The sequence below is a fragment of the Camellia sinensis genome, chromosome 12, assembly GCF_055761805.1.
Source record: "Camellia sinensis isolate YWXY chromosome 12, ASM5576180v1, whole genome shotgun sequence".
Lineage (NCBI taxonomy): Eukaryota > Viridiplantae > Streptophyta > Magnoliopsida > Ericales > Theaceae > Camellia > Camellia sinensis.
In genome coordinates, this window is record NC_138972.1 from 118105700 (window position 1) to 118158262 (window position 52563).

General features: G+C 36.9%; 2 protein-coding genes and 1 long non-coding RNA gene across 3 annotated transcripts; 1 reads left to right on the forward strand and 2 right to left on the reverse strand.

Moving 5' to 3' along the window:
• Positions 1–21184: 21184 nt before the first annotated feature.
• On the reverse strand, positions 21185–25107 carry LOC114289824 (COBRA-like protein 7). The gene is made up of 3 exons (XM_028233636.2): positions 24430–25107; positions 22740–23047; positions 21185–22639 (listed from the first exon to the last, which is right to left on the reverse strand). The coding sequence occupies exons 1-3, from the start codon at positions 24959–24961 to the stop codon at positions 21530–21532; spliced, it is 1950 nt and encodes a 649-aa protein (XP_028089437.2). The 5' UTR covers positions 24962–25107; the 3' UTR covers positions 21185–21529.
• A 658-nt stretch (positions 25108–25765) lies between these two features.
• LOC114289823 (uncharacterized) lies at positions 25766–29186 on the forward strand. Its single transcript, XR_003638742.2, has 2 exons — positions 25766–26075; positions 28911–29186. It is a non-coding gene; the product is annotated as an uncharacterized LOC114289823 (long non-coding RNA).
• A 16100-nt stretch (positions 29187–45286) lies between these two features.
• LOC114289831 (putative galacturonosyltransferase-like 7) lies at positions 45287–47248 on the reverse strand. Its single transcript, XM_028233642.2, has one exon. It carries the CDS (start codon positions 46618–46620, stop codon positions 45517–45519), a length of 1104 nt encoding a protein of 367 aa, XP_028089443.2. The 5' UTR covers positions 46621–47248; the 3' UTR covers positions 45287–45516.
• Positions 47249–52563: the final 5315 nt, after the last annotated feature.

Genomic DNA, 52563 nt, shown 5'->3' on the forward strand with positions numbered 1-52563 from the left:
GTAATCATTCACATACTATTCATCAGTTTCAGTCCTTACAGATTCGATCATACTACGTATCAATACGGAAGCAGTCATACTGATTACATATACTTCCAGATAGTGAGGGTTCATAATTAAAACCAGTCTGTTGTCAATAAATCCCATCAGTTCTGAAGCACGGTAATCACCAAAACAATCATTCCCTAGTCAAACAAGTTCATAATCATAACGGTAATACCGGGTAAGTAATCACATGTCATGTACCCAGTTTCCCCATATTGTAAGTAAATCAGGTAATAGCTCTCAATAAGAGTTTTCTCAAGTCAAATCGATGAAAGTTCGACTAGGTCATTTCAGATGCCAGTTCTGCCCAATCATAATAAGTAAGAGTTCGAAGCACAAGCATCAAACAGAAGTTCTATTAGTTACACAAAGGGTTTCATCAACCCACGGTTCTATCAGATCAGATCAGGTAGCAGTTTCATACTCCAGTCATTTCAGTACATAGTCAGTAGTTTCGCAATTAGTCTGAGTCCATTTATTGTCAAACTTACATCAGGGTCTGGTATCATTATAATTCATATCGAAGCAGTACAGATCATATACAACGTGTTCCTCCCATTAAGTTTACAGGCAATGCAATTATTCACATCTAGAGGTAAACATCACAGTCAATATAGCAACTTCCAAATAAATATTTCATATAGGCATATGGCATACAGTAATACATTACGCGAGATTCTCGGACACATAATAGGGAGTTGCCCTACGAGGGTTCCAAATCAGTCATACAGTCACTAGAGCATAGGCTCCCAGGTCTATTCAAACAATCATGTCAATTTTCCACGATCACGATTCACAGTCAAGAGTTTATTCGTCGGGGTCTTTATTCAGTCACACAATTCTGGAGTCATAGTCCCAACGGTTAAGTTATCAACAAATTATACACCAATCAGTCCGAGCAAAGGTACAGTCATATATGTGCACTCTCAGAGTCCACTAATATTCCCAATACGGATGCATAAGTTCAATGTACAATACAAAATAGTTTTCCCCAGATACGATAGTTAAGGTAGCAAGTCATAAGTCTACCCAGTCTAGTAACATCCTTAAGCAAAGGTATACGAACATGTACATGAGTCCAAACAGTTTTCATAGCATAGGTAATTGTTAACATAAGGCGTTACGGTGTTGTACATAGTCCGCATCAAATAGTAAATCTCGAAAGATTCATTAACCACAGTCCATACGTGACAGTCTTAATAGTATTACAAGCATGGGAACATATGTACAGGTGTGAAAAATCAATTAGCATGTGAGCATTCGTTCGCAAATTCATACGCAGTAGTTCATCTTTACAAGCTAATATGGGTTCTTAATTTCAGAAGTCCCACACACAAACAGTTCACGTATATAATTCGAGTTCAAGGGTCCGATCATTTAATGATGTCCGTCAATATATAATAGTTCAGTCCGAATCATAGCTGTACAGATTTCTCGAATTACAGTCAGTCATAAGGTGTTCCCACGTTCAACAGTTCTAGCACAGTTCAAAAGGTCATGCTTAATAGTTCACATTCAGTTGTTGCAATACGATACAAGGACCTAACTCAGCAAGTTCTCGCTGTTCACAAGTCCTAACAATTCTCATAGCATAGGGTTCATAATTTCAGTAATTCAGTTGGTTCCGTCAGTATGTTCACAGTCGTTATCGGATTAAGGAATGTACGATTCCCACACAAATGTTCGTATAGGCAATTACACATAGTTAAGGTAATACCCGCGTCAGTCATTTCAGTGTTCCGAGCATTCTCTGGAGCTAGGGTCTAGATTTAGACTCAATGTCGTTCGGTTGAGTTCGTGGGCCAGATTTAGGCCAGTGTCCTTCCTGTCCACGTCTAAAGCGAGTTTCAGACAAGCGGTGGCAACGCCCCAATGTTATTTCCCACAATCGGTACAGATAGGTGTATCATTGGTCAAGGCTATTGCCCGAGGTTTTCCATTCGCAGTGGTCATTTTCACTTTCTGTTACTTCCGTTTCATTCTTTCTGATTCGGTTGACGATGTTGATTTGGATATTTCAATGCTGCTACGTTGTCTCAGGCATTAATACTCTATCCAGGACATCTACATGCTTTGTTGGGTTTTAGCACGTCAATTCAGTCAAACACATCTAGGTCACGCCCACCTTCAATTCTTTTCTATTCTTTTGTAGACAGTATCTAACATGTGGGGTGCCTATCGAATTAGCTGGGTAAATTTTACCTCGTATTCGACTACAGTCTTATCACCTTACTCAAGTTGTTCAAACTCGGATACTTCCCTATCTTGGATGCATTGGGGGAAAGTATTTTTCGAAGAACACTTCACCTATTTTCTCAGTTTCTGAACCCAAGCCTCAGTTTCAGTGGTTCGGTACTTCCCAGAAATTTCGGTGGTTTCAGTTTGTTGGGTTTCTCTATCAGTGTCATCAGTTCATATTCAGTTGGTTCAGGCACATATGTCTGCATTTATTATCTCAGATTTTCGATTAAGGCTTCAATCATTCATTCTAGCCTATTAATCCTAAGATCAGAAGATTCAGTTTCGTTCACAATCCTCGCCCTTTCCCTTGTTTACACACAACAGGGTGATTATCAATCCAGGAGAGGTTCTTACTGACTTTACGTTTTATTTCATATCAGACGTGTGTATGCTTTCAATTCAACTCAGGTACGGTCACATGACCCTTTACTACCACACGTCCATAATCCCATAGATTCCATATTCGGTATTAACATTCACATTGCATGTTATACCACTTAACTTCTTTAAGTATGCATGTAGGTTGCGTTCATTTCACCATAGACAGTACGGTAATCATAAGCATAGACAGTTGCATACTTAAACACATTAACACATTTATTCAAATCATGGCCACACACTTCTCATGTTCATGCAATGCCCTAATTACTTTTCTAGGACATCCCATAGCTCACTTGGACACGTGTGTGCAGTATAACTCATGGTTAAGTATCGCTCTGATACCACTCTGTCACGACCCAAACCCGGCCCTATGGGTTTAGCACCGTAACCGGCCAGTAATCCGAGATTACCGAAGGCCTGCCTAACAGTAAACCAGTAAAACAGAGTACAGGGCCTGGCGGAAGCCAATACAGTAAATGAACAATGTCCAATGAGCTGTGACAGTCTACACAGTCTATACAGTAAACAAAACAGTTACAGGGACAGACAGGGAATATTAAAACACCCCAAAGCCGAAGCTTGAACGGCTTAGAACCTCACAGTGAGGCACAGTGGTTGGCTGACAAAACAAAAGCTTGCCTGACGCTCCTAGCAGCGGTCTAGTGCCTGAACACCTACATATATATATGAGCAGTGAGCTAAAGCCCAGTGAATAACATAATACGTAAAGAGGTTTAGGATGAATGTCTTTTCAATATTTAAACAGTTCATTGATTCAGTATATCGGTCAGTCCGTTTGTGGCTCATATTGATGCCGTAACAGTCATTTAGAAATCATAGTAATCGTACGTGGCACATCCGTTAGCAGTACTAGTAGCAGTGTCAGTACAGTAGCAGTAACGGTAACAATATAGTAACAGTAACAGTAACAGTACAGTAACAGTACAGTAGCAGTAACAGTAACAGTAACATTTCAGAAAACAGTACAGTTCTTATGGACTCAAGAGGTGTCTCGCACAGATTCTAGAGGTGGCTCACTCTGTAGCACTTAGTTCAGTGCAACACTTTGCTCCAAGTTTCACAGATTATAACAGTCATATGTGGTACATCCAGTAGCTGAACAGTACAGTAGGTCTTAATAGACCGGGTCTTAATGGACCAAACAGTGAATGATGGCCATCATATCAGTAAACAGTAGTGGTTCCAACATGGGAACCGACAGAGATCTCTGTAACAGTAACTGTCAGTAACAGTAGTTGCTAAGGATGCCACAATACAGTTCAGAATATAGGTCATACATTCATTCATCCAGTTAGCAATACCGTTCAGAAATAGTTCAGTTTAATTGTTCAGAAGATAATCAGTTTGAACATATCTTTACACAAATGTTACTCACAGAGTTCTGGGCTATAGTAAGCTAGAGCGTCTCCTCGGAAGTCAACCCTACACAGTCAACAGATCGAACACACACTAAGCTACACAGTTGGGAAAGATAATAACTTAACCCCTAATTTGCCTTGGTGTGTTCTACATCTATGTCCTCATTAGGATGTCTTAAACTAGGCCTAAGAATGTCTAGAATGGGAAGAGGATGCAAAGATGCACTCAGAAAACATTTTCAGAAAATCAGAGTTCCCGCTCGAGGGTGGGTTTACCCGCTCGAGCGGACATACTGGCAAAGGTCTCCGCTCGAGCATACATTAATCCGCTCGAGCGGACTGTAAAACAGTGCAAGATGCTGGGAGCTCGAATTCTCCGCTCGAGCTTCACTTTCCCCGCTCGAGCGGGAGACCAAAATCTGGAAAATCCAGATTTGAACTCCAATGCTCAAATCAAGTTTCAATGCATCAAATTCGATCCTTTTGGGCTAATTTTTTGGAAAACACTTCAAAACTCATAATATACCATGTTTCAAAGATCAATTTGAGAAATTAAAGCCCAAAGGTAGTTCAATTAAACATGATTCCAAACCAAGTTTCAAGAACAACAATTCAAATGTGACATGCATGGCTTTAATCAACTTCAAAGCTCCAAGGTAAGTTCAAATGAGTCTAAACTTCCAAAAACATGATGAATTCATGATCTACTCTCAAGACATGAACATGCATGTGAGGAATTATGAACTACAACCTCAAAACTTCGCGATATAAACATGCATGCAACAATTAAGCTTCATTTTAACAACTTAAGCTAGTTCTATACTCAAATCACTACTTTTGACATGAATCATGCAAGAACAAGCTCAATTCATAACAAGAGGGTAATTACACTACCTTAGGTCTTGTAGTTCAAGAAATGAAGCTCAAATGGGCAATCTACACTTCAAATCTTCAAGTTCTCTAAGCCAATTCACAATGAAATCAAGTTATCTCTCTCTCTCTCTCTCTCTCTCTCTCTCTCTCTCTCTCTCTCTCTCTCTCTCTCTCTAGTTCGGTTATGCTCTCAAAATGAGCTGAGGAAATGTTTTGAATGAAGTGTAATATGATTCAAAGAGGGTCCATATAGTGGGCCACTAAGTGGTAGAATAGTAAATAAGTCCAACTCTTGTAATTGACCACTATTTAATCTAATTTAGTCATACTAAATCACATTTTAGATAAATATGCCAAAAAATCATATAAATTCCAATGGTCACAAACATCAATTAATTTCAGATTCGGCCGCTGATAAGGCCTTCAATCTGTAGTTTAATGCATATGACATAAACAGATAATTTGGCAGTCAAACAGATAGACAATGCTTTTAAACAGATACAGTCAGTCAGTCAGTTCTGGATTTCAGTCAGTTCGATTACCAATCGTAATCAATCTCAGTTTAGCAGTAATCAGCGACTAATCAGTAATCAGTGACGAGGGTTGTTACAGTATCTTGCTGCATGGCTTTCATACTATCCTGGAGTTGGCGCACCATCTCTTCCAGATCTGACATATTGTCCTGATCTAACTGAGCAACTGGTATACCTGTGTCTGCAGTAGGCTCCGAAATCTCAACCTGGCTGTTCAAAGACCACTGAGCTGGTATTTTCACCCTGCCTCTGGTAAAGGAACACTGATTGCCTTTGAACTGAATCTCTGACCCGACAAAGTCTATCAACACAAGTTCGGTGTACCTGGGGGATATTGGAGCCCTCTGAAGCTATGGTTCCCAGACTACCCTAGTAAAAGAGAAAACATGCAGCATCTCAGCCCGATTTCACGATAACCCATATGAACAGAGTTGAATGATTGTGCCTCCTACAGAATTCTGCCCAAAATTCTGCCCGTAAACTGATACCCTCAGGTGAACTGAATCCTAAAGTACTGAACTGGTGCCCGCAGGCCTGATGCCCAAACTTGTAGACTGATACATGCATTCCTATAAAGACGCACTCTAAAAGCACATAGCAGACAAGTGAGAGCCAAAACATCCCTATGTTGGGGTAGGGTTTCCCTGTCCTATTTTGTCAGGAGCTAGGGTTTCACTACGCACGTAGCGGTTTCAAACAACCTACGATCAGGTAAGCAACCTGTCCTAGCTCTGAATGGTCACTACAGATTCCGAATATGCACTAGGTCGAATGGTCAAAAGGGTGCCCCGGTAAGACCGGGGTTTGTGTTCCCATACTGGCAGAGCCCACAACCGGTCAGCCTTATGGTCATGCCTGGACAAGACAAGCCTCCGGCAAACCGTTCAGGAATAGCAGATAGCAAACACGGTATCCTAGGCGCACCAATGCAAATGCAATGCAAAGAAACACTTAAGTGTAGTCAAAACTAGATATCATGAGTTCGAGTCAAGTTCTTTAAGTCCCCAGCAGAGTCGCCAGAAACTGTAGACGTCCCCGAACGCCCCCGGGAGGAACGAGTCCCCCGTGCCGTTCGATATTGGGCTCACTACAGTTCGGACTCTCAATTTGTCACGGTTTTAAATCTGAACCAAAGAGTCCAAATCCAGCAAATCGTTTTGAGAAAACAGATTTTGAAAGAAGTGCCAAACATGGACTGCTTTGCCAGATACAGAGTCGCCACCTAAATATTTTATTTTGGGGAAATTTAGGAAACCCTGACTCGTTTGCCTAAGGCCACGTGTCCATCATCACCAAAGTTGTCTCGGCTCGGGAACTTGGGTACGATTGGGGAAGGTCACTTCGTGAGCACCCCCGCTCGCCCGATCAAAGATCGGCCTCTACTAACCATGATATCTATTTTTAAAAATATTATACGTTCTTATTCCGGTTGTTAGCCTAGATTTACTATGTGATGCGCACAGCATACAAGTATAGACTGGATCGCCTGAATTGGAACAAAATATTTCATGTTTGTTTGTTTGAAAATGGTTTGATGGTGCTACTCACAAGTAGGCTAAGACGTGGATTTGCCACCCTCAGGTGGGCTTAAAAAACATGATTTTGCCACTATCTAGTGGTCTTTAAACACACATTTGATGAATTGTTCCAATTCAAATAACCCAACCTTCACCCACAGGCATTCAGGCAGTTATATCACATAAGCATATAGCCTCATGGTAAGCATGCTTTTCATGGCAGTCACTCACACGCATGCAAGGATGCTAAAGCATAAAAACTTACCGAGTACTACAAACCAAAACAGAAGCTATGTTAGAAATCCATGCATGATCCTAACTATACAGAAATGCCTAATGCAACACATGCAAAAATGCAACTAAGATAGGCTTGGCTATTCTAAACATGGCACATGTAATACTACAGCTAACAAGTATTCAACTCGAAATTGAAATACAATGCAGTTAGTATGATGCGCCGAGCCCGGTGCATGCAAGACAGATGAATGAATGCAAACATGTTATCATACTGTATGCTAATTGAAATATGCCCTAATCTAACCATCATAAGCTGGTAAATAAAAGGGAAAAAGACGTGGGGTTGGAAGACATACATCACACTCACGTACACTTATTACAACATTGCCCTCGCGCAGAGGGTCTGAATAAATGATATACAGTCCCAAATGAATGATACAGTCCGAATAAGTACAAAACTCTAATTAATTAACAAATTTAACTAGGAAAGCAATAAATTGGCATGCAAGCCAGGGACTGCCTCAACTCTGATCCAGATGATGAATGATGCATGTTCGGGTTGTCTTGCGCGGAAATCCATTGCGATGCCCTAATTAGCCTCTGTTTGTAATTGTTCTTGGGATGCGTGCCAAGCTCCGAAAGGTTGCTGACTCTTGATTTGCTGTAACAGAGAGCAAGAAAGGGGCATGGCAAAGTATTTTCACATATGTATGCATGACTACCCATCAGGGAGTGTAGTCCTCGATCCTCGTGCCACCAATCACGCATCTCGATGCATGATGGCCGAGGAGTCGAATTGCACGACTCAATATGAAATGAATGTACATGAAAACACGACAAGACCTAAACTCCATCATGGATAATCCGGAGTGTCGGCGACCGGGAGTTGAGACACGTTCCGTCACTCGGAGTACGAAACGTCCCTCGTTTCCTGTGCTTGGGCTAACTCCTATCCCAAACACAATGCAATATGCATGACATGCATGAGTGCAACTAAGATACAACCTAACATGCACAATGCTATGAAATGGCATACACGATGCACGAGGTAACATGGCATACACAATGCGCTAACATACAACCTAGCATACACAATGCTATGAAATGAAATGGCATACACAATGCACAATGGACTTACACAAACACGAGTGGACCTCAGCCACACTTACATCAATGGCCATTAGATGAAAATGAGACACTCGAGATGCGTGCACACGTGCACGCAAACCGAGGACCGAACCTAAGGCACAAATGCCACTCTAACAAAGCATGACAAGGTATGAAACATGATATGCAAACATGCAAATTTCAGTACCAAAATATGATGCAAAACAGCCCCGAAACATGGCAATATGGTACCCGATGCATGAAATGAGACCCGAAACATGAAATTAGGTACATGGAATGACCTATGGCTATGCAAAGAATGCATTATTTGAACACGAAGTGTGAAGACCGAATCAAGAAAGTCCCAAAACAAGAATATTTACAGTTTTAAGAAATGCCAAAAAGTGAACACAAATAGGGCTAAGTTAACATGCAAAAATGGCCTCAAAAGAGAGATAATGAAGCAAGTAGCATCTTCTGGCCATAAATGGCTAAGATCCCTTCAACAAAGTTGAAGAGGGACTCAAAATGAAACACTTTACAGTTTACAACAAGCCACGAAAACAAACACAAGTATGGCTAAACTATTGTGCAAGAAATGGGCTAAAAGGGAGACAAAGAAGCAAGTGATGGTTTCTGGACTCAAACAGAGGAGGGCCCTTGAAAAAATTTGAAGAGGGGCCCAAAACATGGTATTTTACAGTTAGTGATCAAACCCAAAACAGTGCACATGCAAGCTTAAAATACTATGCAAAATAAGGCCTAAAAAGAGGTTTAAACACAGAGCAAAAAGGGAGCTTCAAAAAGAAAAAGTCCCTTGATAAAACATAAAGAGGGGGTCAAAATAAGGCTATTTACAGTTCGGACCAGAGCCCAAAAATACAAGCACAAGGGGCTAACAAAACATGCAAAAATAAGGCCAAAAGAGGGATAAAGAGGCAAGTGACAAAAGGAAGCCTCAAACAGTGAAGACCCCTTCAGAAATGTTGAAGAAGGGCTCAAAATAAGCCACTTTACAGTTTATAATCAAGCTCAAAACAGTTTACAAATAGGCCTAAAATACTATGCAAGAAAGAGGCATACAAGAGAGGTAAAGAAGCAAGTGGTAGCTAGAGACCTTAAACATGGAAGGACCCTAAAACAAACATGAAAAATACCTCAAAATAATGCTATTTTCAGTTAGGGTCGGAGCCCAAATATGCAAGAAAGTATGGCTAATATATTGAGCAAAATAAGGCAAGAAAGAGGGAGGAGAAGACTTACCCTTGAAGACCAAATCTTTGACAACTCTTGGACTAAGTTTGGTGGCTCCTTAGCTCTGGAAAACAACTCCAAGTGGCTGGAATGGACGGTGGTGGTGAGGTGCTAGGTGGTGGTGTAGAGATGGTGTAGGGTTTGAGAGGTTTTGAGGGTTGGAGTGTAGAGAGAGAGAGATACAATGTAGGAGCTCCAAACCAAAATTTCTAACCTTTAAACACAGCTGGGGGGCCTGGATATATAGGCAAAAGAGGGGGGAAAAAGGGGGGGGAATGGAATTCAAGTTTCCCCCCAAAAGTTGGCCCCCCCGGATACAAAATCTGGGGGGAAAGAGAGGGCATTTCTGTAAAGTACCTGGAGAGAGGATCATGGCCGGCTGGTTTCCTAGGGTTTAGGTGGCCGGTCGGCCTTCCCCATGGCCGGTCGGTCGAGGGTCAAAAGGGTCAAGAAGTATTAGTGGCCGGCCACCCCAGATTGGTGGCCTCCCATGTGTGCACAACACAACCATGTGGTCAAAAACTAGAGAAAGTAAACCAGGAGAGAGAAAAGCCCACTTTTGGAGGGGTTCAAAAGGGTCAAACGCAATTACTGGCTGGCCATGTGATATTGGTGGCCTCCCAGGTGTGTACAACACAAATATATGGCTTAGGGCTGGAAAAAGTGGCCTTAGGGTGGTCAACATTGGCTTTCAAGTAAGAAAAACGGGCGACGGAGGGTGATAGAGGAATAAAACTGGTTGTCAGAACAATTACTGGCCTCCCACCCTTCTACGACCTTCCTAACAATGAAACAGAGGTCCCTGCCAAAAATGAACTCAAACCGATGCAAAATGGAGGTTCGGGGGCCGAAACGCGCAGCCCGAGGCCCCGAAAACTAACTGTTAGGCACCGGAAGTGGTGTTCGACCACGAAGTTGGTTTTTCGGACCACAGTGTCTCTCAAAAGGGAGCAAATAAGATGCATGCCAAAAACCAGAGCAAACGGAGGTGGTTAAGCGGTCCCGAACCGAGGCACACGGCCAACGGCTCTGAAAAATCGGAAACCAGACTCCAAACGGGTAAAATGGCCTACGACCACGAAACGTAGCCTACGGCCACTGAGAGATGATCTACGAGACCTCTCCCTCCCTTCCGGAAGAGAAAACAGAGAAAACAGAGCCTGGTTCGCAAACCGAGGCAAAACATGAAAGAGTCCGGAAGTCCGGAGGCAAGGCTCGCAGCCGAGACTCTGAAACCTCTGAACGAGCACGATATGCAACATCACCAAGCACTCAATCGGTGACGTCTGAGTCTTAAGGTCGGTCAAAAATGGGGTGTCTACAATGGCCAAGTGCTGCTTCTGGATGGCCTGCAAAAACAGAATTCGATCAGAGAAGAAACCATGCAAACACTTGTGAAAATTGGAGTAGAAGATTGAGATTCTTACCCTGGTCATAGACTTCATGGCTGATTTCACCAGCCGGGTGTCAGGAACGTGGTCGCTGCCAACCACGTCGCTCGGCAGGAGAAGGGCTTTGGAGAGGTCAAAGGCAAGAAGATGTTCTTTGTCTCCCTTTACGGAGGCCATTGCCGGGATCTCCTTTCCCTGATGCTTGAGCTGCGGTCTCCATGCCGGCGTTGGGTCTACGGTGACGGTTTGTTGCTCGGTAGTCAGCTTTTCAACCAGCTCGGCAGAAGGATCTGCGCGAGGCCTTTTCCCAGCTTAGCGGGCTTCTTGCCGAGCTTGACCGGCGGCTGGAGAAGCCAACGCCACGACGGCGCCACTTGATTGACCGGCGGCTGGAGAGCGGGTGATGACGCTCGGTATCTCGGCGGAAGTTGCAGTTAGGAGGTTTTTGATGTGGCTTCATTTTGCCATCTCCTCGACTTCTGTCAACCAAATTAGTGGGACGTCAGGCAAAGTTGGGTCTGGAAGAGGTGATGGAGCGCGGAGAAAGTCTGTTACTTTACTCCGGCGTGGTGTTGAGTATCTGTAGGTTGGCGTGTAGCCGAGCAACGTGTTGCAATCCCGGTGGCTGTAGCGGAGCACGGTCCGAATTGCTTCTATGTTGGGGTATTGGTAGTTTGCTTGCAAGGCTTGAATTGCTGCAAGAGGAACAGGAAGAATGGTTAAGTGCAGAATAATAAAGTGAATTGACCGAACAAGACAGCACGGCTTACATGTGGAACCGAAGTTCTTGCTTATGAACCAGCCCAGTACCTCGGCTGTTTCATAATTGCCGGTTACCCAGAAGAAATCGTCATCGTGCAAGTCCTTGTCTGGTGTTCCGGTCACGATTTTTTCTTTGCCAGGCCTAATCTTAAGGTAATAGGCGAGGCCGTCGCCGGTGTGCCCCAGGGTGTACTGCCGCAGTATCTCGGCTAAACCTAAGTTAGTGCCTAGCCGGTTGTTAAGCTCGTGCACGCCGTTTATTATTCGGTATGTGTTGGTGGACACTTGAGTGGGTGCTAGCCCGGTACGGCGCAGGAACTCTGTAATCAATGGGTTAAAGGGGAAACGAAGGCCTCCTTCGATGATTGACAGCACGGTAAAGGGGCACTGCTCTCTGCCCCAAGGCGTTGTCTCAATGTCTACAAGCTCAAGGTAGACGTCGGCCGGGATGCCGTACTCCTGCCTGAACGTGGCCAGAGCAGCCGGAGTATCTACCAGGAACCAGAATTTCCCCATGTACGGCTAGCCTAAGTTAGCTCGGCTTAGGAGGTTTGGCACAGTGGTGATTGGAGGTTGACTGGTCTTTGTTAACCTCAGTAATGGTCAGTGGTCCATTTGGACTCTGCAGGAAAATGATGGCAAGTGTAAGAGGAAGCGTGGTCACGCAAAGCGAGCTTGACTTTAGCTCGGTCATGAAGAGTGCCAAACCACCTCAGTCGTAAAGGCTAACCAAGGAGCTCGATCGCCCAAGCGGACCAAATGTTAGCCCGGTCGAGCGACCAAGTCCTTTGGCTATCCCGGTTTTTACTAAGGTTGGGGCGAACAGGTTCTTTGCTCGGTATAAGCGGTTTTTTGGATCTAAGGAGGACCTGGAGCCTGGTCGTCCCCAGATCTTCAAAGTTCATCAAGGAAAATGAAGAACACCATAAACAGTAAGGGGTTTGGGACGATTCTGTATGCCTAAATCCTAAAACCTAAGGAATAGGTGCCCTAAAGTGTAGAATAACAAATGTAATAGCAAAAGCTCGAAGAGACTTACCAAGATTTGGTGCAAATGCAGTTCCTTCCAACGCAAACACAGAGCAAGAACGAGAATGGAAGCTTGGCGAGGGCACAGCAGCTTCGAAGTGCTTGGAATGCCAGAGAGTCAGTAAGAATCAAAGGAAGAAGGAAGATGCATGTTTATAGGGGTAGTGAGGCCGCCCAAATTCAAAATTGAGGAAACGGATGGGTTGGCTGCTCGAAGACCAATAGAGGGTTCACACATGTCCCCATTTATGGCAGCATCATAATTGAAGAGACAGGATGAAGAGTCGAGGGGTCAACCGGGCAATTTTTGAAGACAGGAATGTCAACTAGCTCGGTCGCCATTCTGCATACTGAGGACCGAGGAAATATTACCCCAGTCAGGATAGGTAATCCCAGTCACGCTTCAGCGGACGGAATTAAGGGGCAATTGAGAGGGAGATTAATGATATGGAATTGGGCCGGACAGATTTGGGCCGGACAGAGCTGTGCCAGACAGATTTGGGCCGAACAGGTGTTGGGCCAAGTTGTGTGGCCCGGCCTTGAAGGAAGCTGCTCGGTTAAGGCAGCGCGTGGATTGACCGAGCTGCAAGGATCCGTGGTTATGAAGCCGGTCAAGTGAAAAGTCCAGCGCCAGGAAAGACAAGGCTGGACCGAGGTACCTGTTTGCTCGGCAGGTAGGTCGACCGCAGACAAGCGTGAGTTGTCCCGAGCTCGGCCTTGCCGAGATGCCGCCGAGTCCGGTCCTCATCTGAGCTTAGCTGTTGGAGTACTTGGGCATGAAGCGCAGCATGGCAGACAATGGCCGAGATGGTACTGCCCGGCTGCCGAGCTCCCCAGGAGAATGGGTAGGCAGTTGGGTTAGGTGGTGCTCAGCAAGGTTTATGCTGACAAATTGGATAGCAGTGCCACGTGTTGAGAGGTCACTGGGAGTAGATTTGGGGCGCAGAAGGTATATAAGCACGTCTGCGCCCCCCATACGTGGGCGGATGAACATTTGGTGAGACATACACTAAACACAATTTTCTTCCTTCTCTCTATCTATCCCCTGGTGTGTGTTCTAACTTGACCGTCGGAGGAGTTTTCCGGCCACACACCGCTGGGTAGCTCACCGCCTTTGTGTACGCAGGTGATCGGATAGAAGCGGAGCTCGGAAGAAGGGAGTACGGGCTTGCTTGAATATTCTCTCCCCGTACAGAGAGTAGTTAAGAAATTTTTTTAATGATATCATAAATTTATTTCAATTAATAGTTCAGTTAATTTTATCATTATATATGAGAGTAGTTAATAATTTTATTTTTACAGTTAATTCTATTAAATAAAAATATATCATAAGGGATATTTGTAATTTTTCAAACTATAAAAATAATCTGTATTTTAAGTAAATTTTAAATTTTTTTTTTAATTTGTCTCTTTTTTTATTATTTTCTTTTACAAATTTAATTTGACATTTTCTTGTTTGATTTGAAGGCCAATTTTATTGACAAATTTTGTGTGTACTCTTGAACTCTTCTTGACTTTGCCACCATCCCTATGTCTCACCACCATTCCTTCCTCTCCGTTATAACTAATCACCTCTGCCCCCTCCCACTCAAACTGTGATCACTTTATATTTTAGGAGAGGCTTCTCTACAGTTTATTATGTGAACTAGATTGTATTGTTGAGTCTATAGAGTCCATCATATGTCCCGTTTCAATGATCTAAACCATTTAATGTATAAAACTCGTTGAGTACTTTACACTTACAAAAAATCACGTTGATTGGATATCGATAACTCCTTAATCAAAACATATATTTTTTAACAATTTATTTTTAAAATCATATTTACATTAACGAAAATGTGTTCTGATCAAGGGGCTACTGATATTCGATCAATGTAATTTTTTTCAGTATTAGAAGAACTTTTCAAAACATATTTGTAAAAACGAGTATGTGACCAAAACTTAGATCTTTTCCTCAAGCATGGGCGGTAGGTGAGATCAAAAGAAAGTACATGTAAGCTGTAGCATCACAAGGGGTATTGTTTAGATAGATAGAGGGCAATCTTATCTATGAATCTTTCACAATGCTCAAGTCAGTCTCTTCAAGTGGAAGCAATTATAGGAGCTTCGGCTTTGAGGTAAGCCTACTTATTTTGAATCGAGTTTTACACATTGAACGATTTGAATTATCGAAATAGAATCTGTAACGGGCTTCACAGCCCCAACAATACACTCTAGTCCACATAGGGTGTGTTTGATTGGGGGGATAAGGAGGAGGGCTATTTACTGTGCGGATTGTAATCTAGAGGAAGTATCCAATCCGCCGTTTGTTTTTTTTTTAGTCTGCCAGACATGGAGTCCGGCCAGACTTCTTATCCTCTATATGGGGGACTATTGTGTCCTAGGGAGGGTGTGGGACAATTTTGGAGGGACAATCCACTGTTGGGATTAGGTGATAAAATGACCATTTTGACCCTCTACTATTTAATTATTTTATTATACTTAGTAAAATTTAAATGTCTCAATTTAAAAATAAAATAATTTTATTTAACTTTTTATTGATGTTTTATTTATTTAATTTTTTAAAAATAATTTTTTATAGATATTTTGTTGATGTTTTATTTTAAAATTTTGTTTATATTTTATTTAATTTCATTATTTAAATTTTAATAGATTTTTATTTCATTTCATTGTTTAATTATTATTATTTTTAAAAACAAATTTGTTTAAAATTTAATTAAAAAATAACATATATTTTTATTGAAATTTTATTTATTTAATTTTTAAAAAATAAATTTATTTAATTGTGTAAAAAATAAAATAAAATAAATTTTTATTTAATCTAGATAAAAATAATTAAAATATTAAAGATGTGTTTAATATTGCTATTATTTAATAATTTATTAAAAAATGGTAAAATAGTCTTTTGGTCATTTATCCTATCCAATCCGTCCAACCAAACGTTGGAGTCACTAAAAATAATCATTTCAATACATCTAATCCCATGAAAAAACAAACATAGGATACATATCCAATCCAACCAAATAGTTCGGGGAATTCACAGTCCCAGGACTCAAATCCGATGGATTCTAATCCTCCCTTATCCAGTTCGTCCAATCAAACACACCCATAGTGGATTGGAGTGCCTCTCCCTATATGTTATATTATCAAAGCGATATAAAGCATCTTCTATAGTTAACATTAATAGAATTAGGATAATATGTTACTTTGATTTACAGTAATATTTTACTGTTATAAAAAATAGAGTACATACTAGATAAACTAACAAAAAATATAGACACACAACAATTTTAAATTTGTATAAAATAAAATAAAAGTATTTTTTGTCAAAAGAGTTCCGTGATATATATATATGCCTGGAGAATATTATCCAAGAAAAAAAATTGTTCTATCCTTACTCAATTATGCATCTCCTTCTTAGAAGGTCTATGACATAAAATAAATTGAATCTTTTTTTTCACTAAATATGGATCCAATTGAAAATTTTTGACTAAACTTCCCACATTTCTAGACACAAGTGCTTCTATATACCCAGGTAAAAATTTTCAAATCAAATAAAATATCTGATCTTTCTAGTTTTGGGGTTGCATATAATCTCTTGGACTTTTTTTGGGGTTTCAAATTCATATAATTTTCGTATTGACCCAATTACCAAAATCAAGTTCACAATGAAGCAAAGGTTGTAACTGAGCTTGTCACAATCTAACCAAGCCAACTACTTGATCCCAGTCTAAGGCATCTCTTAATGCTCACCAGTTGTTGAAGACAACTTCCCCATAATATATTCTTCCTCAACTCCTACAACTTTCTGTGAGATCATTTTAGAATCTTATACCAAATGTCTTGTTTTGAAAACTAGGTTAGAAGCTGATTTTTTAATTTTTTTTTATAAATATGTATAAAAAATAGATAGATGATGTCACTCCAAAAAGTTAAAAAGCCAAGAAAAAAAAAAAGACTTTTGGCCGAATTGCCAAAAACAAACCAAATTCTACGGCCTTATTTGGTTTGGCTTTGGAAAAAAAATTTGGAAATTTTGTTTGGTTTGTAAATTTTTTTCAAAAAAATTCACTTTCTCTATCCTACACATCAACCTATCACTTTTTCTCTCTTCTCTCTCATTTTCAATTACTTTTTCTCTCACATACATCTATTCAATTATAACAAAATATCAAATCATCCCAAACTCTCAAACTATTTTCAAAATATACAACCAAATAGAATACAAAAATTTCTAAACTCTCTTCTCAAAATATTTTTTGAAAACTTATCTCCCAAAGTCAAATCAAACAAGGCTGAATCTCTAGAAACTCAATAAAAATTAACCCAAGCTTGACAAAATATTATTCTTTCAAAATGTTTTTACAGAATCATATACCAAAATGACATGGCAATAATTTTTTCCAAACCAAAAGCATTTAGATGATTTTTGAGTTTTAAAATGATAGAATCAAAGCTCAACATATTATTTTGTATTTGTTTTTTTGATTGTAAACCAAATCATTTTGGACCGTCACATCAGTTCTATAATCTCTATGGACAAATATTTTGCAACCATTCCCTGCTACAAAAGAAAACTGCACATAATAGTAATCATGTAACTGAATCATTAGAAGTCGAAAAATTACATCAATAAAATGATCCGAATTTGCCAACAATGAAATACAAAACAACGTAGAATTTTTGTTAATATAATTGTTAAATTAGTATATAATTGTTAATTGAATCTTTAGCTTTAGTATAATTATTAATTGTATAGGTTTATGCTTTCCTTTTTGCTTTCGGTGATAGTGGAGCACTTTGGTATCCAATGTAACCATTCTTCTCTCTATAAAAAAGAGAGTTCATTCCTCTTTGAATGTATCACATCAATCAATACAACAATCAGTCAATAATATACATCAATTTATCTTACATGGTATCAGAGCTAGGTTAAGAACCTATTCATTCTGCTTCACCGGCGGGCGGCAGCCTCGCCTTGGCCGCCCGCCGGACCTCCACACATACCCAGACTGTAACTTCATCTTCCTCTCTCTTACCTCTCGGCTCTCTCAGACCATGACAGCCATCTCTCTCTCTCTCTCTCGACCATACCATGACTCACACATCTCTCTCTCTAGAGACCAAAGAACACACACCACTCACACATCTCTTTCTCTCTTGATCTCTTTTCATAAGGACATTTTTCTCGAGGCACAAATTAACAACGGCAGCTTCGAACCAACCACTGTCGCCACCATCATCCATCGTCCTTCTCCACATTTGCCACGTCGATGGTGCCGCCGCTGCCTGTCCTCAACCGCAAGACCCAGATGCAAATCCACCACCACCGCCGGACCTCAACCCAAAGTCTCTCTCCATCTTCATCCTTATCTTCTTCCTGAACCATCCACTACAGTCGACCCTCTATCTTCATTTTGATCATCATCACCACCAGTGCTCCAACAGGGTTGAGATCGTCCAGCTCGACGACTCCAACGGGGAGATCCGCCAGAAGCCAGACCTCCTAGCCACCTCCAGCGACTTCCTCCGCGTCTGGCGCATCTCCTCATCCGACGAAGACGATGAGGACCACAACCACAACCACAGTACCAAACGACCATCGACGAGCTCTGAGCTATGGCTTCCTCCTGGGCGTCGAAGGCGGCTCGTCAAGCCGCAATCGTTTCTCGGCTCTCCTCTCCGACTTCATCAGCTCACGCCGCGACTCTTGTCCAGCGCCGCGGCCTTGCTGGCGCTTGCCACATCTCTGCCGACACTCCATCGCTACCGTCTTCTTTGATCTGCCGCCGTCGCCAGCCTTCCCTACCGTCGCATCTCTCCTATCACCGCTATTTTCTACTCTCTCTCATCTCCTCTTCTCTTTCGAACCAGAGCACCGACTTCAATGGTGGTTTAGCTAATGGTGGAGGATCGAGCTCTGCTAGGGTTTCTATGATATCCATCTCCTCCTAGATTGACGGTAGTGGTCGTAGTAGGATCTCTGCCATTAATATACCAACTCCTCCGTTGAGATTTGTTATAATCTACTCTAGCTTTGTTGGTTTTCAAGAATAACCACACACACACCCACCCCACTTCTTCTCTCTCTCTCTGCGCACCTACAACGGTCCAGACCTTTTCTTCTTTTTTTGATTCTCTCTCACTTTCCACCCTCTCTCTCCCAGCTCTTTCTCTCTCTCTAATAATCAACCCACATGCCCCACGATATTTCCCTTTACAAAAAAAAAAAAAAACTCCCTACGCACTAACATCTTATTGTTATTTCTTTCCTTTCTTTTATTTTTTTTTTATTATCCACCCACTCTTCCCAATCCAGAATCAGCGCGGTGTGGGTGTGGGTGGAAGGGTTGCTCAAAAAAAAAAAAAAAAAAAAAAAAACAACTACTCTCTTTCTGCCCGAATGCTCTCTCTCTAGGCTTTTTCACTCTGCAGATTTGAACTTTGAACAACCTTGTGTCACTCTTAAAACAAAAAAAAAAAAAAAAAAACAACAACAACAACAACAAACAACACTGCACACCAAACTCCTTTATTCATGTCGGAATCATCCCGATCACAATTTTACACCACAAAAAAAAAAAAAAACAAAAACAAAAACAAAACAGAAAAAAAAAAAAAAAAAAACCACAACAAACCAACCCACACCACCAAAAGATTTGTTTTCTTTTCTGCAGCCGGCCACCCACCGCCCTCACTTCTTCGCCTATGCCGCCGGTCTTTTCTTTTTGCCTCCGTCCTGGGCGGCCCTTGACGGTGCTGCATCCGTGTTTTCCACGCCGCCGAGCACGTTCACTCCCCCATACTCCTCCACTGCAGCATATGGCGGACCTCCAAAGCGGAACATCACGGTGGCCTTCCGCTTCAGCTCCTTGTTTTCTGCCCTTAGCACGCTTATCTCTGCTCGCGCATCCTTATACATGCGTTGGAGCAGAGCCAGCTGGGAGTTTAACTGCTGCACCTCATTTGTCCTACTCTGCAGCCGGTGCGACAGGTTTGTGACCGCCGTCATGGACTCCACACATGCCTTCAAAGTATATTGATTCGCCTCCACATCCGTTTGCACTGCCATTTTTTGCTCCACCGACTGCATCGGAAAGTTCAACGGAGCAAACCCAGTGGTGCTTGGTTGAGGTTCACGGGACACCGCACCCGTTCTCTCTCCTGTGGACTCGTTCAAGTCAGGAAAGAGAGTTAGCAGACCACGGGACGACGAAGCCATTTTCTCTCAGCACAACAGTGTTACAGCCCCTCTCTGGGCAACAGAATATTACAGACTATCTCTTGCAACAGAGTGTTCCAGCGTCTCTCTCTCAGCACAACGAAGAGTTTTTCAGAGGATTTCGCAAGTTTTTTGCTTCTGCCTCGGCCTCAGGCTCTGTCTTGGTTAAATAGCCGAGGCAGCCACGCGCATCGCGCGCCTCTTGACGCCGACAACCTGGCACGCCTTTTGATGACTCGGGCACGCCTTTTGATGACACGCCTTTTGAGGGTGCGGGCACACCTTTTGAGGGCACGACTTTTGAGGGCTCGATATCTACATCCATGTATATCTTTTGGGCAGCCTATCTACACACTCATACAGTGTCTTCTACACCAGTCAGCTTTATCAATCCCTTTGTTTCAACCTCAAATAGGTTTCTATCTTCACACCTATTTGAGTTTGAGGGGGGGTTATACACAGTATCATGTTCAAGCCACCTCATGGCGCACTCCCTAAGTCGCCCCCTTGGTGCACCACCACAATCTTCTACAACGGTCCGACATGACCCCGTAAACTGTCTGCTACAACGGTCCGACATGACCCCGTAAACTGTCCTGCTACATCGGTCCGACATGACCCCGTAAACTGTCTTCTACAACGGTCCAACATGACCCCATAAACTGTCCCGACATTGATTCCGGTCAGCTTCTACATCGGTCCGACATGACCCCATAAACTGTCTTCTCCAACGGTCCGACATGACCCCATAAACTGTCTTCTACATCGGTCTGACACGACCACACAGTGTCTGCTACAACGGTCCGACATGACCCCGTAAACTGTCTGCTACAACGGTCTGACACGACCATACAGTGTCTCCTATCCCATTTTTAATTGTCAGCTTATTTTTCTGTTTTGTTACTCTCTCCAAACTCAAGTTGGCTAGTACCTATCCTCCTTGAGTTTGAGGGGGGCTGTTAATATAATTGTTAAATTAGTATATAATTGTTAATTGAATCTTTAGCTTTAGTATAATTATTAATTGTATAGGTTTATGCTTTCCTTTTTGCTTTCGGTGATAGTGGAGCACTTTGGTATCCAATGTAACCATTCTTCTCTCTATAAAAAAGAGAGTTCATTCCTCTTTGAATGTATCACATCAATCAATACAACAATCAGTCAATAATATACATCAATTTATCTTACAGAGAGAAATAAAATATCTGGATAGAGAAATAAATATGACCAATTCGACTAGTAAATAACAAATAAGAACAGAAAATAAAACTAAAACGTGAAGTTTTAGTAAGTAAGAAAAATCAATAAATAAATTGAATACATTGTCTACATGTTAAAAAATAAAAATACAAAACTTGCTTTGCTATGTTCTTTTAATACATAAGCCTCAACTATCGCAACAAAAATGTAAAGCTTCTTACACTTTTGAGGTGGCTAATCTTTTGAATCCGCTATTAATGGGTCATCAGGTTAAACAAAATCATTTGAAGAGCGCAAAACAGCTAAAAATAAAATTTTGAAGTAGAGATTTTTTAAAATGAAGAAGAGGAATAAGAAGTTATTGCACAAACAAGAGCACTAACAACGCTAGAAGAATGCTGCGAAAACTGGTATGTGCACCTATTTTATGACTACTGCCCGGAAGTATAGAAGGAAGCGAGCACTCTTCCCCGTTAAAGTACACTTTCGTTGGAAAACCGTCTCCCCGAGCCACATTAATCCCCGGTGTTGTCTTCTTTGTGAACGATATCACAGATTGCTGCATCCCCGGAACACGAGGATCTTTCTTCGGATTATGTCCATCTTTTTCAGCCAAAAGATAGTTCAACCCGGGAAGACCTTGGAGAAATATTGTATTGGTAGCATTAGGAAGCACGCTTCCATTGAAAGAGTACATTGCTTCAAAGCCAGGAGTGGCTTTATCCAATTGCACAGCAGCGAACCAATCAACAAAGTCAGTTTCGCCCCAATTGAAAAGTGTAATTCTAGCAGTCCAACCGCCACTGTAATCTGTCAGCAAATGCCAATTGATGCTAATGCCACAATTATCCCCACAAGGCAATGGATTAGGCAAGGCCTGTTTTTTTAGCTTGGCCCTATCCGCTGCTTCTTTTGTTCTGTTCTCAAACGGAACAAGAAGAGCTTCTGATGGAAGCAGAAGTGATGGTGTAGTTTCGCTACATACGCTGTTAATTGGGCGGTTATCGCAACCACAAGCGCACGTGTTGCACGGGACAACAGAGTCGTTGAAAAACGCTGAGAATGATACACAACATTTCGGTTTCCCCAAATTGGATTGTGTTATGTTGCAAACAACTTGCCAGCTAGCAACTGCTGCTGATTCTGAAGGTATGCCGCTAGGGTTGGGGAATAGGCTCGGGCTTACCATCGCCGGAGGCCCACATTGATAATCCGAGTTGACTGTGCCATTGATCTTCCAATTTTGAGGTGGGGTGAGTTGGCTTATGTTCAAGTCCGGTGGCATTTTGTAAACTTGCATTAGGAAAACTGATTTGGACTTGCTCGAGTCCATGTCAGGCGGTAAGATTGTTCCATTGCGACAACAAAAGGGGACAAACCCGAGATTTGGGTCATTTGTCTTCGTTAGAGGAAGGTCTATGATGGTTGGCCGTCTCTCACAATTCAATGCTGTCGAAAAATCCATCCCCTGGTAATAACACAAAAAAATTAAACAGATTGGGTTAATATTAAGCAAATTCTGATACGAACTAAAAAATGACATGACACAACACGACGTCCACCCCTACCTTGTAGTACTGTCCTTGTGGGCCAAATACACAGTCTGCTGTATCGACCAAGTAAGGGTAACCGCCTTTCATGGAGGCGATAAATTCGTCCCTTGTCCAGTCCCAACTTAGCTGCCAATTATCAAGACGGACTAAGGGGTTGTGGTTCGAGATGGTTACTTGTGCCCAGTAATTGGTGTCAAACGATTTGATCACATCGTACATAATGGTGAGATCGCCGTTTCGACGCGATTGAAAATCTTTATTTACTGTGAAGTTAGACTTGTAGCTCGAATTTTGGGTGCAGCACAAATGGAGCTCATTGTTCCCTGTAGATTTATATCCAACAAATATATTAACATCCAAAACTTAATTTGTAAACTAAACATCTTTTTTGCCTCTTTTTAAAGATGGTATTGCATGCATATATCCCCTGTTTCTAATTCTCTGTTTCATTCCAAATACAGAGTGGTCTTACATAATGGTACACAAAGACCCAATCTCAAGTTATCTCCTTGCTTTTCAATTGTTGCAGACAAAATCCTATACAAGTGTCAATATCCACTTCCTTCAAATTTCTTAGAGAAATTGAAAGAAATTGTCACACCCCGATCGTAGTGACAATTTTATGCATTTTTTTTTTATAACAAATATGAATGGGGAACATTGGTATTTGATATGAGGGTTTGATTGTTACAATTAAAAAGTAAAAAGACGTAAGACTGAATGTGAAATAAAAGTATATTTTGGTTTTAAAAAAAAGAAGAAGTAAAAGTATACAAAAATGTAATTTACCCTATACTTTTTTTGTTTTGAAAAAAGTTCATATATGTAAATATGCGTAGTCTTATATTATCCACATTATATAGAGGTGGTTTTTGTATTAATTCCCTATTACTAAACATTTTTTGGGGTAAGCAAATAATTCATTGAAATCCCTTGTTTGTGAACCTGAATTCCTTAATGAGTGGTGTTACATGCATTAATTAGTGTACTAATTAGGAAATTATACATTATTATTGATTCCACTCATTATATAAATTATAAATATCAAAAATATCTTAAATTATATCATATCATTTATTAGTACACTAGTTAGTATACTTATTGGCCTATAGCGTTACTCTTCCTGAATAATCTAAGCGAAGCAACCTCAATATGACCCTAAAACTACATAGTTAAATTTATTTATTTAAAACAAGTAAATTGACAAAACAATTTCAAGAAAGCAAAAAGAAGATCGAAAAAAAATCAATTTGGTTCTAATTTTCAAAAAAAATTACTTTTTATTTTTCGTATTTTAATGTTTTCAATGAATTTTTTTAATATTTTAAATAATTTATTTTAATTTTTAGACACACCTAACATAAAAACACTTAAAAAGTATTATTTTTTTTTTTTTTTAAATACACTAAATACCAAAAAATACAAAAAAAAAAACAAAAATTTAGTATATTTTTCATATTTTTGTGTATTTATTAATTTTTTAAAATATTTTTTTACAAATATTTTACTATTTAGATATATCTAAAAAAGTAAAAAATTATTTAAAATTTAAAAAATATTCACTAAAAATAAAAAAAATACAAAAAACAAAAAAATTCAATTTTCAAAAAATTAAATTCAAAAAACTAAAAACAAACACACTTACAATTCTCTATAATTAAACAGTAAAAAAAAAAAATCAAAACAGTTGAGGAAAGCTAGTTACCATTCTTTGTGGGGGCAGGGCAGAAAAACCCATCATTGGCAAGAGACAGAGTAGCCGGCATAGGAACATCCGGAGCTCCAATTCCGAACTGGGTCCCCACCAATTCAATTTTCACTTGCATCTGATTCAAATCTCCTGCAGTCTCAGCCGCCGACTTAAGGTCCGGCGACGACGACCCGGCAAATACCGACCCGTTACCCACATCCGCAGGAAGCGAAGTCCCATCAGCCAAGACAGCCAGCGGTGCAGAGACCAAGAACTCACGGTGCTGAAACCCGACAAAGACCCGCCAAGACTTGAGCTCATAGAGAGCGTTGTTGAGGACAGTGAGGAAGGATTGGAAGCGGTACGGTTGGTGGGTCGGGTCGGAGGGGAGGAGTGTGGGTGGGAGAGGATACCCTGAGTTGTAGGTGTATGATATTAATATGCCATTGCAAGTTTCATTGGGTTGGGATAGTGATGAGATGGGTAGTACTGAAATGGTGATTGCAAAAAAGAGCAATGTAGTTAGGGAATGAGAAAGATTGGCCATGTTTGGTTTGAATTGAAGAGAGAAAAAGAGATACAGAGATATAGAAAGGTGGAGACTGAATTAGAGATTATTAGTTAATGAGTTGTTGTCTAGCCGGCTTTGGATGGTTCTTTTGTTTTCGTTCTTTAGTTTTTGAGAATGGCAACAATAGGAACAATCTAATTCTAATCTAATCTAATTCCAGAGAGTTTGGGAGGACGGCCAACAACACAAAGCTTGAATGGGTAAGCCACAAAAAAAAAAAAAAAAAAAAAAAAACACTTATATATAGATTCTCTAAGAGTATCTTCAATGGTTGTTGCTATATTAGGATTGCTATTGTTATAATTTAGTAATGAATAGTGTTATTTTGTCAAATTATAGCAATGGTGCTCTAATGGTCATTTGCTATTTTTGGCAAATCTCAACCAACTTTTTCCTCCAACTTTGTAGGTGTTGTTTGGATATAGGTTTTTTGTGATTTTATTTTTGTTTATTTTTTTGTCATTTGTGACATTTTTTTACCTGTTTGTTAAAAAAATTATATATTTATATTATTCCCAACTAAACAAATATAAAAAATTTAAAAAAATGAAAAATTGAAAGAAAAAAAAAATTGTTTGATTAATTCACCCCAAACAAATATTGTAATTTTATATATTTGTTTGAAAAATTTGTTGGGCTCTTTTATATATTTGTTTGAAAATTTTGTTTAAAAGAGCTGTTGTAAAAAATTTATTGTAATTTTTTTTTTTTTTAACAAACCAAACAGAACCCACCGGCTCTTTAGCTCTTTATTACACTATTGAAATATATATGTTTTGATCAAGACAGATCAAAGCATCACTCTCTTCTCACTCTTCTCCTCCACGGCTCTTCCTCTCCCTCTCATTCTCACTCTTTCTCTTCCATGGCCGAAATCAAACATAGCACAAACCAAACCAAACAGAGCACAAGATCGGAACCCCCTCCTCCATGATCTCCTCCAAGATCGGAACCCCTTCTCCTCCATGATCTCCTCCATTATCGGAACCCGATCTCCCCCTTCTCCTCCAAGATCGAAACCCCCTCTCTCCGGTTCACTATGCCTCCCTCTCAATCCGCACCTCCGATCTGTGTACTCTCCAGAATAATGGTACGATCTCCATCTATATACATACTCATATATATATATATATATGTGTGTGTGTGTGTGTTTTGATCTGTCTTCATATATATATGTATCAATTTTTTAATTTTGTCATGAATTTTGTCTTGATCTCCTTCTATTTTGATTTTTTTTTTTTTTTGATTTGTTCCTTCATCAATATATATATACGAATTTTTTAATTTGATTTATCTTCAATTTTGTTATATCTGTCATGAACAATTTTTTGATTATCCGGTATACAGAAATTTGCATTGATATATATGTTTTGATATCTGAAACTGAAATTTGCTTGATTATGAAAATTGGGTCTCCAATGGTTTGATTTTTGTTGATCTGGCAAGCTTGGCATCTGCCATTTCACTTGCCAAATTTGAGAACACATATGGCATCTGCCATCTTTGGCAAGTGAAATAGCAGACCGTTGGAGACTCATTTTTGCCATACCTGTCATTTTTTAACTTTAGCAACTAATATAGCAGAACCATTGGAGATGCTCTAAGTGGGTTTATTGTTAAATAGATCTTATGATAATTAATAAAAAAATTCATCAAATACTTGTTGTTTCCATTTTTCAAAAAACACTTTTCAGAAAATTCTACTTTCTTATTTTTCGTATTTTTTTGTTTTTACTGAATTTTTTTAATATTTTAAGCAATTTTTTTACTTTTTAGACACATCTAACATAAATATACTTAAAAAGTAAAAAAATTGTAAAAAAAATATTTTAAAAATTCACTATATACCAAAAATAAAAAAAATACAACAATTCAGTACATATTTTGTATTTTTATGTATTTATTAAAATTTTAAAATATTTTTTCACAAATTTTTTACTTTTTAGATACATCTAAGTAATGTGCATTTAAAAAAGTAAAAAAAATGTTTAAAATTTTAAAAATATTCACTAAAAACAAAAAAATCAGAAAATTCAAACCAAACACACTTGATTAGAAAATGTCACTACTTATTAATTTTCAGTGATAATTTAAAAATTTTATCACAAAAAAGTAATTATAAGTTTTATCAACAATTTAAAGAATCATAAAAAACAAACGCCCCTAATTTTGAATTTTAAGTGACAATTTAAAAAATTTATCACAGAAAAAGTCATTAATTATAAATTTTAAGAATAATTTATAAAAATTATAAAAAAATCACTAATTATTAATTTTTATTTTTAGTGACGTGCAAAAAATTATTATAAAAAACTACTTTTAATAATAATTTTATTAAAATTTATTTTCAATAGGATTCGATTGAAATGAAATCCACCTATTTTGATCTATTTGTAGTTTAAAAAAAAAAATAGACGTCGGTTGGATTTAAATTCTGATTGTGGGACCGACGCCTTTTTGTTTGGATGCTGATAAATGATACTCTCCGGCTAAACAAGGAGGACCAAGTTTAGCCAAATGTCCCCAATTCGTGATCAAAATTTGGTAGGATTTTTTTATTTTTTTATTTTGAAAAATAAGAATAATGAAAAGTTTGGAAAGGCTTTTCAATTTCAATTTTATTATTATTATTATTATTATTATTATTATTATTATTTTTTTTTTATAGATTTGTTCAATTTCATTTTCATCCTAAAGCAGATTTTATAAAGTACCTTAAGAACACTTTTGATTATTGGATATTAATGTGATTATTAATAAGAATGTAAAGAATAAGTTATACTGTGAGATTAGATAAGATGAATGATTGATAAAATTATGACGAATCACGTGATATCTAAACATGATTAAAAAAAAATTGAATAGAGAAAATAAGGTATTATATGTATTTGGTTAGAATACATTTTATGAAGAAGAATTTAATTCAAATAGGCCTAATCACTGAAATAAAACAATTCTTAAAATATTATTTTACCCCTATTTTTTTTAACTTAATCTTTCATATCCGTATTAAAATTATTTAGAGTTTTATTACTGTATATGGGATGCTATCTTCCACATTTAATCCTCTCCTTGGTATTATTTTTATCGTGGACACGAACTATCTCCTCTTCCAAATCCCCTTGTCCCATTATTAAACATGCACTAAAAGTATTACCTAAAATATAGTACGTTTTGAGAAGAAAAAAAAAAAAAAAAACTTTCTCGAAAACAATATTCAAAAACCAGTTTGTCACAATTTTTTCATGTGAAATTTCATTTTCATTAACACAAACAATTAAAACAACAGCAAACGGGCCCTAATTGATTTTTTTTTCCTTTTTCAAGAACATAACACAATTTAAAAAAACGACTATGCTACGTAGCTCGAAACCGCGGCTCGACACCAAAACGACGTCGTTTTGGTGTCGAATTTTTTTTTTTTTCTTTTCTTTCTTTCTTTCTTTCCTGGTTTTGTTACAGAACGAAGAAGAAGAAGAAGAAGAAGGGAGAATAAGATAAGGGAGGAAGAGGAGGAGGAGGAGGAGGAGGAGGAGGAGGAGGGAGGGGAAGGGGCCATAAAAACCGGTTGGAGGAGGAGGGGAGGCTGGACAGATGACGGTGGTGCTGCGACGTCGGCGGGGCTGGGCGAGGCGACGGTCTGCTGCGACGATCGGCGACGACCCACGGCGACGAGCCCTCTCCTCTCTCTCTCTCCCTCTCTCCTCCTCTCCCCTCTCTTTCTCCCCTCTTCTTCCATTTTCGAGCCGTTTCGAGCTCGACCCTTTCGAGCTACGAGACATTTTCGTTAAAAAAAAACAATACCACGTGACATACAAACCGCCCATCCTAACACTGCCTTGTGTGTTCTTTTTGAGATTGTGTATAGTTTTCTTTTGGAATTTGGTGTGAATTTTGAGCATTGATTTTTATTTTTTGTGTGCAGATAATGTTAATTCCTGTAAACCAAAAGCTAGGTTTTTTTTTTTTTTGGACAGAAGCTCATGGAGAGAACATGATTGACAAAAAAGATGTTGATACAAGATTGCCAAGGTTGGTTTATGTGTCTTGGAAGAAGGAGCCTGATTTTGAGCTATGAATTAGACTTTTTAACTTATAAATATTGCATTTGCATTGTAACCGTTTAACTTTAAAATTGTATTAACTGCTTAAGGTTATTGCCATTTGTGTTAGAGTTATAACCCCTCTTATTCCTTTTCTTCTTCTTCTTCTTCTTCTTCTTCTTCTATCTTCTCTTTCTCTTTTCTTCTACTGCGCTCTACATCAATTGCTCCCGAAGGTTTTAGTCCACCTAGAGCCATAGAACACCAAGAGCGGTTAGGTAGAAGAAAAAAAATTAATAAAATTCTCTTTAAATGAGAATTTCATTTTTCCTTCTAGAGTATAGAATAGAATTTTATGGGCTGCTCATGCTAGAGGGAACTTGTTTTGCCCCCTTGGCCCATCTTTTAAACTCTATTGGATATCTATGGAAAGAAAACAATAATAATGGGCCAGTCTCCATCTCACATTTTTAATTTAAAAAAATGATTTATAGAGGACACTAAAGCCCAAATAAGACCGAGGAATAAGAACAAAATTTATAGATTATTTGCAAATACTTCCACAAAGCTTCATTTGAGTTTTTATCCTTTGTTTAATGATGCTATAATCTTTGCTCAAAAAAAAATTTAAAAAATTCACTTGTTTATTGGGCAAGTAGAGGATTGTTTCACCCACATATGCATATGTCATTTGGCGAGGCCCCACATGTTTAGTAGGTAGCACTAGTGTTTGTCCTCTTCAAAGGAGCAGTTAAGTTGCTGCCATGTGATTTTAAGGCCTCTTTTGAAAAATGGATTATAATTTATTTTTTAGATTATAACTCATTTTTCTTTCTCATAAAAAATTGATCATAATAATTTTTAATTAAAAAGTTAATTGTAATCATGTTTCCAAAATAACTCAAGGTTACATATAGCAAAGCTTGTGAATGTAGACCCAGGTCGCTACATATACAAATCTATGTATGTATTAAGATATGAAAATTCATTAAGTAGTTTCAACTTTCAATTATTATTTATATAATATTTTTGAGAAATAAGAAATCACAAAACACACATCGTGGGTCATTTATTATATTTCTCAACTATTTAATAAAGTTTTTTTTTCTTATTTAAGAGTATCATATAAGTAATGTTACATAATATTCTATACATTCAATAAGTGATCATTTGTCTACCAACTATCTAATAAAAATAAGTTAACATGTTATATTGAGAGGGTAATTTGTAAACAAATTAGGCTGAGCTAGGAAGAGTCTTCTTTGGGAGTTGGACCACGTAACGGGCCGAGATAAAGGCTGGTGTAGCTCGGTCTTAGGCCAAGAAGACATCTCATATTTTGGGTTTGGACCGAACTATGGATCGAGGTATCGGTAGAAAGAGGACCGAGCTAAACGATAGCTCTGCAGGGCGTCATCTCAAAGTCAAAACTGGTAGTAATGCTTAAAGTATCACAGAGCCGAAATAACTTGGCCGACCGCAATGTTAGCCGAGGTAAAGATATCAGCCGAAATAAGTGGGCCTGGTGGTTAGCCGAGGTATTGGTGAGAAAGGATGTCAGGGCTTGGTATAGCTCGGCCGGTCTTGGTATAACTCGGCCGGGCGCCATTTACATCATTACTTAAGTGTGTGACCGAGGTAACTTAGCTCGGTGTGGTTGCAGCAGCTTATTAAAAGGAGGTAGCATCAATGGCGAGGGCCGAGCTGTGTATAGCTCGGCAGGGTGGCATCCGTTAGATCGACTTTCGATCACACGGTCCGAAGGGCAGGGGATCGAGATAAAGCAGTTCGGGCAAGAATGTATAACCGAGGTAAAAGGTTCAGCCATCTCACTTGGCTTGCAGTGATGAGACTCCTAGTAGGACTCTGCTAAGGAGAGTTAGAGTCCTACTGGAATTGTGTAAACCATCTCACTTGGTTGGTAGTGAGTAGGGTGTGTGATTCCTAGGAGGACTCTCATAGGGAGAGTTGGAATCCTTCTAGGATTGTGCCAAGTAAAGTCTATAAAAGCTCATGATCAGACCTATGTAGAGGTATCACAATTCTTACTCTAGAATACACAGAGCTTATTGTCTATTGTGTAGTTGTTGACTTAGGCATCGGAGGGTTTCCGACACACACTCGCCGGTTAGCTCACGTTTGTATTTTCAGGTGGCAAAGCAACATTGTTTGGAGGAGCGCAAACTTGATCAACAGGATCATACGAGAAGGTTTATTTCTTTCCTGTACACATATCTACAAAAAAATTCATTGGGAATTGTACATATCACTTGTATTTTTTCATTTTTTCCCAATTTCATAACAAGATATTGTTTGTTTTTATTAACTACATAATAATTATCTTACGGGTTCTAACTTTTTTGAGCTTCAAAGCGAACTCTAAATATGGAGCATTTTATGTATATTAAAAAAAATTGATCAAAAGATTATGTATCAGATTTGTTTTAAATTTTTGCATTTAATAGTGCTCGTAAAAAGACAATTAAAATTTATTTAAATATATAACAAAGTTTACAATAATAAAAAAAGACTAAAATATAAGTTGAAGTGCCAAATAAAAAATAAACTAAGGTCTCGTTTGACAATTTATTATTTAAAAAAAAAAACCCCAACAAATATAAAAAAAGTTACTAAAAGATTCTTTTCCATTCAGTCTACTTTTTACATATCTTTTCTTAACAAATCAAAAAATCATCCCAAATATATTAATTTTTATCATTTCATATTTTAACAAAAAACCTAAAAGTCACTAAAAAACATGTTCTCGAACGAGGCTTAAGTCTTCTATTATTTGTTTCTTTTCTTCTCTTTTTTTTTTTTCCTTTTTTATTTATGTTCAAAATTATACTTTCTAGGAATAGTGACATTTTTGATATAGTGTATCAAAAATTATTAACATCATCATAATGCTAACTTAATCCTTAATCATTACAAATCAAATAATCAATTAAAGGAAACATAAAAAATAATAAAAATATATAATTGTAACAGACAAAATATATATAATCAATGATCAAATAAATATTTAATCAAACAAAAATAAGAATTCATCTCTATTATAAAGTTTGTATCTTGAAATGCAAATTTATATTACAATTTTGAGACTTTCCATCATACCTGAACAAATAAAAAAACAGAAGAAAAAAAAAAATCAATACATAAAAAGCTAAAAAATATTATAATTCTTCAATTAAATTTTTTTTAAAAATTAAATGAATACTTCTAATTCTTATTGCTGGCAGAAACCAACTGATAAAAACTTTAATTTAATTTAATTATATCTCAAATATAAATTGAGAGCATCAAAATGTTGGGTCTCTTTATTCAGATTGTGTCTCCTCTTATAAAAAATTTTAGATCTTTCTAACTCAAGTAAGTATTTTTTTTTTGTTTTTGTTTTTTTCTCAACCAATACCATACTTACTATAATTTTGATACCTTTTTTTGACATTTTATAAAAGCGCTGCTTTGCGGGTTTTGCCCCAAAGCCGGTCAGGTAGGAGGTAATATAAAACAATGATATAAGGGTATGTTTGATAACGTTTACGTTTTTAGTTTATATTTACAAAAATTTTATAAATTGGTTTTTGTTTATTTTTAGAAAAACATAAACTACAAACGCGTTTGGTAATTGACAAAATGTTTAAAAAAATTTAAAAATATAAAAAAGAGTGAGAAATGGCAAGTGGTGGCAAGTGGCGGCGAAAGACGGTGGCGGAAAGTGGTGACGGTGGGTGGTGGTGGTGGATGGGTAGGTGACGGTGGCAGATGGTAGCGAGTGGGTGGTGGTGGTGGTGGTGGTGGTGGCAGGTGGGTGGCGGATGGCGGGTAGTGGCGGTGGGTGGGTGGGTGACGATGGTGGGTGGTGATGGCAGGTGGTGGGTGGTGGTGGCAGGTGGATGGCGGATAGCGGGTGGTGGCGGGTGGGTAGTGGATGGTGATGGTGGGTGGCTGGATGGGTGACGGTGGCGAGTGGTGGGTGGTAACGAGTGGGTGGTGGTTGCAGTGCCACGGGTGGTGGTGGTGGTAGGTGGGTGGCAGATGGCGGGTGGTGGTGGGTAGTGGCGGGTGGGTGGTAGGTGGTGATGATGGGTGGGTGACGGTGGCGGGTAGTGGGTAGTAGCGAGTGGGTGGTGGTGGTGGTGGCGGCGGGTGGTGGGTAGTGGGGGCAGGTGGGTGGTGGATGGGTGGGTGATGGTGGGTGGTGGATGGGTGGGTGACGGTGGTAGGTGGTAGCGAGTGGGTAGTGGTGGTGCTAGTGGGTGGTGGTGGCAAGTGGGTGGTGGGTGATGGTGGTGGTGGCGATGTGTGGTGGTGGCGGGTGAGTGGCAGATGGCTGGTGGTGGTGGGTGGGTGGTGAGTGTTGGTGGCAAGTAGGTGGCGGGTGGTGGTGAAGGGCGGTAGATGGTAGTGACGGGTGGATGGCAGGTGGGTGATGGTGGTGGCGAGGGATGGGTGGTGGTGGCGAGTGGATGGCAGGTGGGTGGTGGCTAGTGGGTGGTGGTGTGTGGTGGTGGCAGGTGCGTGGGTGGTAGTGGCGGAAGACGGTGGTGGAAAATGGTGGCGGGTGGTGGCTAGTGTTGAGTGGTAAAAAAAAAAAACTCAAAACTCAAAATGGAAACACATTTTTTGTGTTTTCATTTTTTGGTCAAATTTATAAACTGAGATCACTGATTTATAAATCAAAAATTTTACCAAACAAGTTTTTATTTGTGTTTTTAAAATTTTTGTAAATATAAATAGAAAACTGAAAACGTAAGTGTTACCAAACGGCACCTAAGCTCTTTTTGTTTTGTTTTGTTTTGTTTTGTTGATACAACTGAATAATTAACCAGTAATTACCCATAAAATATGGTAAACAAGAAAAAGTGGGTAAATGAAACATAAATTATAATTAGTTTAAAATAATAAATTTTATATTTAAAAATATATTAATCCTATTTAAAATTGAAAAAATGCTTGGGACCCCTCTTTTGGGAACCCCACAACCCTCTTTTAATCTCAACCATTGATATATGTATAGGATTTACTCATATATGTGAAGGATCCACATCATTAATGATTGGCATTCAAAAGAGATTGTGGAGGTAAAAAAAAGAAAAGAAAAGAATCTTAATCATTGTTGAATTGTAGGTTCGTCAACAAGTAGTGGTGGTGGGACATCGGTTCTCAAATGGTGCCATCGAACTCTGATCAATGCAATTGGGCTGTTTTCTAGCTGTAAAGGTTCCATAAGCCTCAATCTGTGTATCTTTTTTCCCCTTTGTACCTTTTTTCTCACATGCACAACTACAATTGACACCAAAAAAAAAAAAAAAAAGAGATGTATGTTTGTTTGAGCCCCTAAAAATAAGTGATGATGGGTCAACGTCTCAATGGGGATGGAGATCAGATGATACAAATCCAACAAAAGAGATATGTTTTGGATCTAATAGGCATTTCTTCAAATTAAAGACCCCCAATCCTAGCCAGTGGCAAATCACCATCACCAAACTGTTTTTCCTCTTTTGAGTTTGTTTAATTTTTTCTTTAATAATCGGGACAGTATCCTAAGCAATGGCCTTACGCTCCATTTGTTTGGGATATAGGAAGGCGATTGGGATTACTAATATCTTGGTATTACTAATACCTTATTTGTTTTGAGAGATGAACTTGGGACTACTAATACCTTGGTATTACTAATACCCTTGGAAGGGGGATTTATAGTGAGGAGGTAGAGATGGTATTAGAAAAATAGTGAGGGGATTAGAAATTTTTTTATTTTTTTATTTTTTATATATTGAGAATTTTTTTTAAAAATATTAATGTTTAATTTTTATATTTTTTTATTTGTTTTATTATTTTATATAAAAATAATTTAACAATTTCTCACTATTCATCCTCTCACTATTAATCCCCTTACTATCAATCCCCTCGACTCTATCCTTGAAAATAACCGGGCCTTAGGGTCTACCCCAGGAGCTGCAGGATTATGTTATGAAATTGATATACCATGATCTTATTTTTTAATATATAACCACAAGTTTTGGAGAAAATCAATTTGGAGATTTTGTTTCAGTTTGCAAAGAACTTGTTCTGAGTGGTCGATTGGTAATTGGCCTCTCTGAATTTTCATGACTTGCAGTCGATCCTTGAGCAGTAGACGGGATCTCAATTTTAACAATTTTTAGTTTATTTATTTATTTTGAGATTGGAAACATGGCAATGGAAATTGTGAGAGATTGGGAGAGAAGCTCTCAATAAACCATTGTAGCTCTTTAAATACTTGCTCTGGTTAATAGTATCTCTTGTGTTAAACCTACTCCACTAAACCTAACCCACTACACCACTACCACCTCACCTACTCCACTAAACCTAACCCACTATACCACTACTACCTCCACTTCACCTACTCCACCACTCCATCTCCACTTTACATCTCCTATATAATGTACATTCAATACAACATTCAATACAACATTTCAATACACAATTCTTTTTCTTTCTTTATACATAAAACTTTCATGGTATCAGAGCTATAAGTTAAAGATCTTGGTGTTCTTCGCCTTCCGGCGGGCGGCAACCTTGCCTTGACCGCCCGCCGAATCTCAACCAATTCAAACCTCCCTCTCCCTCTCGACACCTCACTGAAACACACCACCATTACCATCACTCGATGCGTACACACACACGGTTTTGAGGGAAGATCCATACACATGCACTCTCTCAACCATGCAAGACACGGTCTCTCTCTCTCTCTCTCTAATCTCTCTCTCGATGTGCATGGGGAGAGGGCCTTGATCCACACACAACCCACACACAGCAGACACATGCACACTGCCACAGACACCACCGCTGCCATCATCACGCCACAGTAGCAGCAGCCACGGGAAGCACCACATCACTCAATCAATTCACAGACCCATGATCATCAGCTCAATCATCGACCACTACCTCGCCGTCGCCGTCCACTTCTCAACCACCACCAGCAGCCTCATCTCCGCCGCCAGCATCTTCGCCTCCACCACCCATAGCGCCAGTCGCTTCTCCGCCTCCGCCCTCGACTTCCCTTCTCTCTCCTCCGCCACCGAGACCACCACCGCCATGGCCGTCGATACCTCCTTCTATGACTCCTCCTCCACCGCCCTAGACAACTCCAAGCCCATGCACCCACAAGACATGATTCACGCACCTCTCTCTCTCTCTAGGTCTCGGTTGGCTATCACACAAACACACACAGAGGCGGCACCTCTCCCTCTCTATACACTCAAGGAGGATATTCACAAACACACACCAGCTCTCACACATAGACTGAGCTCACTGAGCTCCTTCTCCCTCTCGGCTCTCTCCATAGCCACAGCCCACATACACATTGACAAACACACACCCTTGGAAGCTGCACACACTGATACACACACCCTGGACGCACCAGCACACACACGGCACACACCAAACAACCAGCAAATGGGGGGCACCCACTCAATCTCTTTCTCTCTCATATTTTATTAATCTCTCTCTCTTCATCCAACCCACCAACTTAGCCGCTTTTGTCCCCCTACCATAATTGTTTTCACCACCCACCACCCCCACTCAACTTTCTTTTACTTTATATATATATATATATATATATATATATATATATATATATATTTCTTTTGCTCCACCTTTTCAGCGTTGTTCTAATTTTTTTTTTTATTCCTTTTTCGTTCTCTCAGTGCTTAGTCCACCAACTCACTCTCCCTCTAACATCATAATTCTCCACCGAATTGGACACCCTATGAGGGAGATATATTGTATTAAAAAAAAAAAAAAACAAACAAACAAACATTTTCCACCCACCACCGGTCCGACATGACCCCATAAACTGTCTTCAACAACGGTCTGACACGACCACACAGTGTCTGCTACAACGGTCCGATATGACCCCATAAACTGTCCCGACATTGATTCCGGTCAGCTTCTACTACGGTCCGACATGACCCCATAAACTGTCCCGACATTGATTCCGGTCAGCTTCTACAACGGTCCGACATGACCCCGTAAACTGTCCCGACATTTATTCCGGTTAGCTTCTACAACAACGGTCTGACACGACCACACAGTGTCTGCTACAACGGTCCGACATGACCCCGTAAACTGTCTTCTACACCGGTCCGACATGACCCCATAAACTGTCTTCTACAACGGTCCGACATGACCCCATAAACTGTCTTCTACAACGGTCTGACACGACCACACAGTGTCTGCTACAACGGTCCGACATGACCCCGTAAACTGTCTGACACGACCATACCGTGTCTCCTATCCTGTTTTGTTTTTATTTATCAGTTTACTTTCATGTTTTGTTACTCTCTCCAAACTCAAGTTGGTTTGTGTCTAACCTCCTTGAGTTTGAGGGGGGCTGTTAAACCTACTCCACTAAACCTAACCCACTACACCACTACCACCTCACCTACTCCACTAAACCTAACCCACTACACCACTACCACCTCCATTTCACCTACTCCACCACTCCATCTCCACTTTACATCTCCTATATAATGTACATTCAATACAACATTTCATTACACAATTCTTTTTCTTTCTTTATACATAAAACTTTCATCTTGAAAGGTTATCTTTGGATATAACATAGGCTGAACTACTTTGATTTCATTTGGGAGTCGGCTAAAAATCTAATTTATTGACTAAAAATAAATTAAGTCTCATTTGACAATATTATTTTTTAGTTTAAAAGTAAAAAAATCACTAAAAAAATTAAAAAATCAACATATATTAAAAAGTTAAAAATTATCTTTTCTCTCTATTTTTTGTATATCTTTTCGTAAAAAATTAAAAAGTTATCCCAAACATACCAATTTTTTTTTACATCATATATTAGTCAAAAAACCAAAAAATTATTAAAAAAGTCTATTCCCAAACGAGGCCTTATTAAAAAATCTAATACTAAAAAATTAATTTGTTCCATACGTTCCTTTTTCTTTTTTTCTTTTTGTAAAAAAAATCAATTTACTAAATGAGCTAAGGCCTTTTAAGCAAAACTGATTTTCCAGCTAGTAATGAGATGACTTTTAAGGGACAGCCAAACGAAATCTTAAATATCAATCTTGTGTTTGTGGTTGTTTCACTCTTTGTTTTCCTTGTGGTAATTTGGTTATTTTGTTATGAATATATTAGCCATCAACTTTTAAGATTCCAATTCAAGGGATCCTTGCATGTAGACATTTTTTTAAAAAAAAATTAACGGGTTAAATTTTACTCACTTATTTACAAATTCAATATTTGATTCAAGTATAGAAAAAAGAATAATATTACATGCATTAATTAGTATACTAATTAATTTATCAATTGATGATATGATACGACATAATTTAAGAGATTTTTAATATTTTTAATATGATTAGTAAGTAGAATCAATTATAATGTTATAAATAGTATTGATATACTAGTTAGTACATTAATTAGTGCATGTAACATCACCGATAAAAAAAATTTCAATATTTAGCCTCCGTTTGGAAAGTGGGTGGCTTTTTGAATTTTTGGCTTTCTTGACTGTTTTAACCTGGGTTAAAAAACTTAGTTTGGGAAGGATTTTTTGACTTTTTAATTTTTTTAATTTTTTTTTGTAAGAGAAGAGCATAATAATTATAAATTGAATATAATATTTTATTTATTGTAACTAAAATAATTTATTTTATTTTTTATGATTAAAATAATCAAAACAATTTAGAAACCTTCTTTTCAAACGGTGCCTTAATAACATAATAGGTAAGTAAAGTCTAAATCGTGAATTCACAAAAAAAATGTGGAGGAGGTGGCACAATCTGAATGGTTGAACAACACCTTTCAATGACAAGGCGTTTCCCAGTTATCATTAATCAACTATTTGATGATGGGCTTATGCTTGACTATCCTATTATACAAAACAAACCATATGGCAACGGCTAGATTATACCCAACAATTCCATACACATGAATTACCTACCATCTCTCTCTCTCTTGAAAAATTCTTTTATGTGTGTTAGGGAATGATAGAAAAAAACGAATACAACAGATATATATGATTAGTATATGATGATTCCAAAAACAAAGCTGTCAAAATCAGGTTGATAATCTTGGGTAGGGGGGGCTAGTAGTATATCATCAGTTGCAATGTCTTAATCATTTTTTATTATATGTTAAATTAAATTAAAAAATAAATTATATAAATAGTCTCTATAATTTATACGATATTTTAATTTATTTAATTTTTGTTATTTTAATTTTTTTAATTTTATCTATTAATTTAATGAATTGTGTCATTTTAATCCAATAAATAACGATTGTTAAGTTTGGTAGACGGAAAGTCAAATTATGTGTCAATTTAGTCCATGTAATTTACACAATGTGTCAATTTGGTCCTGTCAAAATCAAGTAAATCAACAACATGGACTAAATTAACACATTGTATAAACTATAAGGACCAAATTGACACATTGTGTAGACTTTCCATCTACCAAACTTAACAACCTATTTATTGGACTAAAATGGCACAATCTGTTAAATTAAAGAACAAAATCGAATAAATTTAAACAACAGAAATTAAAATGATACATCGTGTAAACTATAAAAACCATTTATATAATTTACCCTAAATTAAATAATAAATATATGTAAAAGAGAGACGAGCAGCCAAGTTCCCGTTGCCAAGTCAGAACAATAAAATATGTGCAATAATAAAACGATTAGAAGACTCACCAAATATTAAATTAAACCAGTGTGTTACAGATAACAAATCCCAATCAATCATACATATAAATAATAAATAATAGATAATAAATAGTAGTAGTAGTAGTATTGCTGAGTCAAAAAAACAAGCAGCCCCAGCTCAGCCCCCTGAGTGCACAAGTCTACCCAAGCATAACTGGCCACGTGTTCTGCCAGGAAGAAAGGAATCCCCCCACCACACCAAGGATCCTCTAGAGTGAAATTTCCCTAAAGTTTCCTAGAGTGCCCCATTGTGTGGTTGAGATTCACTGGCAAGTCACATCAGAAAAATTGATGTGACTTGCCAATAAATCTCAACCACACAATGGAACACTTTAGGAAACTTTAAGAAAAAATCACTCTAGAGGATCCTTGCTCCCCCCACCACCCCATCATCCCCGAATCAATATCCTCTACTTCAGTTCTCTCCTTTACTTCTTACTAACAAGGTTGTTGGGTTCATTTTTTGGCCCAATTTTAATGATTCGAACCGTTCATTTTTTAAGATTTATTGAATATATCATAACTGTAAAAAATCAAGTTGATCGAATTTAAGAAAACATGTGTTCGGAAAACTGTTTATTAATTTTTTTAAAAAAATAATTTTTAGTTTGAAGATCTGAACATGAAGTTTTTGATATCCGATCAATTTGATTTTTTACACATATGATATACTCAATAAATCTTAAAATGTACACGGTTCAGATCATCAAAATTGAATCCAAAAGTAAACCCAATAACTTTGCAAGTAAGAAGTGAAGAGGAGAACTCGAGGAGGGAATCTTGATTCATCATCCCCATCCATCCCTACTTTCACAACACGCAACAATGACGACTCCCTTGCTCAATCACTTTCTGTGTTTAACCCCCGACAAAATATACCAACAATATATATATATATATATATGTATATATTTTTTGATGAGTCTAAAATTATATAGTCTATCTATCAATTTAGACGATGATAACACCTTTTTTTAATTTCAAAATCAAAATTTTGAACCAATCAAATAGCTGTTGCAAAAGAAAGAATAAATAAAAAATTTCCCTTACAAAATATTTAGGTAAATTACATTATGGTGGGAATGCAAATAATTGAGTCAATTTGAACAATAAGTCATTTGATTTTAAAATTTAAATAGTTTCAAAATGTGTTAATTTTGACTTATTTATATAATAAGCCAATCTCTAATAATTTTTTTATGAGCATTTGAACTCTAATCAAGTTTGAGTAATTTAACTTTTTATTAGACATATATATGTTTATTAAGGCTATGTTTGGCAATGGATTTTTGGCTATATAAGTACAAAAAGACAAAATTGACTATATAAGTTAATAAGATGAAATATCATATCCAAACTATAATCATTATATTTTTTCTTTTACAAAAGTAAAAAAAAAACAAACCAAACCGAACGAGGCTAAAAAAGTCAAAACACAAAAAAGTCAAATAAAAAAGCCAATGTCAAACGAAGACTAAGTTGAATAATAAATTATTTAAATTTGATCTAAAAACTTAACAAATTTTAAAATATATTCAAATTTGATTTATTTACAGAGCAAACCGAATACAAGTGGTGTTCAACACCAGAGTTGGATAGAAAAAGGGGGGGAGGTAGTTCACGAGACTTCCACCCGACTGCCACCACCAAAGCACACTCAACAGCGCTTCATGAAACAGTCCCGTGTACTCGTTAATTTTGCAAATTACAATATAAAACCCTTCACTGCAAAAGGTTTATTCTATTTATTTAGTATAATATTTTGTAAATTAAAAGTTGATATTAAAATATAAAAAAAACAAAAGCACTCCCTACTCAATTTTCATATAATTAATTTTTTAATTTTTTATCTAATAAATTATAACCAGAAGTTGCAAACAAAAATCTTGGTTGTGATTTGTAAACGTGTTTCTACACGTGCGTTTGAGTATGATGTTTGATTGTTGTTTTGGAATCAATTTTCACGAGCTCTGCAGAGAGCTCTGTGCATCAGCCGCTGCTTTTGTGAAAATTTTGCTCAGGGGAAGACCGCCCGAATGTCCTCTGGGTCATCCGCCCAGACGTCCTTAGGGACATCCACCCGGATGTCATCCGCTGTACAGATTTATTTATTTATTTATTTTTTACCAAACAAATTTTCTACACTCAAATCTTAATTTTACAATATAAACTCAAAATATAATTCATACTCTCAAATCACATTTACAAAACACAATCAAACGCAAACTAAAATGCTCTCCTAAAATAAATAAAGAAAACTTATAAACAATTCATATAAATTCTTTGGATCGTTATTTTAGATGATAAAATAACATTTTATTTTAATTTTTTTTGGGATACCGCAAAAAGGCAAAAGGACAATAAAAAGATAAAATGCGACAGAATACCTTCACAACACGCTCCCAACCGTTACTCCTCTTCTCTCCTCATAAACAACATTTGCCCCTCCCACCTGCCACCACCTACTGTGCTACATTTGGAATTATTTTAAAAAATTAATTAAAAATTAATTTTTTAACTTTTAAAAAAAAAACAAAAAATGATATGAACTAAAATAATTTAAAAATTAAAAGATAATTTTTAATCAACTTTTCAAAATAGCCCTCAAATGTACTGCACTATCTCCCCCCAACACTTCCAAAATAATAATAATAATAATAAATAATATTTTCATCCCCATATAAAAAAGAATAAACTAATAATTCATCAAATTACAACGTCCTCCACATTACAGACCACCAACTATTAAACTATTTCCCTAAATAAATTAATAGCAACTACAAAATAAATCCATCCCTAATAAAAAGAAAAGAAAAGAAAAGAATAAACTAATAATAATTGCTTTTGAAAGAAAATAAAATAATAATAAATTAACAAAAACACAAAATGAATACAACTAGTAGACTAAGATATTTTACATTTTTTTATATTAATGCCACACCAAACATTTATTGAACAGATCATGTTTCAGATTTTACAGATTTTTTATTACATGCCACATTAATTTGTACAAAATTGTAAAATTTGTTACTTCATATAGTATTTTCCGAAAGATAAAATGCCCTTTTAATGGGTGTTTTAAAAATATTGACTCAAAAAATTAAAATTATTGTATATTTTTTTACAAAAACACTTTTTACAATAAAATCTGAAAGAGAAATGTTTCATCTCCTATTTCATCTCTAATTAGGTGATAAATGATACCAATCAATTAACTTCATTCAAACTCTTCTCTCTCTTTTTTAAATTATTTGCCACGCCATTAAATGTGTAATTGGGGAGGAAGAAATAGAGAGATGTAGCAAAACTCGATGTAAAATCATAGAAATAGACTCAGGATTCCAACTTTGTGAAACAAATATACACACTAACAAAAATTTTGAAAAATAATACACTACAACATGAATTTTTATCCAAAAATAACATCAAAACATATACTATAAATAAGTCCCAATAAAATCTTTTTAAATACATATTTTTTCTTGCCTTCGTGTCAAATTATGTAAGACATATTTTATATTAATCCCTTATAATCTAGCCTATGTTCAGATTATCTCTCATTTGAAAATAATTACATAACTCCTTCTGTTTTGTAAATTAAAGTTCACCATTAGGACGTGAAAAAGACTACAATACCTTGCATATAAGTAATCTAAGTGTATAAATTACGGATATTTTTATCATTTGTTTGAAAGGCAAAACACACTTTAACTCCAGTGCTTTTAATCTATATGCGATTTATCTCCTTAAAATTTAAAAATGAGCATAATCTTTATGTTTGGCACGTATTTCACACTTGCTGTTAAGTTTGACGTGTTTAATGATATATTTCAGTCCACAAATCACAAATGAGTTATGTTATTATTTCTAAACGAGAGGAGGGTAATCCACACATGGGTAAAAGCACAAGGAGCAAAGTAAAATTTGCCTAAGAGAAATTCTATGGGGGTGTGTACCACATTCATACTAGTTATGATCTTTCTGGTTTTAATTATGACCTATTGGGTGTTAGAGCAAATCAAAAATTTCATCAAATTTGAGTAAAAATTTAATGATTTGTTTGATTTGATATTGTTTACTCCAATACTAATAAGACTAGAATTTTCTTCAATTTTTTTCACATGTTCGGTTGTTCGGGAGGATCACCAAGCGGATGTCTTGAAAGTCGTCCGAAAATGAACAAAAAAAACTATCAAAGTAGCTCTTGGGTGGACATTCGGGAGAATGTCCCGCCCAACGGTAACAATTTAAATTTGATAAAAGATAAAGGCTCCTTCATTTGATGAAAGTTTTAGTTCATCCCTCATTTGATATGAGTTTGATGGAAGGATTAGAGTTAAACAGTTTGCCATTTTTAATCAAATTTAAATTTGATGAAATATTAGATGCAGCATTGAAGATAGGTTTAGTTATTGTAGTATTAATTATTATTCCAATTATGATCCAAAAACTCTTTAGTTATTACTTTATTCGGTGTTTGGTTAGTTATGACTCTTATAAGATTGAACTATTACATTTATAATAATCAATCCTACAAATGTCGTAACTTACCGATGGTACACATTTTTTTTTATGGAAACGTGCCCTTTGCCCCATTATATATGATGATTATATATTAAGAAAACTCTATTATATACACCCCATCATATACATCTTTAAGTTATGTTATTTCTTTTTAATTATGACTAATTTTTTCTCTAATTATGACTCATGAAATCTTTCATTATGTCTCATATGTTGTTTGATTATAACTGTTTTTTTTAGTTGACTCAAAATATAAAATTATGTCATTTTCTTTTTTAATTACAAGGTACTTACGATCCCATAAGATATTAGTGTATGAGAGGAGTTCTCTAGACCACTTTGACTATCTTAATATGCTAAAATTGTTGTGTTTGGAAAGATGATTGAATTGTTTTATAATTAAGCCTTCATTTGGCAAGTGTTCCTTTTAGCCAAAAAGTCAAAAAGTCACTAAAAAAATCAAAAAGTCAACAACTCATACAAAAAAGTTAAAGATTCTCTTTTCTTTCTACTTTTTACACATTTTTTCGTAAAAAACTAAAAAATCATCCCAAACATACTAATTTTTTTTAACATCACATTTTAGTCAAAAAGCCAAAAAATTACTAAAAAAGTCTGTTCCAAACAAGACCTAATATTTGTGTAAAATAATTATAAATTTAATGTGATATTTTATTTTATTTATTATTTTAATCTATTTTATCTTTTGTAAATTTTAGCCAAAAATAAAAAAATGAAACCCAACTTGACAAATAGGAAAATAATTGAACTGGCATGGCACCTATTATTGTTATCATTTACAGTAATTTAATAGGGTTGAGCAAAGAGCAATTTCGTCATTTCAACACCATCCCTTCCCCCATTTCCCCTACTCAATGCTTTCTTATCCCTTCCCCTGATGTCGGTTCTTCATCTATGTTCTACACAGACTACTCTATTAACCCTAATCGCAAAATGTAAGGATTTACCAGACAGACAAAACTAACAGTAACAAAATGGCAACAAATTTGAATCGAATAACCAACCCCATTTCCTTTTTATTTTCAAAAGCAGGAATAATAGAATAGAGTACAAATCGCCTGAGATGATGATGATGGTGAGTTATAAGAAGTAAAAAAATAAAAAAAAATAGAAAGACAAATTAAACACCAGAAAAAAAAATTGGAAAATGATGATGAAGAGACCAAAAAAGAGTCACGAGAGGAATTTACCGGCGAGGAGTCCCGTGGGGCAATTTCAAGTTGAATGTCCGTACAAATCGTATGGTGCCCAGAGAGCATCGAGGGGGCATGGTTGTTTGGAATCGAGTCTCAGCCAAGCCTTGCCACTCCCGCTCCAGTGTAGCAGGCTCACCGGACCAGGGTGTAGATCACGGCAGCTCCCTCTGATGTTATCTCCTCCCAATCCGTGTTGATTCCACCGGTGCTCGATGGGCGCCACGTGTCCGGCGAATACCAACAGGAACGGAGGGAGCGACCCGAGCTCGTAGATCCGACCGCTCTTCTGGATCTCCATCCACCTCTCGATCCGCTTCGTGTACCCGAACCGCCTCCACTTCGCCAGATCTATCACCATCACGCCGGTGTTGAAGTAACAAGGTTTCCGGCCGACGAACGTGCCGGAAAGCCGCTTGTCCGACCAAAAACTCGCCGTGAAATACTTTGTGAAGTTCGCATGGCAGTATTCCGGCGCTCCAATCGTCTTACTCCCTAAACTTGTACTCCATAACTTCCAGATATCATCGACGACTACGAGATCAGAGTCCAAGTATATCACTCTTCGAACACAGGGCTCGAGTAGATCGGCCAAGTAATTCCTCGCGTAATTAAGCGGCTGTTCTAGTGCTTGCCGAACCGAAGTCGAGATCAGGCCCCGCACAATCTCCGGATCAAAGTAATACACCTTGAACTTCAACTGAGGGAAAGTGGATCGGACTAGGGTATCGAGATTGATCTCCGAGACAAGAAAATGAAAGAATACGCTCTCTGGACACAACGAATGTTGAAGAATCGAATGGACGGCGGCGATGGAACCGCGAAGGTAGTCGACATCGAGAGTAATCGCGACGTGAACGAGAGAGGGATCGCAGACGCCAGTTTTCCCCAATGTTTTCCTCTCATTTGAACTGCATTCTTCGGCATTGCGGAATGTAGATGCTTTCCTGAATGAGAATCGATTGAGCGAATCGGTTGCTGTAATCTGGCCTGGAAATCGAAGGTAGCCATCAAGATTAGAAGATCTAATGGCTTCTGCCGGTGGAAATGATTGCAGAGATGGAGAAAGAACGATCATCACCATTGCCGCGGAGAAAAACCACGACAATCTCATAATCCAAAACATTATCACACACTAAAATCCTCTTCTCTTCTTTTCTCCTTCTTCTTGGATTAAAATCAAATCGATCTGCTAAACAAGAAGATATCGAAGAGATGATGAGGAACGTTAGGGTTCCTTCCAGAGTCAGAGAGAGATTGCTTGAATCCAATCGTCCTTTCCTTTTCTCTCCCTCTCAATCTCTCTCTCTCTCTCTCTAATCGAATGCCGTGGGAACAAAGCGACCTTCGATGAGAGAGAAAGTAGTAGAGAGAGAAGAATCAATAAACCGAACCAGAAAGGAAAAGCGGGGTGTGACGCTACTCTGCGCCGACGTGCGCTGCAGTCTCTCTCTCTCTCTCTCTCTTTCTTGCAGAAGGTGAAGCAGCAGAAGCGCAGAAGCAGAGGCACTGCACAAGTAAAGAGAGAGAAAAGGGTACTTTCTTTTGTTATTTTTTAAGCTTTTGCGTTTTTTCCACCATAGAAATCCACGAGCAAGTATCGAATAATAATGATAAAGTAATACATAAATATCAGAATGTTGATAAAAAATTTTAAAAAAAGATTGATAATTATATTATAATTTCAAAAATAAATTTGTTGGCACAATTGTTTAAATTTTATTTTTATTTGTTCAAAATAATAACAATAATTTTAAAAATTATATTATATATATTTATTTATTCATTTATTTATATATTTATGCACATAATTGCTTATATGATCACCGCGAGGATTGTCAATCGTCACCGTATTTTTAGAATTGCTTGTGACGGGGTGGCAACCACCATCAATTGATATTAGGATTGATTTGACATAAATTAAATAATATAAAAAGTTAAAAAGTTACTGTCTTATTTAAATTGCATCATCTTATTTAAATCACATCACCTCTCTAACATATCATATCAAACTTAATCCAAACCCAACTCATATAAGTCAATAAATTAAAAAATATACTTTTTTATAACATTTCAAATCAACCCTTAATGTGTGAGAATAATAAAAAAAATAAAATGTTATTTAAAATAATAATTTCCATATATTTCAGTTTCTTTCTTTTTATAACAAAAAATAAATCAATCATTAAACTTAATACATATGCACTCAAAAAATAATGTACTTTTCTTCCGTCCTTCCAAAAAAAACAATTTGTAATTGTAAGGTTTAATTTCATCTTATCTCATAAATTATCAAGATTTGTTTTCTTAATTCTTAAATGCATAATTTTACTTATTTTAGATATGGTTTATAAGCTGATTTTTTTATTTATTACAAAAACAAGTGTTAAAAAATAAAGGGTATATTTGGTTTGGCTCTGAGAGAGAAATTTTTAAAAATTGTTTTACGGAAAGAGTTGATAAATTTTTTTGGTTTGTTTGGTTGTGTATTTTGAAAGTAGTTTTGATATTTGGAATGATTTGATATTTTGTTATAATTGAGTACATGTGTGTGAGAGAAAAAGTGATTGAGGAGGAGAGACAAAAAGTGATTGATTGATGTGTAAGAGAGAGAAAGTGATTTTGAAAATTGTTTTGAAAAAATTACAAACCAAACAAGTTTTTTAGAAATTTTTTCCCAAAATCACTCTACAAAGCCAAATTTGGTTTGTTTTAGGGAAAAATTCTCTACAAACAAATTTTCAAGAATAATCAAACCAAACAAATTTTTTTAAAAAAAATCTCAGGGTGTGTTTGGTTTGTGTTTGTAGAGTAATTTTTGAGATAAAAAGTACGAAAACTTATTTGGTTTGCCTTTTTTCATAAATGGTTTTAGAAAATTATTTTGGAAAGAGAGTTTTAAAAAAAGTTATTGATTTGATGTGTATGAGAGATAGAGTGGTTTTGGAAAGTAGATAACCAAACAAAATTTTAAAATTTTTTTTAAAAAAATTTATTTGATTTAATTACTCTTGAAAATTTGTTTGTGAAGAATTTTTTTCAAAATTTTTCCTGAAAAACTAACCAAACAAGGCCTCAAAATTTTGTTTGGTTTGTTTCTTTCCAAAATCACTCTCTCTCATACGGAAGTGGGGACGCTGCTGCGCAGCCCGCACAGCAGCGTCTGTTGTGCTGCGATTTGGGCCCATTTTGATAATCTGAACCGTTCACATTTTAGAATACGTTAAGTAGAACATGACTGCAAAAAATCAAGTTAATCGGATATCGTTTACCCATTCATCCATCACATTTGTATCTATAAAAATTATTTTAACTTAATTAAAATGAATACAAATGTGAGTGGATGAATAGGTAAACGATATCCGACTAACTTGATTTTTTGCAGGCATGTTCTACTTGTCGTATTCTAAAATGTGAACGGTTCAGATTATCAAAATGGATCCCTAAATGAGCCCAAATAACCGCACAGCAAACCCACTTCTCTTTCATACACATCAAATCAATCACTTTTTTTAAAACTTTCTCCCCAAAACAATTTTCCAAGACCATTTCTGAAAAAAGACAAACCAAACAAGTTTTCGTACTTTTTATCTCAAAAACTACTCTACAAACACAAACCAAACAAACCCGATATAATCCAAATAAACTAATAAGCCAATAAATAACTTGTTTATGATGTTGCCAAGAAGGCCTTTCAAAAAACGTTAGCTTTAACTAATGTAATCTAATTATAGCATCTCCAATTATCCATCAATTTTATCCTCAAATTAAAATTTGTATCAAATTAAGAGAAAGCCAATTTTTCCACTAACATGGACGGAAAACAAAAGTCAACAAAAAACAATAGACGTAAAATGTTTTTCACTTTTAAAATGTAGAAAATATTTTTGGAATAAAGTTTTTACCAATGTCACTACACTACCACCACAACTACCACTCTCACCTCCACCACCATGCCATTCTCACCACAGCCACTACCACCATCACCGCCGCTATCATCGTCATCACCATGGCACCACCTCAACCACCACCTTCATTCCACACCATCACCAATTGTTTTCTCTATGAAATTTGAAAAAAAAATATATATATATAAATCAATAAAAAAATATTAGAAAATATTTTCTATCTAAACAAACGGAGTGTAAATCAATAATAAACCAAATCTTTTGCCATTTTTTTAACAATCGTATTTTCACTCAAAATTTAATAAAGAAAAAGGATTGGGTATGGGATTATTTAATAAAAAATAATTAAATGGATTTTTAAGATAAGTTTGAACTTTTTTCAAACAAAAGTTGATTTTAAAAATAGAATTGGGAGTGTTCGATATGATAAAAGAAGAAGAAGAGGCAAAAGGGGACAGAATAAGAATTGGAGGTATTCGTAAAAGAATAATGCTTGGGACTCCCTTTTGGGGGTTACCCCCTTTGCCACGTAGTAGGTGGTGATTGAAGGAGCAGGAAAAAAAAGAAAAAGAAAAAGAAAAAGAAAATGTAATCAATGAGAGAGAGGGGGGGTCAAAGGGGGTGGGGAGAAAAGGGGGGATTAATCATTGTTGAAATGCAAATTACAACCGTGTGGACTATTAATAATATCGAAAGATATGTGAAGATTTTTGAAATGTGTAAAGTTGTATTAAAATTTTAAACTTTTGACATTTTATATCTTTTATTGATAACTTAGGGCTCTCGATGGGCATTACCATTTTTTTATTCACTATTTTGAGATAACGGGTGTATAAGAAATGAATAAGTGGTTGTATAATGCAAGTACGAAAATATGCCTTTGAGTACTTCTGAAGTTTATTCAACTGTTTATTAAATTTAAATTTGGTGAAACATAACTTGTTTTTTCTTCTACTTCAATCATGAAATTAAATTCATATCAAATGAAGGAAATGCCAGAATTTTTATCAAATTAAAGAAATATTTAATATTTCATCAAATTTCGTAGGCAACTATTAGTGGACGATCGGCCGGTCAACCGGGTAGATGACCCAAATTTTACTGAAATTTGCATTAGGCTGGATGATTGGCCAAATTTGATGAAATGATTAGAGCTCAGCAAATCAAAATAAATTTTTACTCAAATTTATAAAAATTTTGAATAAACATTGGAGATATTCTTAGAAAATATATTTCACATTGTATAATTTATAAAATTATTTTTTTACCCTATGTTTCTATAGTTAATTATTTGAATTAACTGTTTACAATTGAATCATATGAATTAAAATAAAAATAATAATTTTAAAGCTAAATTGATGATCCACTAGTATTGTTTTGATAATTTAAACTGTTTATCTTGTAGAACTCTCTATAAAAACTAAGTCAAATTAGTTTTTGTTTGGCATTAATTTTTTTAACCGCTTGTTTTTTGTGCTGGGGTTTTTTAGTCTCGCTTGGTTTGGCTTTTTTAATTTTTGTGAAAAAAAAATGTAATGATTATGATTTACATGTGATATTTTATCTTATTAGCTTATGTAGCTAATTTTGTACTTTTTTAACCAAAAATCTAAAACCAAACAAAATTTTAATAATCGTAATTTTTTTATTTTATAATATTTATTTTAAAAAAAATGAATAGACTTTTTAAAAATATACTTGCCCCTATGTTTTTAAGGACACGCGATAAAATAAAAAAATTATAATTATCAAATCGATCTAATTTTTTCATCAAAAATGAACTGGTAGTGAAATCCATGATCCTTTAAATTTTCTCAAAATTGAAATTGAAAATTCAGAAAAAGTCAAAACCAGTTAAAACAGAAAGAATAATGCTTGGGACCCCCTTTTGGGGGTCACCCCCTCACCCCCTTTGCCACGTGGTAGGGGGTGATTGGTGGAGCAGGAAAAAAAAGAAAAAGAAAAAGAAAAAGTGACCAATGAGAGAGAGAGGGGGTCAAAGGGGGTGGAGAAAAAAGGGGGGATGGATCATTACTCAAACAGAAAATAGGAGGAGCTTTGTAGAAGGAGAAAGAGAACCAACTGTCCTCGTCTTCTCTCAAAATGACAATGGCGTCCTAGGGGCCAGCTGTCCTTGTCCACGTCACCATTTTTCACCTTTGTTTGGTATACACAGAGGACAGCAAGAGCGGCAACGGCAACATTTCACAATTTACCAAACACGTCCCAGTAAAGCCCAATAGATCTCTGTCCAGCCCAATCCAACAGTCCATACTCTCCAAACCCTCATGGGAAAGTCACATTGATTACACCTGACCCTGAACACAAAGCCTAAAGATCTGATCTTCGTTTATAATATAATAAAAAGGAAAAATAATTGAAGTTTCTATTGACAACTATCAATATTCTTTGATTGCTCCTTCATATCTCGACAAATTTAAGACATTGTTACAAGTATCTCTAACATCATTAATCAATCAAAGTATTTATTGATTTTATTTAAGAAACAAGATTTCATTTAGATATTAGGGGTTGGTTTGGGATGTTCTAAAAAAGTACACTTTTTGACTTATTGGCTTATATGGGTTGGGTTTTGGTTGGGTTTGATGTGATGTGTTAGAGAGGTGATGTGATTTAAATAAGATGATGTGACTTAAATAGGATAATGACTTTTTGACTTTTTGTATTATTTAGATCATGCCAAACTTGGCCTAGATATAGATATTTCTGTTTTTGTTTTCCACAAACAGAAACATAATTTGCCTATGTTTGGGAAGTTGAGTTTGAGGATTTTTTTGACTAAAATAATTACAAAAAACAAAATAAAATTTTTAATCTAATAAAATAAAACATCACATCCAACTCATAATCATTACATTATTTCTCTCACAAAGAGTCAAAAAAGCCAAAAGTCCTTTCCAAACCAGGCTTTTTAGCCTCAGGTTAAAATAGCTAAAAAAATCAAAAAGCCAGAAAATCAATCCACTTTCCAAACGAAGCCTTTATAATCATTTTCTTGACCCATGCTGGAGTTCTCAGCCCATCACACTTTAACTTGGGTGGTTTGGAATGACCTAAATAAATGTACTTTTTGACTTTTTACGAAAATATGTGTAAAAAAATAAAGATGTGATTTGACCCAAAAAGATAAAAAAATAAAA

Bases quoted from the DNA above. Each gene is read 5' to 3' on its own strand.
- LOC114289824 (XM_028233636.2), bottom strand. From the start codon at position 24,961: ATGGCCAATCTTTCTCATTCCCTAACTACATTGCTCTTTTTTGCAATC. The intron at 23,048-24,429 runs GTAACTAGCTTT...ATAAATCTACAG, and splicing joins CCCTGCCCCCACAAAGAATG to GGAACAATGAGCTCCATTTG. The intron at 22,640-22,739 runs GTAGGGGTGGAC...TGTTATTACCAG, and splicing joins CACAAGGACAGTACTACAAG to GGGATGGATTTTTCGACAGC.
- LOC114289831 (XM_028233642.2), bottom strand. From the start codon at position 46,620: ATGTTTTGGATTATGAGATTGTCGTGGTTTTTCTCCGCGGCAATGGTG.